The sequence below is a fragment of the Hevea brasiliensis genome, chromosome 4 (assembly GCF_030052815.1).
Source record: "Hevea brasiliensis isolate MT/VB/25A 57/8 chromosome 4, ASM3005281v1, whole genome shotgun sequence".
In the NCBI taxonomy this organism is placed as follows: Eukaryota; Viridiplantae; Streptophyta; class Magnoliopsida; order Malpighiales; family Euphorbiaceae; genus Hevea; species Hevea brasiliensis.
Genome location: NC_079496.1, coordinates 23,462,901 through 23,534,989, shown reverse-complemented (window position 1 = coordinate 23,534,989; position 72,089 = coordinate 23,462,901). Strand labels below are relative to the sequence as shown.

The window sequence follows — 72,089 nt, the reverse complement described above, 5'->3', positions numbered from 1 at the left end:
ACATATATCTAACCCTAATTTTATTTTTTCCAATTTTCCAGTCTTCCTTCTCACACTAAAAAAAATAATTAGTTTTGCAACCAATTTTTACAATTAACTAAAATTGGTTGCTATTAGCAACTATTTTTATAATTGATTTGTGATTTCAGTTTTTTCTAGTAAAATATTTAATATTTAAAAAATTTAATAATCGTTTCAAGAATCAGTTGCTAAGTCGGTTGTTATTAACAACCAATTAATTATTAGTTGCTAAAATCAGTTGCTATTAGCAACTGATTTATAATTAGTTACTAAATCGGTTACTAATCGATATTAAAAAAATCTTAAATAACCGATTTTAAGAATCTGTTGTTAAATCAATTATTATTAGCAACCAATTTATAATTTATTATTAAAATCACTTGCTATTAGTAATTGATTTATAATTAATTACTAAATCAATTGCTAATTGATATTAGAAAAACTTTAAATATATAGTTAGTAACTGACTTAAAATCGGTACCTACTAGTAACTAATTAAGAAATTGGTTGCTAAAATCTATTACTAATAGCAATCGATTTTAAAATTGGTTGCTAATAGCATAGGAAATCGGTTACTAAATTAAATAATTATTTTAATTTACTCCAAAGTTAGCAATTGCTTGCTAAAATTGATTGTTATTTCCAACCAATTTCTCGTAGGAATTGATTTTTGTAACCAATTGTAAATCGATTGCTAAATTTTTTCTCCTAAAAATTCTCACCTAATTTTTTATTCTTTTTTATTTATTTATTTATAGGCGATTTGTGAATTGATTGCTAACAACAACCAATTAAAATAGTTTGCTAGCAGCAACCCATTTTTCCCCAAAAAGTTTTTGCCTAATTTTTAATTTTCTTTTTTTCTTTTTTATATTTATAATCGATTTGTGAATTTGTTGCTAATAATAATATATTTTTGTATCCAATTTTTTTTTCAAAATTTTTGTTTTTTTTTTGTTTGTTTATTTTGATTTGCAACTGATTTGCGAATCAGTTACTAATAACAACTAATTTTTATAACCAATTGAAATTAGTTACTATCGGTAATCGATTTTGCAATAAAATTTCCTCCTAAAAAATTTTCGCCCAATTTTCAAAAGAAATTAGTAATTACAAATTTTCTCCCAAAAAATTTTTACCTAATTTTTAAAAGAAATTACCAACCGACAATTGATTGTTAAAATCAATTTATTTATTCATTTATATAAATCACTACTCTTTTTTTTTCTCTTTTTCTTCTTTTTTTCTCTCATTTCCTTCATCATCTTTTGTTTTTCATCTATTTTTTTCATCATTTTTTTCTAATCTATTATCTTCATCATCTTTTCTTTTTTCATATATTTTCTTCTTCATCATCTTTTTCTTTTTTTTTATTTAATTTATTTTTCTTTGACATAAAATAAAAATTTTTGTACAAATGTATTTTTTTATTAGTAAATTTGTAGTATTATATATATATGGTAATTTTTTTAGCAATTTGTCTTATAAATATCTTTTTATATTTAATTTTTTAATAACTTTTTTATAATAGTTATTAGTAATTTTTTTTATAAAATTTTCATATTATTTTATTAATTTTTTGAAAGTTTATTTATTTAAACTTTTTATTTGTTATTTGGAAATTTAAATTTTTTACAAATTTTTAAATTAGCAACCAAATTTTTTATTGTTAAATTAATTGTAAATAGTAATCATTTTATTAAATGGTTACAAAATTATAAAATTAAAGACACTAAATTTTTATAACCGATAGCCACCAATTTCGGTTACTAAATCAATTAATATTAGCAATTGATAGTTTCTTACTAAAAGTTTTAATTTTTTCAAATTTAATTAATTTAACAACCGATTTAATTATTAGTTGCTATTTGCAACTAGCTTCATTGCAACCAACTGAATCAGTTGCTAAATCGATTATCAATCAATTTTAATAGATTAGTAACCGAGTCAGTCGGTTTTTTATTTTATTTTATTTTTCTGTCAATTACACTACAAAGACAGCTCCCTTAGTCTCTTTTTCTTCTTTTCTTTTTGTCAAATATCTACAGCCACAAATCTGCCCCAACCGAACTTTTCAACCTATTATATGCTACGTCGCTTTGCACTCTTATACATATATGGAACCTAATTTCAGTTTGATTGTATTTTTGTTTCTTAATCTGTCTTTCAATTTAATTTTTCTTATAGGTGAATCACCGAATGGATTTAAGATTGTTTATCAATTGTTGATTCCTTAATGATTTTTCATTGATTGAATGATTTTGAGTTTTGCTTGATAAAAGATCTTAGAAGTGAACTAAATTGAATTTTTTCGGCTCGATTCAATTAACAAAATTTCTTTTCTATTGTATTTTTTTTTTTTTTCTGATTAGATATCATAATATCAAGAGAAATTTACATCATTCCGCCTAAAACAAAAATCAGTGTAAGGGGAATATAGATTAGATGGATAGGTGTGGACAAAGAAATTGTTAAACCAATTAATCCAATTGATTTGAATAAATGCAAATCAAAATTAGTGGTTTTATATATTCGTTACAATTTAAAAATAATTATAAATTGAATTTTTGGTTTGGATTTTGGGTTGACATATATATATATATACACACACGTGAATAACTTTATTTTATTTTTTATTTTTATTTATTTTTCATTGAATAATATGTCTTGAATTAATATTTTATTTTTCTATTAGAGTATGATAATATTTATATGAAAATGGTTTAATAAGAGTTGAATTATAAAAGTATAAAAAGTATTAAAACAAGTAAAAAAATGTCAAAACTGAACCTAACTCACTTAATGTGAAAATCAAACATATGTGGTTTTGTAATTTAATTTATTGGTTTTAATTTGGATACTATCAAAACTGACTTTATCAGTTTAGTTTGGCAAAATACACTAAATCCGTCCAAACCGACTCATGTACATCTCTAGCTAGGAGGTATGTGTTTGCCACTAGATCAAGCAATGGTGTGCCAAAGCTACAAGCCAAATTTTCTGGTATGACTCTTCCGATCCTCAAATACTCAGGAGGGGTGAATGCCAGGTTTGTGCTATAGCTCTTTCCATCTCTGCTATTTTTTGTTCGGCCAAAGCAGGAGAGCCTTAGATTGCCATTATTCGATTATTTCGGTTCAGGTCAAAATTAAACCGACCATTTGTATATTATCCCAATCGTTCTAATCTTCCAATTTCTTTTGCTAAGCTTAAGTGTTGTAACTAGTCTACTAATATAGTCCTAGTGCTATTTGCTTTCATAAAATCATAAACTTATTAAAATCATTTCTAAAATTATAAATTTAAATTTTAGTTAACGATTAAATTAATATGTGAGTTTTAAGTATTGGCAAATTTATGAGATGAAAAAAAAAAAGAAAAGAAAATGATAAGTTATGTCATTAAATTTCACTTTACCTTTTTCATTAAAATTAAGGAATAAGAGATCAAGTTGTTTTATGCAGTGGTAAGATTCACTGTGATTTTAAAAGAAGAGAATCAAGTTCAATTCTTGAAAAATGCATTATTCAAAGGAGATAATAGTGAATTCTGAAAGAACTAGTCTTACGTAGATTGTAAAACGGATACAGAAAAATCTGATCAAAAAAAGATTGAAGAACAAGAATAACATTAAAAATGTTTTCTATTTCTTTTTCTATCCTACAGATTAGATAATATGATTTCTTTTCTTATCCAATAAAAACTTTCAAACATAGTATAAAGGGCTAAGAGTCCATGGGTTATATTTTTCTCCTAGGCTCAATAATTTCGACAATGAAAAAACATGCATTTTTTGTTTTATAAATTACTATTTTACATTTATTTATGTAATTAAACGTCATTAATGTTCATAAATTTAAAAACTCATGGATTTAATAATCATAATTAATGAACAAATAAATTTGGGTAATTTACAATAATTTAGTCCTCTTTTTTTTAAATAATTTAGTCCATAAACTTTATATTTTAATAGTTCTTTTTCTTTTTATTGAAAGATAAATTCATTGATATGAAAACAGCAGATAGGGGTGAGCAGATTTCGGTTTAAACCGAAAAATTGAACTGAATCTAATTAATTTGGTTTAATCAGTTTGATTTTAAAATTCAATCGGTTCAGCTCAGTTTTATATTATAAAAATTTTAGTTATTTTGGTTTGGTTCAGTTTTAAAGAGAAAAAATCGATTAAACCGAATCGAACTAAATAGTAATTTTATATATTCAAATCAAACCAAATCGAACTGAATTGATTTTTGAATTGATTTATTTTTATGGGGAAGTTATGAATTATATTTAATTTTATATATACATAAATTGTTTAATTTCATTGATTAATGATTATTAAGTTCAAACCAAAGTCAAAATTAGATCAAATAACTTGAAAATCAAGTATAAATTAAAAAATAAATCAAAAATCAAAATCGATAGGTTTGAATCGAACCAAACAAAAATAAAGCGGTTGGATTCAATTTTTCATCCATTTCAATTTGATTTTGTTTTTAAAATATATAATTTAATTTTTATGATTTAATTCAGTTCAGTTTGATTCGATTCGATTTGAACCGAATGCTTACCCCTAAAAGCAGGTGCAGCCCTAAGTTTCTAGTACAAATGGACAAAAAAAAAAGCCCTCCAAACAAACCAACTAGGCTCAGGTCTAAACAAACGCGCAACCCAAAAAGCACATGGCCCAAGCCCCAAATAAGAGGAACATATATTTGGGGGGCCAACCCATTAGGTGTTCAAAATTTTGTTTCTGAAGTAATGATATTGTAGAGGCTAATATGTTAATTTTAAAACAGAAAAAAAAAAATAAAGTTTATTTTGAAATTTTTTTTATTCAATGGAACCAATTATGGGCTATACAACTTGTTTTTTTTTTTTAATAAATTTATTACTATTAATTCTATATTTTTTTATTAGATATTATAAATTGATCGAATTCAGTCACTCATCCTTATTTATAAGAAATAATATATGTATGATGATTTATTATAATAATTAATTATAATAAATTTTACATAAAATTTATTAAAATTAATTATTATAATAAAATTATTTTATGTACATGATTTCACATGATGACTGATTATTAAGTTTACTAATTATCATGTTTGGTGGGCCCTGAAGAAATCTTTCACCCATTTTTCCTTTGTTTGCCAAATAAAGAGTAAGTGATCAACGATCTGCCCTCCACTTTCGTTCCCTCCGCTCCTCCGCTTTCTTCAAGTGTAGGTCAACTCGCAACTTCTAACATCAATGCCAAAATAATTATTTGCACTTTCTAGATTAGCTCGTCAATTTGGCTATACTTAGCATTTTTTTTTTTTTTTTTGCTATTTTAAAGACAAAAAATAATCAAATATAGAAAAAAAAAAACAATATTTAATTTATTAGGTCTAATTCTCTCTCCCTCTTCTCTTTTTCTTTTCTCATTTAGATTTCTTTCTTAAGCAGTTATGGGTAAATTTCTCACTAGTGACTATCCATAAATTGATTTTCTTTTTTATTTGCTTTATTATTATTTTTTATTTTTTTCTAATAAATTCTCAAACCTATTAGAACATGACCTACAACGACTCCAGTTAGACAAGTGAAACGTAGACATACGGAAGCTCCAATTAGAACATATAGAGCATATTGAGTTAGAAGATAGAAAGAAAATAAAGGATAGACCTAAATTGACTTAGAAAATAATAGTACAACATGACTTAAAAAGCATTATACATAGCTAACGGTATTGACGTGGCATGCTAATGTTAACGCCATGTATGACGTGGTGCTGGCATGCTAATGTTAGCACCATGTATGACATACTGATGTGGCACCATGTATGATGTGGCATTGACATGGCGACATGTATGACGTGACACTGACATAGCAGTGTCATGTTATGGCCATGTTAGCAATTTTATGCTAATATTCATTTTGTTACTTGAGTGGAAAAAAAATGAAAGTACATATCTTGAATTGCAAAAAAAAAAAAAAAAAGAAAGTTCAAGCTTTAAATGCTAAAAAAGTGAAAATTTCAAAAGTATATGAAAAAATAAGTAGCGAGAGAAAGAATGAGAGATAAATAGGAAGAGAGAGAGCCATGCCCGTGGCAGCGCACAACTACCACTAGTTGCCCCTGATTCTCTCGCCTAGGAGTGCCCCTCAATGGTCTTGTGCCACTCAAAATTTGATAATTTTCTAATGAAATTTTTATTTTTTTATGAATCTATATATTTTCAAGTTAAAAAATAAAAAAAAATAGCTACGGTAAAAAAAATTCAAAATGGTTGCAAAAAATGAGCTATCTCTCTCTCTCTCCTCCTTATTCTTTCTTGTACTTTTAAAATTTTCATACTTTTAACATTTAAGAGTTGAACCTTTTTTTTTTTGGTAATTTATAATATATATTTTTACTTTTTAACACTTAGACGACAAAATAAATATTGGCATAAAATTACTGATGTGGCACTGCCACGTCATGTCATACATGTTACCATGTAAGCATGCAATGTCAATGCCACGTCATACATAGTGCCACGTCAATGCCACGTTAGATATGGCACTGCTATTAGCTTGCCACATCAGTACCATTTAAAACCGTTAATAATTTATCCTTAAAGTGTTAATAGCACTAAAACTTATGTCTTTAATTGTAACAAAATAAAGTATATGTCCTCAATACTAAAAGTATTAAAATACAAGGCTAAAGTGTACTTTGTCCAAAAAAAAAAGTTAATAAAATAATATATATATATATATATATATATATATATTCTGAGATTATTTTAATGATTTCTCAAAATTATTTCAATCGAAGTAATTAAAAAATAAAAATAATTGAGAAATAAAACAGTAATGACTGAATTGATTACTTATTATTGAAAAAAAATTGATTACTTATTCAATCATATACTAGTCTTTAAGTAATAAGATATGTGAAATTATATAATAAAATAAATACTGAAAATGGCCAACAACATTATGTTGTCACAGCAATTATGTGATTTTATGAAAAAGTTATGGTTAGAACACCATAACTGTTTAAAAATTATGTCCGACCTAAATTTTTAATTTATAGTCAATTTTTTTTCTTCTTTTTCTCATTTATTTTTTTTCTTTATTTTTTTATTTTATTCTTTTTCTCTTAATTTTTTTTATCTTCTCTCATTTTTTTTTTCTTTATTATCATTTTCTTCACTTTCATTTTTTTCTTCCTTTTAATTTTTATCTTACATTTTCTATTTTCATTAATATAATTTTTCCCTTATTTCATTTCTTCCTCTTTAATTTTTTTTTTCAAATAACACTTTTTCCCTTTTATTATAATTTATTTACAATAATTAAATCATTTAAAAGAAAAAAATAATCTCAAAAATAACAATAAAATTTGTTATTTTAATTGAAAATATTTTTTCTTCGTGACCAATAGATTTTAAATTCATTGAAATAAATTTATCAACAGATTTTAAATTAATTGGTAAACTTATCAACAGAATGGAATATTTGATTTTTTTTATTATTTTTGTCTCAATTTATCAATAAATTGTAATATCCATTAATAATAATGATAAATAATCCGTTGATAATCCGTAAACTTTTCATAGTTGATGTATATGTATCTCGGAGATCTATAACAACTTTAGAATGAATTTAATATCATTATATTAAAGCTGATTGGTATTGTTAGTGCAACACTTTGATTCTTTATTTATTTGATGTTGCATTTCAAAGGAAGAATAGAAGTTGGTATTTATATATTACTTGAGAAAATGGAACAAAATCATTGCAGATCAGGACTTTAGATTTTCATAAGATTTTTTCTGTAACACAGGAACTAATTGCCCCAAAGCCAAGCAAACTCAAGTAGCCAAAACATCGAATTAAATTAATTTAATTTTGATGATTTTGTCTGTCCACTCTTTCATCGCCCACTACCAAATCACACTTTCATTTCATATGTCTCTTAGGAGTTAATAATAATAATAATAATAATAATAATAATAATAATAATAATAATAATAATAATAATAATAATAATAATAATAATAATAATAATAATAATAATAATAATAATAATAGAGTTTGATTATTATGGGTGGTTATGGATCAATGCGCCAATGGAGTTAAATGGCATAATTAGACATAATTGCAATAATAATTGACTATTGAAATAAAAAATAATTAGAATTATAGATAATATAAATTGAAAATACACATTTATATTTGTATTTTTTTTATTATTTATCCTTTTTTCAATTTTACTTAGTTTGATTAATTAGTCTCTATATTAAGAAATTCTTATTCAAAAGGTATATAATAACTAATTAACATAACAAATGTTAGAGAATTTCTGAATATAAGAACACACAAAATGGCGATATATTAAGAGCTGAGGAGGGACTGAATCATCCAAAATTATTTTATTAATTTCTATATTAAGAAATTGAACACAAAATTATGGTATGGCTACGGATCCAAAATTGATAAAATGGTGGAGTGGCTTTGGATTTAGATTTAGATTTAGTTTTCTATTCAATAAAAAATATGTTTTTAACATTATATTGATAATTTGGTTTGGTTAAGTTATAATATTTTTTTGTCTTTAAAAATTGTCTCCAACAAATAAAAATTTTCAAAATCAAAATTTTAAATAAAAACAAATTAAATTTTAAATTTTGATAATTGTTGTGAACTGCAGAAAAAAACAAAGCAAACAAACTTTAATACTAATATTTACATGGTTCACCCTCTCAATACAGGGTTGTATTTATAGGCATGCTTTTCTTCACTATCTTCAAAAATAATAATCAATTACAAGCTCATGAAGTATTGGAGAATAAAATTGCTTGCTCACTATGCTTCAGTTAGTGGACAACGTGTGAATCTCGCTAAGTCCATCTTGCTGTCCAATATCGGCAAAACTGTCTATAAGTAATATCAATGGATATGACTAATTCTTGGATCTTCCAGTTTCTATTCCAAGATCCAAATCAAAGGCATTTACTCAGATCAAGGAGCGGATTCAAAGCAAAATTGTAGGTTGGAAAGAGAAACTCCTATCAAAGGGAGGGAAGGAGGTCCCTATCAAAGCAGTAGCTTCGACTATCCCCATTTATGCCATGTCTTGTTTTAGGTTGCTTGCCAATTGGTGCAACGATGTTAACAGCATGATTGCTAATTTTTTGGTGGGGTCAATAGGGTAAGAAAAAGCGAGCTCACTAGATTTCTTGGAAGCATTTATGCCTGCTAAAGAAGAAAGGGGGCTTGGGATTCAAAGGTCTTAAAAGCTTTAATACAACACTCTTAAATAAACAAGGATAGCAAATCATATCCAATTCATCCTTTCTTTTTGCTAAAGTTTTCAAAGGCTGATATTTTTCACACACATCTTTTATGAATGGGGCAAGGGTAGTCATTCCTCTTGGGGCTAGCAAAGCATCTTATGGGGGGGAAGGGTTTTAGCTTGGGGATCAGATGGCAAGTCAATAACAGAACATCAATCATGTGCAAGCTAGACGCATGGATTCCTCAAGAATTCCTAAATCCTCCACAAGTGAATGAGACCATAACCTCTCTATTTTCTAGGTCTCCCAACTTATTGATAGAGATACTCAAGCTTGGAATTTGCAAACTCTTAAGCAAAACTTTGAAGAAGAGTCAATTAATCATATCCTCCCCTTGCCAATTTTGATAATACCCACCTTGAATTAACTCGTTTGTCACTTTTCAAATCATTGCCACTACTCTGTTAAGTCAAGGCAATATGTAGCCTATGAGCTCATCCAAAATGATTTTGATCATCTCATGGCATTGACAACTTAAATAAAGGAGACCTTTGGGAAACAAATCTAGTCATTGAAGCTTCCCATCAAACTATCGGTTTTTCTATGATCTTGTATGCTGGAAAAGCTTCCCACCAAAGAGCTAATCCATTGAAAAATATCATCAATACCTCTTATTTATGCATTTTGTGACATCACCGAATCAACTCGCCACTTATTTTTTGATTGTCTGAAAGCTATTAAGGTGTGGATCAATTCTTCTCTAAGACTTTGTTCAACAATGCTTCTGGCAAGTTCAATGAAAGAGTGTTGGACTAATCTATCAACATTCCTTTCTAACCAAATGAATGGTCAAGATCTGCTTCAGTTAGTTATTTTCATCCTCTTGCATATCTGGAAAAATCATAATAACTTTTGCTTTAGAGGATCGGTATTGTCTTACCAAAAAGTAATTCACAATGCTATTATTAGAGTTCAAGTCCAATTGGAATTAGGAAGTATAATTAATTTAGGAAATATAATTAGTTTAGGAAGTTTAGTAGAATTTAAATTATGAAGTTTAATAATTAGAGTCCTAAAAAGACTAGATTTTATTGGCCTATATATATGAATAGTTGGTTGGCCATTAAATGGAAGGTATTGCAAAGGTGTTTGAATTTCGTGAGTTTTGTTTGAGTGATTTTGAGGGTGAAAATAATAATTAGTGGTTGAAATTATTTTTTCCTTAATAGTAAATTTGTTTGGTGGAGTAGGCTTACATCGAACCACGTTAAATTTTGTGTTTTTTATTTTGTGTGGGTGTGGTTTTTTTACAACAAGTGGTATCAGAGCCTGGTTCAAGATGTCAAAGATAGCGAGCATAAAATTTGAGGTGGAGCTGTTCGATGGGAAAAATAATTTTAGTTTATGGCAAAGCACCGTGAAAGATGTCCTTGTACAACAAGGATTAATTAAAGCATTGAACGAGAAGAAACCAACGACCATAAAAGATGATGATTGGGAGGAGCTTCAACAAAGGGCTGTGAGTATGATTAGATTGATGTTAGCCCCAGATGTGAAGTACAATGTCTTAGAGGAGACTTTGCCAGTTGTTTTGTGGAAGAAATTAGAGAGCCTGTACATGTCAAAATCACTCACAAATCGTTTGTACTTGAAGAAGAAGTTATAACAACTCAGAATGGATGAAGGTACTGATATGAGGGATCATCTTAATATTTTTAATAAATTAATTACCAATTGGCTAGTGTTGGTATGAAGGTTAATGAAGAAGATAAAGCTCTCTTGCTTTTAACCTCTCTCCTACACTCTTATAAAAGCTTGGTGACAGCTCTAACAGTTGGGAAGGAGACTTTGAAGGTGGTGGAGGTTACCGCAGTTATCTTGGATGATGAGAAGTTCAAGAAGATAGGTAGTAGCAATGAAGGTAGAGCTTTTGTTGCTGGTTCTAATCGTAGTAGAAGTAATTCATGTGGAAATAATTGGAGAAGGAATAATAGATCGAGTTCGAGACCACGAGTAGACCATGAAGATAGAGAATGCTACTACTGTCATGAGAAGGGCCACATTCAATACCATTGTATGAAGATTGTTAGTAGTATGCCCTAGAGCATATCATTTAGTATGTATCTTATACATGTTTTATTAATAAAAGGCAATTTCACTTTTCCGTTTATATAATATATTTATGTGTAATAGAAAAGGTTCATTGATATTTTGTTAGAAATTCTATTCTTAAGTTGTTGAGAATATGAGTGACAATATTTCTAGCACAAAAGCATCATAAATTGATTCATAATCGAGGATACTTCACAATAAGGACATGACTTATCCATAAAGATTGTAATCATATTTGTTCCCAAGTTATTTATATGAGATGTAAATAAGATGGAATGGTGAGTCTCATGCCATATAACAAACATGATAGGCACTTATACATGATAAGTAGGTCGAACCAGTGACATTTATAACAAGCACATGGAGTTTACTCTTATCAATGCATTGTCATAAATTATATCAGTGCATATAATCTTTAGACCTGAGATAGCACAGTTATCTTATATATAGGTGGTTTGAGTTTGATACTGCTTTCATACTTGTACTGTGTATGGCTATATGAGGCAGGTGTTGGCTCCTACTAGTTATATATAGAGGTAGATATTGATCAAGATGGAATCTGTTACCCTAAGTAAATAGGGATAAAATCCTATGTTCATTTAATTGTTCTTGATGTTTCAAGTTCCTGGCCAGAACAGATAGATTTAATTAGAAAATAGTTTCTGATAAGAAAATCTTTTTAATCAAGAACTGGAATTAAAAGAGAACATAATATTCATAGCAAATGGGGTTTGACATAAACCATGACTCCAGCTTGAATTGGGATTTTGTAACAGAGAAATTCTAGTGCATGGTAACATATGGTTATAGGTTCATTTAAGGTAAACCTTATTACTGATTGAGTGGCTATGGCATGCTATGCTAGGTGTTAACCATGGTCTATAAGGTGCATAAAATGATTTAGAGAAATCATTTATGGTAAGAAAGAGTTCTGATGATATTAAGAGTTGATATCATATCTCATTGCCGATTAGTGATGAGTCTAGTGAGTCACACACATGCACAAGTAATCACCAAGTTAAATATGATTTAATTAATTAATTAATTAAATAGTTTAATTGATTAATTAAATAGGTTTGGTTTGCAATTAGATTGCAAAGTCTCTAGCATGGCTTGAAACCAAATCTAGGTTATTGGATGTATAGTATAAGTTAAATTTATATTTAAAGTATTTAAATATGAATTTAATTATGAGAAATTAATTAATAGAGATTAATTAATTAATTTATATTTGATATAAATTGATTAAAAGAAGAGAAATAATTATTTTGGGTTGAGAACTCAAAATTAAGACACAAGAATATTTTGGTCATTTCACAGGGTGACATGTGGCACTATGAGATGTTGACACATGGCACTACACATAAGCTTGTCAATTGTTTTTTAATTATGTAAGATAATCAAAGTCAAGATTAAAGCTAAGTTTTTTCATCTCTCATCAATTCAAAGAGAATTGCCAACATTCTCTTGAATTAAGATTACTAGAAATCATTTCTAGTGTGCTATATACATCTGTAATATCTCTAAAGGCAAAACCTGAATTTTTAATTGATTGGAAAGGCTTGATAAGCTATTCAAGGGGCTGTCATTGGTGATCTTGGTGTGGACAAGCTAAAGGGACAACATCTGGTATCCTAGGTGCATCCCATAGGTACCAAACACAACTACAGTGCATCAAAAGGTTAGTGCACTTGTTCTTGATTTAATCTAGAGTTCTAATAAATTAATCTGTTAATTCTAAAATCTTAAATGGCAAATGTAGATCCAAAAACATATTAAAAGAGTTTTAATTTGTTGTTTAACAATGAAATCAAATAGATAAACAATGAATCTTGCATGATGCATAACACCCTAGAAGAAAAAATTTGAATTCAATGATCTAAACTTATTTTTTTCATGCTTTCGCTCCTTCAAAGATGAAGGAAGATCTTGTAGAGCTTAAACAATTCAAAAAGAGTCATGAAAAATAAAAAGAAGAAACTGCTATAATTGCAATGGATGATAGTATTGATAGTGAATGTTTGAATGTGGATGATGATAAGGAAAAGGCAAAGGATCCATTACAAGATGAGTGGTTAATAGATTCTGCTTGCCCATTCCATATTTAATCAAAGGAGGAGTGGTTTGATGTGATTAAAGAAAAGAAAGGAGAAAAAGTGAAGCTAGCCAATGGGAACAAGATGGAAGTTGAAGGTATTGGAAGAGTGAAGATCAAGCTGCATGGTGACCAAGTAAAAGTGTTCGATGAAGTGAGATATATTCCTAAATTTGAAAGAAACTTAATTTCCTTGGGTAAATTGGATTCTTTAGGTTATGGGTATTCGATTCATGGTGGAGTCATGAGAGTTAACCGAGGTGCTCTTGTGATCATGAAGGGTGAGAAGATTGGTACAAAAAATCTCTACAAATTGGAAAGAAGCACATTGATTGGAAGAATGCAAGTGGAAGCAAGAGGCAACATCAACAATCAAGAGTGCAAGGAAGCACCCAAGAGAAAATTAACTTTTGTAGAAATTATAAAGACTAATTCCATTTGACATGAAGGTGGAGATTGTTAGAGTTCAAGTCCAATTGGAATTAGGAAGTATAATTAATTTAGGAAATATAATTAGTTTAGCAAGTTTAGTAGAATTTAAATTATGAAGTTTAATAATTGAAGTCCTAAAAGGACTAGATTTTAGTGGCCTATATATATGAATAGTTGGTTGGTCATTATATAGAAGGTATTGCAAAGGTGTTTGAATTTCGTGAGTTTTATTTGAGTAATTTTGAGGGTGAAAAAAATAATTAGTAGTTGTAATTATTTTTTTCTTAATAGTAAATTTGTTTGGTGGAGTAGACTTAAGCCGAACCACGTTAAATTTTGTATTCTTTATTTTGTGTGGGTGTGATTTTTTGACAACAGCTATCAACCATTAGGAAGATTTCCAGCAGGCAAACTCCTTGACTCACCATACTCCTTAGCAACTCGTTAGTTTCGATACCAGATGGTCGCCACCACCAGAAGGAGTGTTCAGATTCAATTTCAATGCAGCAATGTCTTCTTCCAACAACATAGGAGCTTTGGCAGTCAGAGGGCGAGATTTCAAAGGGATGTTTTTAAGGTGGAGATGTAAAAGGCATAGATTCATGACAAATCCTCTCATGATGCAAGCTATTACATGTAGAGAGGTCGTTATCTTAACTATAAACAAGGGTCACTATATCAACCTTGTAGGGTTCTTTAGCTCCTTAGCGTATTCCAAGAATTATCAATGATGTATAGAACTTGATTGCAAACTTTCAATTATGCTCCTTCTGTTTTAGTAAGAGAGATGTAAATGCCTTGGCTCATTCTTTAGCCACCACATCTCTTAAGAGTTACTATTTTTTATGTAACCCCTATGGAGCATATCCTTCTTGTAAGTAATCTTCTATCTTCTAATAATTCTTGATAGATCACCTTTTTCGACAAAAAAAAAAAAAATCAATTATAAGCTTATAATTATATTACCTATCAACCTAATTGCACCCTAGAGAATGGACAATAATTCATTCCTTTTGAATGTTATATCTTTTTCTAACTTGGGTCAAAACTTTTCTCTCTCTATGAGACTGTAATTTTCATGGAATTGCAATAGTTAAGAGGCCATCTCTACAATAGGTGAAAGCCACTATTCTTAATGGACAAAAGCATCTTCTTACATGGACAGAAAGCCACTCATCTCGATTGTTAAGAGCCCCTCTCCACAACATGCGAAAGCCAAATAACTTATTCACAATACTTTCTTGTATCATATTAATCATCTCATTCCTAATATGAATATTTCCTCACTCTATTTAGGAAAGGTTTATTTCTAAATTCCACTTGAATTTTGAATTACAAATCTAACAATAGTACAAAAATTTGAACTAAATCAAATACTATCACTCCTATATAAAACAAGTAATTCTTATTACATCTGGGTATATAGACCTAACCAATCAATAATTGTTATTTTGGTTAAATCTATAGTATGTCCTACTTAAAAATATATGAAGATAGTTTTTTTATTGGTTGGGTGCTTACACAGCTTAGCACATAAAAGAAATTTCCATATAAAACTAAGTGTTACCTGTTATCGTTTGTGGACCCAATCCATTGGAAACTGAAATGATTTAATTCATTGCAAAATAAAACCAAAAATTAAAGATTTTATTTGCTTTTTCTTGTATTTCATTGTATTTTCATAATTCAATACCGTTAACCCTTATTGATGATTGAATTTATACTAATTGTGAAACTTATTTTTCAACAGGAGTGCCTAAACCTGTCTCCCATCAGTTGTGAACGCGGAAGATCGTCATTCCCAATTCTTAAGGATAAGCTTCTATCAATCGATTTCAAGTCTGTGTGGACAGCAATGAAAGATTGCCCACGGTTTGGCCTCACAAAGTCCATTGGAGCGTGCAACCTGCCTTACAAGAAGCTCAAAGACCTGCATGCCTTGGATAAAGTCCCTCCCTATTCAGTAAATCGAGCGGCCATTAGAAGACCTTCAGCTGCTAACTTTTTAGAGCCAATTCAAAGATTTAACTTTTAATAATGAATTTTAATATGTCGGTAAATCATTAGTTATGAATTCATCACTAATTAAAATTATTAATAATGAAATTTTAATAGATTATTAAAATATATTGTTAAAAGTTTTTTCTTTTTTAATGGGTCTGGAGAAATGTGAAAGAATGGAGACTAATCATCCCAATCACATTAATCTGAGCCCCCAGTAAACAGACCACAATTGTAAAATTTTAATTAATTGGTGCTTGAATTTATTAAAATTAAAAATCATGCTATAATTGAATAAGATATGAAAGTATCCCATTTTTTTATGTCGTTAGATAAAAATTTATAAAATTATATAAAAAAATTATTGATTAAATTTAATTTATCATAAATCTAAATATATAAAATAAATATATTTAATAAATAAATTTCATCATATATTTTATATATTAAATTTATAATATATTAAATTTAAATAATTTTTTTTTTTATTAATACTCACAAAGTTACATATGTCAGATTTGCATATTAATTTTAGAGATTTTTTAAAAAAAAATTCTAGAAATTGTAAATTTGTACAAAAGTTTTAATGAAACTAAATACTCATCACCAACCCCACACTCACGTGCAATAACTAAACATCAAAATTAGTGGACCCCGTAATTATTATTCATCACCATATAAAGGTAAATATTCTTTTCTGGAAAAGAAAATGCCAAAGTGGAAGAACACACAAAAGCATCAATCAATAATGCAATACATAGATGTTATACTCAACTATAGCATCTCCTGATGTCATATTTAACCACTGTGTTCTGGCCTGAACATAACCTCTGGCAAACCGGAAAAGCCCACTTCCTCCGACCACCGGCATCTCTCTCATCTTGGAAAACACCGTGTTCCGTCCAAGCACCGTGATAGTGCTTCCATTATACTTACCTTCAAGAAAAGCAAAATTCATGGCCATTAATAAGCCGATCTCTTGCTGTGACGCTTGTGCATAAAACCCTTGTGCTCTTCCCACTAACTTGGAGCTCATTTCTGGCCCTAACGTTAATGCGTTATCGATCATCCTTACCATCCCGAAGGCTGTTGTTGAAGTGTTCTCCGGCGGCACCACTAGGACGGAGCTAGGGTTAGAGCCGGTGACTGCGTCATGCCAATACAAACGGAAATGACTTAGCTTTTCTTTCTTGAGACCATATAGCTTCCTGTCAATGGTTCTCCCAAATTCGTGGTCTTCTCCGGCCACCAGTACTGCGGCGAAGGAAGAGAGGAGGGATAGAAAGATGAAATGGGAAACAAGAATGGGTAGTCTAGCCATGGACAATATCGGAACTCTAAGATACTCTTGAATGAATGGTGAAATTGTTTCTGTGTGGGAGCACCTAACTCTGCCGTTTACCCAATTTATACGCGTAGAAGTCTTTTTTCTAATTAAAAAAAATATATAATTTTTTTAAATAAATATTTTATTTTATTTTATTTTTTTTAAACTTGACAAATATTTTATTCATAAAATTAATAAAGTAAAACCTTACTACTAGTCTAATTATAGCAGCTGAATTTGTTGTTTATTTTATTGATTAAGGTTTTAATAAACTTTTAATTATTTAAAATTTAGAAAAGTGAATTTAATATTTTGTGTGAAAATTGAAAATTAATTTATAAAATTATTTTAATAAAATAGAAATTATAAAAAAAAATGTTACTAATATATACAAATAGAATCATAATAACACAAAATTTTTATAAAATATAGATCTTGTTTCAACATAATAAATTAATTTTCAATCAAATTGAAATAGTTTGCAACTTGTGACCTAGTGAAAACAATAGTGAGTTTGATGGAATTTCTCATTTATTTTTTTTTAAATTATATAAATAGATTAATCACAACTCTTTAGACTAATTTTTTTTAAATCAAATTAAAAATAATATTTAAATAAAATTTTCTCAATAATAATAAATTTAAATTTAAATTACAAGTAAAATTCGCTTAGTTAGTACTTCCCTTTTATCTTTAATTAAAATAAAATGATATATTTACTTTTTACCGACCAGCGATGCAACGTTTCCATTATAATATTAATGATGTTTAGAATGGGGGTTAAATAGTTATTAAATATTTATATATAGTTGTGTTGCATAACGTGGCGTTTTGCAATTGGGCACTTGGCTTTTGGCAAGTCTTGACATTTTCCTTTTTTTTGGAATTTAAGAAATATTTTTAAGTATTTTTTATGCAAGAACTCTATTTTGATTTGGTCGCTGAACCTAACTACAGCGTCAAAGCTCGCGAATTGTCTCCGCAAGTGGGTCCCATCCCAAGCCCTTCACTTCGGACAATTGCTGGCAAGGGCATTTTAGTCTATTCATAAAAGAAACTTCAACCTCACGTTCGGTGTATTAGCAAAAGTCTTTCTTGGAGATTCTCCACGTACAAGTTCACATAAGCTCAGGCACTTGAATGGTTTTTAAGAGTCAAAAGTAGTTTAACGGTTAGACTTTCTAATATTTTGAACCAATAAATTTCTTTACGGTAGGCGAAATTCAGTGAAGCGTTCCGCAGGTGATCAAAGAGAGAGTAAGAACAAGACCTTTGATTTCTATTAAATGCAACGGAAAATAAGAAGCATGAAAGCTTACCTACCCCCGGAAAGTGGGTTTAGTCATAATTGCACAAAACACAATGTTTGTGGTTTTTCTAGAAAAAGTTGTAGAGAAGCAAAGCCAACCACTCGATTGAACAAGGTGGGATTAGTTTTCAACTTAAGCCAGCAAAATGGTGTTGAGTGGGACTTAATAAATGTAATTTTCTTAACTTTATAAAGAAAAATTGATGGCATTTTAATTTTTTAACATTTATATACAATTTTATATTCAATCGACGCGTAAAGCCTTAAGATAAAAGTTTACATAGTGTTTTTTTTTTTATATATATAATTTTTCAAATGTCAGATTTATTAAAGAAACGCTTAACAGCCTACTACGAATAAAGGATCATGGCCCAAAACACAAGGATCGTAACTTTCCACCTCAAACGTAGCCCATAAGAACACTCAGCCCACCGAGAAGAAATCCTAGCTTAAGATGGATTGTTGGCCAACCCATAACAGAGGCTAGAGCCCGAAAGCACAGAAGACAACGCGAGCAATTCGTCTGGCCAAAAGCTGTCAGGGGGGAAGCTCAAACTTGCATAAAAGTATCACTAAAGGCCATGCATGGCTGAGATCCAATGACAAAAGCCCCAAGCAGAAGTAGAAACCCAAAAGACCAAGCTCTTGGCTCTCATCTAGCCATTGAGAGACCGGAACAGTATAAGCAGGGACGGATTTCATTGCAGGTAGTGGCGCCCCCACACCAACCCCCCGCCCCAAAAAAAAAAAAACCAAAAAAGTTGTCAAAATTATAATTTCATCTATAAACTTCAATGATTTTTTCAAAGAAAAAATTATTGTTTGCCCCCCTCCCCCCAAAGTTTATAATTTTACCTATTAATTACTATTTGCCCCCCTAAAATTTTTAAATTTAAAATTTTACCTATAAAATTTAGTGTACTTTTTAAAAAACTACTATTTTTCCCTCTAATATTTTTATTTCTGTTGTAACTTTTGCACTTTTATGTAAATTTCATACATATTTTTTTTAGTAATTAATTTTTTTTCTCTTAATATTATATATTTTTATTTTAGTCCCTATATTTTTATCAAAATTTCATTTAGTTTCTTTTTAATATTTATTTTTGGCCCTCCTAAAGATTGATTTGTAGTTCTACCCTTGACCATAGGATGGTGTCGTTATGTCCCTGAGATTATCACGTCTCAAATTATACCTATAGAAGTCCCAAACCACACTAAACAACAACAAGAAGTTTGGAAGGACTACACACAAGTAGGTCATACAAAGTTCCCTCACCAAGTAGCCCCAAATCTACATACAAAAAACAACCAACAAAATTATTTAGAAACCTGCCCCAAGATGGGAAGGGAGTAAACCATGCTTATGGGAAGGAAAAGACCGTCACCGAGTATCTATTCAAATAGATACTAACTAAATAAGGGGTGCCTACATCAAAGGATTTAAATTTGTCTCTAACATGCTCTTAATTACACATGTTGATTTCAAGTTTAAATTATGTGTTTGGTTTTGATAAGAAGATCGGTGTGCTTGTATATCAAACCCCACCCTTCGTTGCTCTACTATCGCCTCTCCACCCCTCCTATTGTTGCTTTTGCTACTCTACTCTAGTTGGTTTTTAGCTTTTGATTTATTGTCGAAATTTTCAAATTGATTTGTGAATTTTTGAATTATTTTGAGAATTTGCAGATTGGTTTATGAAATTGTTGAATTTGGTTTGTGAATTTGTTGATTTGGTTCTTGGATTTTAATGGTTTCATTATTACGTAGAGTCCAGATTTAGGGCTTGTTGGACTTTCTAACATCGATGAAAGGGATGGGGAAATCAAAGAAAAGAAGAAGATAGAAGTAGAGAGAGAGAGAGAGAGAGAGAGAGAGAGAGAGAGAGATGATGGAAAAAGATATGAACAAGATAAAGATGGATCATTTTGTAAATTATCTCTTTATATATATATGTGTGTGTGTGTGTTCCTCTTTTTATGCTTTAGCATCCCAATTTGAGCCCTAAATTTACTTTGTGCATATTCTAGAGTTAAATTTGTGGTTTTGAGTTCAGGGGCACAGAGATAAAGGCAAGGTTGAGGCATTGGATGAAAGTGGACACTCTAAATTTGCTTTATGCATAAGTTAGAGTTAATTTTGTGGTTCTATGTTTAGAGGTGTGGGGATAGAGATGGGGGTGGGGATGGGGGTAGAGGAGAGGGTAGGCATAGGGGGCTCAGAGTTAGTTGTGGAGGTGAGGATACGGGGTGGGGGATGGGGGTGAGGTGAAGGTCAAAGACAATAGCATTTTAGTAACCAAAATGATGAATTTAGGCAATCATTAAAGGTCTCATGCACTACTACTTTTTTATTTCTTTTTCTTTTTGGTTATTTCTTAATCTATATGAGACCCAATAAAAAATATGCTAGAAAAAAAAATATCACTTTACTATTTTGAATGCAATTAGACATTTTCTAACTTAAGTACTAAAATGTGAAACTACACAATTCAAATTGCAACAAAAAAGCAACAAATTTCGAGTATTAGAAGCGCAAAACTATATAATACTTTTCTATTTTTTGAGCTATTTCAAACTCATATTATCTCATCTAGTTATACTCATACATTTCTCTCTTGAATAAAGAATGGCATGTCATTTCTTCTATGAAGGGAATCACACAAGCCAACAATGCTTTATTGCATGAGAGGAGTATTGAAGAGTTAGATTATCCGCCACAAGAATTTTTTTTTTTTTGTTAGAAGAAAAGATATTGGCCCTGATTGGTAATATTAGTTGTTCTAATAGCTATCAGCTGTTTTACTAGTTGTTAGCTATTAGATATTAACTATTAGTGGTTAACTATTTATATAGTTATTTAAAGTAAAAGTATTCGGCAAAAATAATTGTTAGATTAGTTGTTTAATTAGAAATAATATCATCTTATTAACCCTAGTTAAAATACTCCCTCAATCTCTAAAAGGTATAAAAGATAATTTTTTATGAATTACTCTCTCAATCTTTAAATACTATTATAAATATTATACCACCAAACAGTTAAAATAAAAGATATAGTATTTTGATCATAGTTAAAATACTAAATAATACTTTAAAAGATGTTACCGAATAGGGTCATTATAAGTGTTTCTTAATTTTATAGGGTAAGAGTTTATTTGGGTTTAAAACCCTCTCTTATATATAAAAAAGAAGAAAATTTATAAATCCTAATATTTTAAAAATATACTTTCAACAAGAATAAAGTAAGAAATTATTAGAATTTTGTACAATATTGAAGTTGTTTTTAATATTGTGAGGTTATGCATTTGAACTCTAATTAAAAATCAATAAAAATAAATAAATTTCATGTGTATTCATTTACAAAAATAAAAAGAATTCATTGTTGAGCCATAATATGGGTCGCATAATTTTTGCGCAAATGTAATCCAACTGGGCCATGAAAATGATATTAGTTAATGATTTCTAATGGGAGGACGCCACTTGGGAAGCACTGCAAATAGATTATGCTAAGAAATCAATCATTAATTCCTTAATCATGGAGTCATCCAAAGCTGAGGATGCCACTCAAGTAGGTTGCCATGTGGTTAGCGATTTATTGTTTTTCTAAAGCCAAGTGGCTCTGGAACTTGGTTAATTTCGTGTGGCCATGGAACTAGGCCTGATCAGTGGGTCCATAATTCCATCTAATTTCAATTCTTAAAATTAAAAGTTCGGACTAAATTATAAGGTTTTTTTAATTTTAATTTAAATAATTAAAGTATAAAGTTTACATATAAATATATTTATCAATAATTCAATATTAATATTACATAAAAAAATAAACTAATTCTAATTTCATTCTAAAAACTAACTCAAGAGAAGAAGTTTGATAAGTTTTATGTTTAGTTCAAATATATTATCTCAAATTAATACGAATAAACAGTCAAATTTAACTTATTTGATTTTAATTCTATTTAAAATAAAAGAAAAAATAATTTAATTTTGATTTTAATTTCATATTAAATAAAATTAATTTCAATTTGATTTTAGATGCAAAGGGAATGACGATTCTAGACACTACTTTAGATAGAAAGAAAAAAAAAAGTATAAAAATAATATGGGAAAGCATCTTAATTTGCCCATCATATTTCTATTTTTTTTAATTTGTTTATTATATTAACTTATATTTTGAGTTAATTTAAGTTTTTTTTTTAAATACATTAATTCCGCCTAAGTAGTTTGCGTTTAGCCAGTACCAAGCTCAGATAAAGAAGGAGGGTTACGGTAGGTGACAACCAACGTAAAAATTTCGTCATACCTTATGATATGGATTCAAATGATATAAACATTAGGGCATCCTCTACTGAGAAATATGCAAGGGTATAGGGCGTTCACAGAAAACGACGCTGTAACACCCTCATTGTAGCAATTCCGTACATTCTACTATTCCGATGACATATGTAGGTCCAGACAGCTAGAACGTCTGGAAAAATATTTAGACTAGAGTGAGGAGTCATAAATAATTCAAATACAAAAAAGAAAAATTTATGAAAAATTTTAGAAATAAAATACAACCATGTTAAATGAGCTGGTGTCCTAGCGATGGGTAACTCAGTGAGAAATTGCGGTCCTCGCAACTAGAAGCCCTAAACCCAGGAAAAAATTTATGAAATAATTTTTGGGACTCCAGAGAAGAGTCATTGAGGTTTTGATGGCATTAGAATGCTAAGAAAATGTTTAGAAAAATTTTTAGATCAGTACAGACGATTTTGGCTCAATAAGTCAAACGGAGAGCATTTTGGTCATTTCATCTTCAGAGATGATTTTTGACCAACTTGTTCAGTTAAGTAAATAATTATTATGACATAAAATATGAATAAATATTGCTACAAATTAAATTGAAATTGAGTGAAAAAGAAAAGAAAGAAAAAGAAGTTAAATTGGAAATTATGATATCATGCTTATGTAATTAAGAATTTTCACCCAATCACCACTTAACAAAATAAGTTAAGAGATAAAAGGAACACAAAATAAGATAAAAACAAAAAGAAAAATCCAATAGCCACCATCAACCTTGGGCAGCCGAAATATTAAAGAGAGAGAAAGAGAAGAGAAACTCCATGGAAAACCTTAGTTCAAGTTTGAGTTCACCCACCATTTCACCTTAAAACCCCATCCTCCCTTCACAAAAAATTGTCCCTACCACTAAAGCAATACTTGGGCAGCAAAAAGAAGTGAAAACAAAGGAGTTTGTCAAGCTTGGGTAGGCACACAACAAGATTAGTGTCAATTTTCTTGCTTCCACTCTTTTCTAAGCATGAATCTAAGTTGAGTTAAGTTGAAAATTTGATCAAAAATGAATTAAGGATGTATGAACTTGCCCAATGAAATTTCAGCAGCCTTAGGGTACCTTAGGATTTCATCAACTTTATTGCATAATAATTGTGTATGGCTGCCATTAAACATGATTTTGGTGTTTTAATTTATGGATAGTATGTATATAGAGAATTGAGATTGTTGGAGTTAGGGTTTGGGGCATAAAATTTTAATTTTGCTCATGTGTTAGTGAATGGAAGTTCTAATGGTCAATTAGTGACCATTTGGCCTTCGACTAAATAATAAGTTAGTAATTATTTATTTCTTATAAGCACAATAACTAGGAAATTTTTACTTTTATTTGCATATTATATTTTCTTATATTATTGGCATCACTAAGTTTTATGCTTAGCGCGTCGCTGTTTGCAACGCGGAGGTATTGAAGATTTGGCCAAAGAACCCAGTAGACCGCAGACTGGGTGAGACTTGTATACAGATCTACATAGTGTCTGTGTCACCTCACAGACTATAGTGCATTGGTAGGACACTAGGTCCCATTTTGATATTTTGTACTGTTTGTATTTTGTAATTAAACTTTTATTTTCTCATGTATAGTTGAAACTCATGTATTATATTTTGGTATTAATGCAAATATTTGTAATTTGTGTTTATAAATGAAAATTTAGTATTTATTTATGATTTGTACATAATTATCATGTGAAATGAATGAATGATAGATAGAAGAATTTTTGAAATATGGTTGAGAAATATTGAGATTATGTTGATATAATGGAGTTTGAGAATGATGGGCAATGTATTAGAAGTGTTTTTCACAGGTTCCAAAGAACTGTTTTATTCATTTTTAGTCAGTACTCTACCGGATTTTCTATAAAATTTTCGAAACTCAAATGAATTTAAAATTTCAATAAATGACTTAAATGAGACAAATTTCACAAATTGCATTTTATAACCAAAAAGAAATAAATTAAGAAAGGATAAAAATAAATGAGATAAAATATGGTGTTCCGGTACACTGTGTAACATATCTTGCTCGGCTATACTGTAGACGGGTAAAGGGTGTCACATTTAGTGGTATCAGAGCACGGTTTAGTTCGTTTCTGGGTCTAGATAGAGTCCATACCATGCATTGCATTTGGAAGAGTCAATGTGACACTAATGCAGATCTGTTTGTTTTTCTTATTTTGATTAGGAGATGAACCCCACGTCACAGAGAGCAGTAGACGAGGAAGTGGAGAGTCATACTCCACCTACAGCTGAGACTGGGGGCCAGGGAGAACCTACTCCACCAGCACCAGCAGTGCCTGCACAGTCTCCACCTGTTATGTTTCAGCAAATGGTTGAATTCTTCAGACAGATGGCTGGGGTTATGCCACCACCACCACCTCTACAGCAGAAATCCCATCTAGAAAAACTGAGAAAATTTGGAGCTGTGGACTTCGTGAGTAAGAAAGAAAATGACCAGTAGCAGCTGAAAACTGGTTAGATCGCACCATTTGGGTGTTGAAGCAACTTCACTGCACCCTAGAGCAGAACCTGGAGGGTGCTATATCTCTGCTACAAGATAATGCTTATCAGTGGTGGAACACTGTATCTGGGGAAGTCCGGCCAGAGTTGGTAACTTGGGAGTTCTTCCTCACTGAATTTAGAAAGAAGTATGTGGAAAGTGTATACCTAGAAGACAGGATGAGAGAATTCATTAACTTGAGGCAGAGACAGCTGACAATAGCTAAGTATGAAACAGAATTTGTCAGATTAAGCCATTATGGAATAGAGATAGTCCCTAATGAGGCCGAAAGGTGTAGAAGATTTGAAGAGGGGTTGAATGACAATATCAAAATAATGATTACTGCTTTGGAGATTATGGACTTCACAAAATTTGTTAAAGTCGCACTGAAAGTGGAAAGGGTTAGATTACATGAACAGAATAGGAAAGATAGGCAGCGTAAGAGGGAATTTGGACCAGGGCAGTCAAGTGTACCGACTGATAGTAAGAAGCTTAAGAGTTTTGGTTCACAAGATCAGACACAGGGCCAGAGAGGCTAAGTTGGGATATCTATAGCTAGCTTCCCAGGCACAGTAACAAGGGGATTAGCCCCAATGCCTGAATGTATGCACTGTGGTAGGACACACAGAGGGGAGTGTCGACTGTTAACTGGATAGTGTTTCAAGTGTGGGGCTACGGATCATTTCATAATAGATTGCCCTCAGATGAGTGGTTCAATAGCTCCAGTACAAGTTGATAGACCTACCCCTACAGTTCAAAGGGGTAGAAGACCTAGTAGAGCTGTGATGACTGATATTTCACAGAAGATTGTTTCTGAGACAGTCGAAAGGCCCGAAGTTAGGGTGGCACCACGGGTATCTGCCATGGAGGCTAGAGAGGAGCCAAACCCAGACATTAATGAGGCAATACAAGGAAGTGAAGAAGCAAGGAAGTAGCAGTTCCACGATTACTTAAGTCAGGTAAATTTCAAGGATGAAATTTAAATTAGAGGGGAAGAGTTGTAACACCCTCACTGTAACAATTCTGTACATTCTACTGTTCCGGTGACTGGTGTCGGTCTAGACAGCTAGAACGTCTGGAAAAGTATTTAAACTAGAGTGAGGAGTCATAAATAATTCAAATACGAATAAGAAAAATTTAGAAAAAATTTTAGAAATAAAATACAACCAAGTTAAATGAGCTGGTGCCCTAGCGATGGGTAACCCAGTGGAAAGTTGCGGTCCTCGCAGCTAGAAGCCCTAAACCCAGGGAAAAATTTATGAAATAATTTTTGGGACTCCAGAGAAGAGTCATTGAGGTGTTGATGACATTATAATGCCAAAAAAATGTTTAGAAAAATTTTTAGATCGGTACAGACGATTTTGGCTCAATAAGCCAAACGGAGGACATTTTGGTCATTTCATCTTTAGAGATGATTTTTGACCAACTTGGCCAGTTAAGTAAATAATTATTATGACATAAAATATGAATAAATATTACTACAAATTAAATTGAAATTAAGTAAAAAAGAAAAGAAAGAAAAGGAAGTTAAATTGGAAATTATGATATCATGCTTATGTAATTAAGAATTTCCACCCAATCACCACTTAACAAAATACCTTAAGAGATAAAAGGGACAAAAAATAAGATAAAAACAAAAAGAAAAATCCAGCAGCCACCATCAACCTTGGGCAGCCGAAATATTAGAGAGAGAGAAAGAGAAGAGAAACTCCATGGAAAACCTTGGTTTAAGCTTGAGTTCACCCACCATTTCACCTTAAAACCCCATCCTCCCTTCAAAAAAAATTTTCCCTACCACTAGAGTAATACTTGGGCAACAAAAAAAGTGAAAACAAAGGAGTTTGTCAAGCTTGGGTAGGCACACAACAAGGTTAGTGCCAATTTTCTTGCTTCCACTCTTTTCTAAGCATGAATCTAAGTTAAGTTAAGTTGAAAATTTGATGAAAAATGAATTAAAGATGTATGAACTTGCCCCATGAAATTTCGATAGCCTTAGGGTACCTTAGGATTTCATCAACTTGATTGTATAATAGCTGTGTATGGCTGCCATTAAACATGATTTTGGTGTTTTAATTCATGGATAGTATGTATATAGAGAATTGAGATTGTTGGAGTTAGGGTTTAGGGCACAAAATTTGGATTTTGCTCATGTGTTGGTGAATGAAAGTTCTAATGGTCAATTAGTGACTATTTGGTTGAGTATAATGAGGAGTTGAAGTGAATTGTAGCTTTGGATTTGAGGTTGGGTGTGCTGCCTTGAGTGACCTGCAGGTCTGGATGTGAGTCCAGCAAGTTTGGACAGCTATAACTTGAGTTGTGTAGGTTCAATTAGTGCAAGGCCAATTGGACATGTAATTAAACACATAATGACACAACTTTGATGAAGGAACTCTGACTAGAAAACAAACTTAGGATACCCTAAAAATTGACCAAATCCAAGTAGCACCAATTATGCCTGTGCAAAATGACCAAATGAACAGTATTCATTCATTTGGTCATAACTCAGTGTAAAAAGGTCCAATTGACCTAAACTTTATACCAATGGAAAGCTGAGGCAATTTAGAACACTTTCATGTAAAATACAAACTCAAATTCTAGACTTAACTAAATGAAATTACTAGCCAAAATTGGACTACCAAATCTAGCAGAACCAAAATTGTCCAGAAATTCTGGGTAAAGGCAATCCGACCAGTTATAGTGAAATAGCCATAACTTGAGCTAGAAAACTCTAAATGGGGTGATTCAAAAGTGAAATGTAACTAGACACAATAAGGAACAACTTTGATGAAGAACATTTGGCCAAATTCTCACTGTAGAATGGCCTAATGGAATAGTTAACTCTAACACCCAAAACTGAAATTTTTTATTTATTCTCCATTGGCTAGAAGCAATGATTGGCAACTAATGCCAACACTTTTGGGAACCAAAATATGGTAAATCTATGTGATTAAAATTCATATAACTATTATATAAGAAAGTCAATATTTTGACTTAAATGATCAAATGAATAGTAACCTTACATGTTAAGTACAAATATTCAAGGAATAACTTTGTAATACATCCTAGTAGGCCTAGTGTGATTGGTTTGGATAGGTTGGCATGCCAATAGGGTTCTGATAGTAGTCCTGCGTATGGCTTCATGCCATTCTGTAATATTATAGCCTATGGCTATACTGATTATGATGTTATACTTGGATTTATGCCTTATTGCTTTTATGGCTTATTAGCCATTTTGTCTGCACACCGGGAGACACATTGTGACTGATGGTGTGACGGTCCGAGGTACCTGGTACTTTGTGCTAGTTTACCCATTTATCTAGTCCGGTCAATTTGTATAGGTTACTTGGGCATGGAAAAGTATAAATGTAATTGAATTGATTATTAAATGAAGTAAGGAGATTAAATATCAAGATAAAAAACAAGAATGATTACAATAAAAAGAGGCTCAAAATCATCAGGAAAACGATTAATAAAATGCTAGAAAGAGTTAATATCATAAGATGTAATTAGCCTTCGACTAAACAATAAGTTAGTAATTACTTATTTCTTATAAGCACAATAACTAGGAAATTTTTACTTTTATTTGCATATTATATTTTCTTGTATTATTGGCACCACTAAGCTTTATGCTTAGCACGTCGCTGTTTGCAATGCGTAGGTATTGAAGATTTGGCCAGAGAACCTAGCAGACCACAGACTGGGTGAGACTTGTATACAAATCTTCATAGTGTCCATGTCACCTTACAGACTACAGTGCATTGGTAAGATACTAGGTCCCATTTTGGTATTTTGTACTGTTTGTATTTTGTAATTAAACTTTTATTTTCTCATGTATAGTTGAAACTCATGTAATATATTTTGGTATTAATTGTAATATTTGTAATTTGTGTTTATAAATGAAAATTTAGTATTTATTTATGATTTGTACATGATTATCATGTGAAATGAATGAATGACAGATAGAAGAATTTTTGAAATATGGTTGAGAAATATTGAGATTATGTTGATATAATGGAGTTTGAGAATGATTGGCAATGTATTAGAAGTATTTTTCACAGGTTCCAAAGAACTATTTTATTCATTTTTAGCCGGCACTCTACCGGATTTTCTATAAAATTTCGAAACTCAAATGAATTTATAATTTCAATAAATGACTTAAATGAGACAAATTTCACAAATTGTACTTCATAACCAAAAAGAAATAAATTAAGAAAGGATAAAAATAAATGATATAAAATATGATGTTCTAGTACACTGTACAGCATATCTTGCTCAGCTATACTTTAGACGGGCAAGGGGTGTCACAGACACGCCATGCTGGAGCCCAAGTGTGGTGTTAAGTGAGTATGCGTTCCCACATCATGGACGGGTGTGGGTAAAGAAGTTAGTCCATAGGATTGATAGTAAAACAGATAGTGGAGCAGAACACAAGATAGACATAGAAAACAATAGAAAATATCATAGAAGAAGACCAATTAGGAAAGAACAGGATAGGAGGAGGATCAGGGTTGGTACTTGGAATGTTGGATCACTTACAGGAAAATTAATAGAGCTTGTAGATACCTTGGAAAGGAGAAGGGTGAGTATTGCTTGCATTCAAGAGACTAAATGGGTAGGAGAAAAAAGTAAGGAAGTGGGTAATTTAAGGTAGAAACCGTGGTTTACTAGAAAGGAAAGAAATAAGAACGGAGTGGGCATAATCATAGACAGGACATTGAAAGACACTGTAATAGCTGTGAAAAGAGTAGGAGATAGAATTATACTAGTAAAGCTAGTACTAGAAGGAAAAACAATAAATATAGTTAGTGCTTATGCCTCATAAATAGGACTAGATAGTGAGAGTAAATAAAGATTTTGGGAAGATATGGATGATTTAATGCAAAGCATGCCGAATGAAGAGAATGTTTTCATTGGTGGAGATTTGAATAGACATGTAGGAAGTGATAGGCAAGGTTATGAGAATGTTCATGGAGGTTTTGGTTTTGGCAGTCGACATGAGGAGGGAAAAAGCATCCTGGATTTTGCTATGGCATACGACCTAATACTAGCAAATATCTACTTTATAAAAAGAGAGTCACATTTAGTGACTTTCAAAAGTGGGCAACATGGAAGCCAAATCGACTTCCTCTTAACCATGAAGACAAATAGAGCTCTATGCAAGGATTGCAAGGTCATTCCAGGAGAGGCTTTAACAAGTCAACATCGGTTAGTGGTCTTGGATGTCAAGTTTATGAACAATTCAAGTAAGGTCAGAAGAAATATTATAGCTCAAACAAAGTGGTGGGAGTTCAAAGGAGTAAAGCAAATGAAGTTCAAAAATGAGCTTCTCGAGTCCGAAGCATGGAAGCTAGATATGGAGGCCAATGATATGTGGATACAAATGACATCAAAGATTAGAGAAGTAGCTAGAAAAGTACTTAGAGAGTCTAAAGGACATGGACTACCCTCAAAAGAGAGATGGTGGTGGAATGAGGAAGTACAAAAGGCAGTGCAAAGAAAAAGGGAATGGTATAAGAAATTACCTAAATGTGATAATAATGAGGCATATGAACAGTACAAGATAGTAAAGAAAGAGGCAAAAAAGACAGTTAGTCAAGCAAGAGCACATGCCTTTGAAAAGTTATATGAGAAACTTGGAACTAAAGAATGGGACAAAGATATTTATAGATTAGCAAGGAGGAGAGAAAGGAAATGTCAAGATCTCAATCAAGTTAGGTGCATTAAGGATAAAGAAGGAAAAATATTGGTGAAAGATGAGGACATTAAAGAAAGATGGAGAAATTATTTTAATGATCTCTTTAATAATAGTCAAAATGGTAATAACATGAATATAGACTATAGAACGATAGAAAAGAATGTGAATTATACTAAAAGGATTAGATCTTTAGAAGTAAATGAAGCACTTAAGAGAATGAAAGTGGGTAAAACCTGTGGACCCGATGGAATACCAATTGAAGTGTGAAGTGTTTGGGAGATATGGGAGTAAATGGTTAACTAAATTATTTAATAAGATTCTACACTCAAAGAAAATGCCTGATGAATGGAGGAGGAATATTTTAGTACATATTTTTAAAAATAAGGGAGACATACAAAGTTGCTCAAATTATAGGGGAATTAAACTCATGAGCCATACTATGAAGTTGTGAGAGAGAGTTATGGGGCATCGACTACGTCATGATACTTCTATCTCTCTCAATCAATTTGGCTTCATGCCCGGTCGTTCAATTATGGAAGCGATCTTTCTCATTAGAAGCTTGATGAAGAAATATAGAGATGTGTAGAAAGACCTTAGAGTCAAAGGGCTTTAAATTAAGAAGAACGAAGACAAAATACATGCATTGCAAGTTCAATGAAGGCCAAACTGATGATAGGGAATGAGTTAGTTTGGATGGAGTGATACTGTCCCAAAGTAATCACTTTAAATATCTCGGCTCAGTCCTTCAAGTAGATAAGGGATGTGAGGAGGATGTTAGTCATAGGATTAAAGCCAGATGGTTGAAGTGGAGACATGCCACAGGAGTCTTATGTGATCGCAAGATTCCCAATAAGTTGAAAGGAAAATTTTACCATACAGCCATACGACCGGCTATGTTATATGGTAGTGAGTGTTGGGCACTGAAGGAGTCGTATGCGTCTAAGATAAGAGTTTCAGAGATGAGAATGTTAAAGTGGATGAGGGGCCATACTAGACTAGATAAAGTCCGTAATCCGTAATGAGAGTATTAGAGAAAAGGTAGGAGTGGTGCCAATTGTGGATAAGTTGAGAGAAGGGAGATTGAGGTGGTTTGGTCATGTGAAGCGTAGACATACAGAGGCTCCAGTTAGACAAGTAGAGTACATTAGGTTAGAAGATAGAAAGAAAAAAAGGGGTAGACCTAAATTGATTTGGAGGAGAGTAGTACAACATGACCTAAAAGCATTATAAATTTATGAGGATTTAACCCAAAATTGTTTAGAGTGGAGAAAGCGAATCTATATAGCCGACCCAAATTTTTGAGATAAATGCTTAGTTAAGTTGAGTTGAGTTGAGTTTTTGAAATACATTATACATTTGTATGCATATTATGTCATTGTTTATTAAAATAATTTATAACTTATTTATTATAGCTATTATATGTATTTTATTTACTAACTGTATGTTACCAATTCTATAATCTTATTATTGTTGAAATAGTTAGTTTAAATTAAGTAATTTTTTTTTTAAAGATAGAACGCGTGTACACATGGGTTAGTAATAGAAATGGATCATCATTAAAATCATGACAATTTTAATAGAATTATTGTTCCCATATAACCCACACTCACACACACTCCACAATCGATATGAGATCTCAAAATATCGATAAATTAAGTAGTTTAGTCTATCAAAAACTTAAAATCAACATTTATTTATTGTTTTCTATATTTTATTTTTTTTTAAATGATGAAAGTAATTAGAATTTAAATTTTAAATAAATGTCAAATTAAGCTATTAGTTGAGTGACTGTAGTTTAGGAGTTATCCACTAAGGTTTGTTTAGTTTAACTGCTTGATCATTATAACAGATAACTGATAGCCGATAATTGTTGTTGATAGCTAATAACTAATTGCAATTGAAATAGTTAAAGTAAATGGGGAAAAAAAAATTTCTAATGGGTAATTATTACATGCGGTCACTCAATTTTATTAGTATTTTTATAAAAGGTACTGAGCTTTAATTCTTTTCATAGACTCACTAAACTTGAATTTAATTTTCATAAAGTCATCATGATAAGAAATTAAAAGTTTTCAGTTTAATCTACTGACATATTAACTATTTTATTTCTAAAGTATGCGAATCCATTTTATGCATTTTTTTTTAAGAAATTAATAAAATAAAGTAATTTTATTTATAAAATAATTGATAAATTAACAAGTTAATATAAAAACTTTTAATTTTCGATCACAGGAATTTTTATGAAATCAAATTAAATTCATTAAGTTTTATAAAAAAAATTAAATTTTTTTTTTATAAGAATACTTATAAAGTTGAGTAGCAACTATAATATTTACCCATACCTCATCAGTCTTGATCTGCCATCACCCATTTCTTTCTTCGATCATGGACATACCTAGCTGTAGACCCATTGCCTGCCACTACTCCTACGTGATGGAAAATGGAAGAATCAACCAATTGAGCTACAACAACAATGGCAGCAAGGGCAAGCAACAATGAGATCAAGAATCATCAGATTGACCGACTGAGGTCGTCGGTTGGGTTTCAAAGAGGTAGATTGGATTGAGAGGTATCTTAAGGCAATGACTAGCGACGTGGAAATGGCAACAGGACGGGGATTGCTCTTTTCATTCTCATCCCGAAGAGTATGGGGTCGAGGTAGGGCATTTACTGTTGGGTTGCGGGGGCGAAACAGGTTTTTTTACAGAAATTTTTTTTCATTTTATTTATTTTTTTTTTATTTTAATTTATTAGTATATAATATAAATTTATTTATTAAAAAATAAAATATAATTAGAAATGTAAATTTTATGCATTATTTTAATATATTTATATATTTTATTAAAATTATAATATTTAAATATTTAAATATATAAAAATAAATTATTTTTTAATAAAAAATAATAATATATTACTGCACATGACGGATTACGAAAATTCGAGGTGAGAAAAAGGTAATTTTGTCTCCGTCCCACACAAATTGAGGTCAAAGCGAAATCAAAAAAAAATTGATCGAATTTAGGGCGGAGCGAGTAAAATTTGAAAATTTTTATCATCTTTATCCAAACGTATAGAACAGTGAACAATTCTTGTTAAGTATCTTTTTAACATTAAAGTTGGGGGGCTTAAAACTATTTTTAAAGGAATAAAAATTATTTTAAATATTATTAAAAAATAATTTTAAAAAATATTTTATTATTTTAATATTTTTATCATTAAATTTATTAAATTTAATTTTAAATTATTTTTTAATATTTTTTAATTAATATATTTAAAAAATATTTTTTTAATATTTATTCTGATAATAATGTCAAATAAACCCCTAAACAAGTCTCGTTTAAACACTTATTGTATTTTGATCATTAAAAGCTTATTGAAAAAGGAATTCAAAGCTTAATAAAAAAGGTATGGACGGATCAGAACAAAAAGCTTACTATTAAGAATAAAAGTTTTTAATTTGTGAATGTATTTATTAAAATAAATAAAAGTTTTAATTTTTTAAATTATTTATAATATTTTTGTCAATTTAATTGATTAAATCATTAAATTAATCAACAGAGAAAATTCTATGAACAGTTTAATTCTAAAAGCAAGCAACAGGATCACATGCATCCCCTTCATGAGTTAGCTTCTTTAATTCAAAAAAAAAAAAAAGGAAGAAAAAAAAAAGATAATAAAGTAAGGCTAACAAAGGCGAGATGGACCATCGCCTCCAAACAAAACTTTTTCCAATAATATATATTTGGGCATTGATATTTTTAAATATATTAATTAATTAAAATTATTTTGAAAAATTTAATATCTCCCCCCTACAGTCTTGAAATATTCATATTGGGAAGTCCAAGCTCAAAGACTTATCATACTTCTGTCAGTATTCGAATATTAAAATAATAAATTTTATAAATTATTTTTAATAATATTTAAATAATTTTTAATATAGTTATGTTTTCATTTAATTTAATTAATTTATTTATTTACTATTTTTTTTTTTTTCCTTCACATCGATCTCTAGCTTTTTCTCCAATATTCTTTTCCTCCTTTCCATGGTCGGTTACACGTTGCGCTGTTTGATTGGTCCACATTTTATTAACTGCGTTTCCGTGTTCTGCACCTTGATAAATTCCCACCGACCCTGAATTATCCTTAGAATCGCGAAAAAAGGCCCCACACACACACTGCCTTGAAAATGATTTATCTTAATCCACACAACCCATTCTCTTTTCATTTTAATTAATTTTTAACTTAAAATAAAAGATGCAATTATAGAGAATTTAAATTCATATAAAAATAAATTAATTAATTATGAAATTAAATATTAACTTATAAATTCATGCCCTTTATAAAAACATTTTGGTTAATTTATACATATTAATATAAAGATTTAATTTATTAATTATTAAACTCATTTTTATATAATTTTAAATTTATATTAATTGCATCCTAAAATAATTGATCTTTTAATTTCCAACATATAAAATTAATGAGGGTTTTATATTTTATATATATATTTTACGCAAGAAAAATAATTAATATTCTTTTCAAATATCTAATTATTTTAATGTTTAAAATAATTATTAACAACTTAAACAATTATTTATTTTTATGGGCTTAATCTTAGATTTGTTGTGGCATCCATTGGTACATACACTGATTCCTTTGTTTTTTGGACAAATTATTATTTATTTTTTTTATTTTATCAAATTAATTATATTGATTAATATTTATATTTTTACTTCATTTATTTTTTATTTTTTCAATCATTTTAAACATTAGTTTAAATTTTATTCAATCCTTAAAATTTTAAAAATATAATTATATAAGTTTTTTATTTTTTAAATCTTAAAAAATTTTAAAAATTACCCTTTTTTAACCTATTTACTAATAAAAAATTTCATTTAAACTTAATAGAGAAATTAAAAAGTAGACAACTAAAAATATAAAGATTATTTAATATATTTTTTAAAAATAAAAAACTAAATAATTAGCCTTATTAAATAATTTTTCCTTTCTTTATTTACAAAATTAAAGAAATAGACATGCCATTATACTTTCAACGGCTAGGGACTACCTTTTTTTTTTTTTATTTGGTGGTCCAGAAAATCTAAAAAGCCAATTATTCTCTATTTATATCCAATTTCTTTTTCTAAGTAAATTAAAATATATTTCAAATCATTGAATCTTCAAACTTCCATTATTAAATTCTCGGTTATTCTAAAAATTTTCTCTTTCAGCTCCCTATAAAACCCAAGCCTACTGCAACAACTTTACTCTCAGAATCAAACCAGTGTATTCTATAAATCAAACATTCCAAGCAAAAGTTGCCCATCTCTCTGCACATAAAGTTGCATATCCCTAGCAATCACTTCTTCTCTAAGCAGTAACCATGGCTAGGTACTACAACCAACATTCTTATCTGGACTACATCTCCTACCTCTCTATGCCTTTCCACTTATGCCTTTTCGTGACCATACTCATCTTCACATTAGGCTTTTCATGGTACATAAACTATGAGTCCAAGTTTGAAGACTTTATCAACCAAGTGAAGCTCTTTCTCATGTTCTCTCCTCTCCTTTTGCTGCTTGTTGTTCACTGCTTGTCAAGTGGGTTCCTCTTTATACCTTTCCCAGAGAGGGATTCTCTTCACAGAGCAGGAGGTTCTCCTTGGGGTGTTGCTCTTTTGCTTGTTTTTCTTCTCTTCATGATCTCTTACCAGTCTTCTTTCCATGAACGTTGGTTTCCTCTAATCACCAGATGATGATGATGGTTTTCAAAGGTATATATATTAGTTATTTACTTTTTTTTTTTCCTTCCTTTCTTTCAAGTAAAAGGGTTTGCAGTATAAGTTTTTTTTTCTTTTCTTGAGCAGGGGGATTGGGGGAGAGAAAACTCTAATCTGATTTGTCTGACAGGTGAGTAGTATGAGTTCAGTCACTAGATGCTTATATTTTGTATAAAGAGCATATATATATATATATATATATATATATATATATATATATATATATATATGGTGTGATATCTATGGAACGGCATATCTTTAGTCGGAAGATGAAGGCTTTGTTTTATGGAAGAAACTAATATTATTCTTCCTGATTTTGTTGTGAAGATGGATGTTTTGTTATGTGATTTGTAGTTAAAAGGAGTTATTACTTACAACCAGTTCTATCTTTGTTCAATTACTTAATAATTTGTTTTTTTGATCCTTTTAGTTAAATTAATGACCAGTCTCATCTTGTTTGAACTATTAATTATTGGAATTTCTTGATATGTTTATGGCTTGGCCTAATGGAAAACAACAGAACAAAACTGTGACATGCAATGGAGAATATCGTCAACAATGAGCTACAGAGAAGTAAGAACAGAGCAGGATCATGAATGGCATCAATGAGACATTAATTTAGAATAACATTCCAACAATACTTGATGAAAATCACAATCAATTGCAATCCATAGGCCATAGAGGAGAGAAAAGCCTTACGTTATCTAAACCTCTTAGATACCCGTAAGTCGTTTGCCAGTGAAAAACAATTACATCTCCTAGTGACACCACAATATCCAGTCTCACTGACCCATTACGCAGAGTAGGAACCTGAGCAAGTAGCGTGGGACACTCTGCATATTGCTGACAAGACACCCCAACAACAACATCTGTATCCTTTACTGGCTTGCCAAAAACAAGATTATTCCTCTCTCACCATATGTTTCGCATTAGGATTACTGCATAAGCCAAATCCCAGGTAGCCAACCCACCAATTTAGCGGGTCGGAAAGATTATGATTTTGAAGGTTTTAAAACCTTCAAAAACCTTATCTCTTTTAGAAAACTTTCCTTCCAAACAAACAAGTAAAAATCCAACTCTTAACTTCAAAAATTTCTTTCCAAACAAGCTGTAAGAGTAGAGGGGAGCTGCACACAATCATACTCTTAACTCTAAAGGGGACAATAATCAAACACCTCAAGCGTAATATTCATGAACACTTTATTTGAAATGAGAGTGTAACGAGGTAAGATAAGATTTTTTTTAAAGTAAAAGAAGGTAAAGTAATATAAATATTATATTATTTGAGAGAAAAGTACGATAAATGGTTGTTAGATCAAAGGTATTAAAAGTTAAGAAATGATAATAACTAATGTTTAATTTACAAAAACCTTCTTAATACTTCAATTTGGTTAGTTGAGACACTGACGTAAGAATCTTACCTTTCTCCATTTATCTTCATTATATATATATATATATATATATATATATATATATATATATATATATATATATATATATATATATATATATATATATATAAACAAAAGACGCTACCCTACCTTTTCAAAAACTTGCTCCCAATCAAAGTGTGAAAGACATGGAGTAGTGTCACCTCAGCCAGACCACATCGTAAGTAGATCTCAGGGACATCCATACCCGGACGGGATAACATAATTAAGCAGGGTGAGAACAGAATATCAGATAGAAATCGCCACAAGAAATGGCGCACTTTAGGAAGCAACTTTTAGCCTTAGCCACGAACTTGCCTCCAATTCATAAGAGACGGGAGAAGAAGTTGTCGAAGTAGGGAGGACCGAGATGAATTGTGCTTTTGACATCTGGCAAGAGGGATTTTGGTAACATTAAATGAAAGTTGAGAGATTTTTTTGATAGTAAATTTAAATTAAGTGTCAAAAATATGATAACGCCAAAGTTGAAAAATGGCGGCAAAAATTAAAAAACAATTATTATTTAATCTATAATTTGATCTGTTATCTTCTACAATATATTAATTAATTATTTTTATATCAATTTTTCTTTTTTTTTTCGTAAAGCTTTCGTACTGAGTTTTTATCATTATTAATATTTTTATCTTTCATTGTTCCTTTTAACGGTTAAATTGATAGAGTAAATAAAATTAAATTTGAGAAATTGAATCATGTATTGAAAAATATACATAATTGAGGAACAATGATTAAGCTTCAAAGAACAAATTTGAGCTTTTCCACCTCAAATTTCGTCAATTTCAAGCTTGAAGCAAAACCAAGCCACCAAAATTTTGTCAAATGACTCTTTTCATCAGAGAGCACCAGGGAAATCCATTTATCTGCACAACTCTTGATCCTAATTTCCTACTGATTTCCAGTCTGTTTTGGGGTTGATTATCTTGAGGGTATGAATAAATAGTGGAGGAGAAATTAAAATGAAGTTTTGATTTCTAGTGGGGGAGGAGAGAGCGATGGTGTCAATGGCGGTGAAGTGAAAAATGGTCTTACGGGTGCTGCTTATCAATGTCTCTGCATGGCTAAGCCAAACGGCGGTGGAGATTTTTTTTTTTTTTTTTTTTTTGTTATTGTGCTTCGGATTTTGGCTCTAATGAGGAGATGCAAGTGGCAATGGAAGAAGAAAGGTAATTGGCTACTGAGATTTTTCCTTTTCTCTGGTCTCAATTCTGAATCTGTGAATGAGAAAGGTGGAAGAGAGAGAAGGGCGACAAATATAAAAAATAGGATTTTGTTGATTTTTTAATTTTAATTAATTGTATAAAAAATACAAAATAATATTTTATATTATTTTTTCTCAACAAATTAGGCGGAAAAAAAAAATCAATCCCACTCTCTAGGAGTAATTGCTTGTGTCACATGACTTTTTTCTTTCAGAAGTTATAGTTAAATGAGATTAAATGGAAAGTTTTTAACTTATTGAAACAAAAAGATTAGGGATAGTATTTTTATGGGTATTTAGCTAATTGAATTTGAATTTAAAAAATAATATTTTTGATAAATTTAAATTTTAAATATTAAATATTTATTATTTTAATTATTTATATAAATATTTAATTAAATATAAAATATACCTCTATTTGTGATATAGCCAGCCCACTAAGTGCATCAAACAACTTAATCAGTAGCAGAACAATCAATTTTGGCGTTGAATTTTATCCAGGATATTAATTTGGGACAAACATTTGTTTTTTTTTCCAATTAAGTTCCCATACTATAAAATTAACTCAATTTGTTATTGTAAAATCAGATATATTTTAAACAGTGCTATTAAATGATTAAAAAGTATGACATGTGGGCCCATAAATTGAATAAAATAAATCCAAAATATTAAAAAGATATATAAAAAAAAGTGCAGAAATGCCACGTGGTGTTTGTGTAATATGATCTCCAATCACTGCACATGGCACCACCATGTGCGAAGGAGGTTGCTGCCCTGAACCTTCCAAACATGAAATCTTTTCTCACTTCATCTCTTTGTCCTATAACTCCTTTAAAGCTTGCGTTGCTCTTTACAGAACTGATTCGTGAAAAAGATTGCGTCCAGCAAACTTTTTTGGAATCTTGGTAGAGAATGACTTAAATTGGTTCAGCAAGAAACAACTTTTTCTATGTCTTCATAATGTGTTTAATAGGTCATAATGCAATATAATATAATCAAATTTTCTATCGAATACATATCATTACGGTATACTATTGATGGTGGGATTTTTTTTTTTTGGTCCAAAGATAAATTTTATTAATAAAGTGTGTTTAATGCATATTAAGGCCTTAAAAACCAAACCCAAACCAAAGGCCATAGAAACAAACACAAAAAAAAGATTGAGGCCCAAATAAAACTAACCCTAAAACAAATAAGGCATAAGGCCTCCAACAACAAAACCTTAGCTAGCTTCAAGAGCAATAACAGTGCCACCCAAAACTCCAAAACACCAACTAGGAGAAAACACAAAGAACTCGTGAAAATCAAACTTCCAACTAGCAACCAAAGTCTCAAGCATATGAAAACTCAGAGCATTTCCCTATGAATGGCAGAGAGAGTTGAGAGGTAGAGCTCAAATGGCATTGAAACCTTCGAGATTTCTCAGACCAACAATAAGACCCCTAACATACCACTCCTCATAGTGACATTCATGCTTCCTCTCGTGATCTATTCAACAGATAGAGATCATCGACTTTATATGTTTTGATTTGAAAATTATGCCGAAAAGATGACTTGTGCTAGAGATACAATTTATATTCCTAATGGTCCAACAAGCTCATCATTATTGACACAACCTGAGTACCCAAAACCAAAAAAGGCCTTGGTGTAGGTCTTTTTTTTTTCCTTCTTCGCTCCACCACTCAAGTGCAAAAAGCTATTTCATTGAATGTTAAGCGCAATACCTATATCATTGAAAGTCTGACGGCTAGGATTGCGATATGGATTAATGGCTAGTAGGAAAATTGAACCATATGCAGCAAACAAGCATGGGAATAAAACAATATTGGGTTTTGGCAATATATAGAGTGCATGATTATTTAATTAGTCACTGAACTTTATTATGTTCCTAAGAGGTTATTTTATTATAATTTAGTCACTAAATTTTTATTTTATTTCAATTAAGTCTAATTAAACAAGTTATGATCAATCAATGAATGAAAATCTATCTATTTCAAACAATATGGAATCCAAAAAATTAACTTTTTGCTCTCTTTTAATAAGTTAAAAATTATAAGAGAATCATTATAAATTGATATAAGCCTCAAATGGATTGAGACAAGCTTACGAAAACAATAAAAAAAAAATATCATGTTAATTATTGCACAATGACTAACCAAATTTTGTTTAGTTAGACTAACAGAATTAAAATTAAATTTTAGTAATTGAATATTAATAAATTAATTTTGTGACCATAATTAAATCAGTGACTACTTTGGTAATCCTTGATGCAATTTACCAAATTGCTTTGAAATATGGCATTCAAAAAGAAAAGGTTTTTTTTTTTTTTACCATATGTTTTTAATAGCTCAATTTATTGACTTTTAGATTTTGCTATTGATAAATTAAAGCTTAGCCATTAACTAATAGCATGGAAATTTTAAAGGAATATCATGTGATTTAACTCATTTTTCACCTACTTTCCTCCTTACACTGTCAATTACATGCTTACGTGGATTAAAAATATTTTTTTATAAGAAATTTAAAATTACTTTTAACATTTAACAAATTTTAAAGATAATTAAAAAAAAACCACCTAAGACCACATAGAACTAGAAAACTTTAGAAATCTTTCTCTCACATAGAGAAAGGAAGTCACCAAGTGCATCTTTCTCTTTTTGGCTTTGCTCTTCTCTTTCTCCCTCCTCTGCGATATGGTCTTACCTAATGTAGTTTTGAGCTAAGAGATTAGTCCAAGGAATCATTTATTCAAGAGAGGTAAAAGATGGACCATGACGAGCCAAGATGTTAAGCTCCTCGTGAATGCCCAATTTTGTGTATTAACAATTATGGCTTCTGTGGAAGTGCAGCCATAATGAACATGTGTTCCAACTGCCATAAAGATATGTTGTTGAAGCAGGAGCAAGCTAAGCTCACTGCATCATCCACCGAAAATATTATTAGTGTATCATTAAGCAACAATGTGGAACAACCTCCTGTTATTGACATTATTGATGTTCAACTCATCATAGGGTCTATTTGGATGATGGTGAATGAGGGATTAATAAAGATAAGAAAATTTAAGTAACTTATGTATCCTTGTTTGAAAAGATATGAGTTAATGGAAGGTAAGTATAAGTAAGGGTAAGCCTTACCCTCCCTTACCCTCAAATCTTATTTTTATTTATTTATTTTTTTAGGCTCCCTAAATTGGATTGCAAGGATGGGGAGGTGAGAGTTATAAACTATTTATTTATTATACTCCTCCAATTTACAATTTCCTCACCTCTTCTCAACCATAAAGAATATATATCAATTCTCTTTACCTTTCCATTAATTCACCCATTTCCAAACATTAAATTTTTTTTATCCTGTAACCCTCTTTTTCTTCCCCCTACTTGCCCATTCCTACCCTTCCTTCACTCTATCCAAATAGAGCTTAGGGTCAAATACCATCTCAATGTAGTCTTCTATGCTTCAGGATTGGGGAAGAGTTTTAAGCTAAAGCCAAATGAAGGTCCAAGCCGATGCAGCACATGCAAGGAATGGTTTGGCTCAAATGTCAATGTGGCAACATTTTTTGTGCATCTCATTGCTATTCGGACAAACATGATTGCCCATTTGATTATCACAATGCTGCACCTGAGGCTACAGTAAAAGCCATCCCCATTGTCAAGGCTGAAAAGCTTTATAAGATCTAAATCAAATGGTGTAAAGTTTCATGTACTAAAACACGATGATCATTTTGTAATTGAGGCTTATGAGTTGGTTAAGTATCTTAGCAAGTTTCCTTCTATATTGTTGTTGTTATGTTTGTGGCTTTGAATTTTGGATATATTTTTTTATGGACCCGAACTGTGACCCGACCCAAAAGTTTCGCGCTACGATCTAATTAGGATAAAAAGTGAGATCAGTGGTAGTAGCGAAGGGCACAGGTTGCCCCTGCGGTATGGACCAGTATAAATATTGTAATATTCTACCCTTTATGGTAGAGTTGTGAGATATTCAGAAAACACATTGAGGTTAGAGTTTGAGAGTTTTGATTGATTGTATCTTGCTCTTTTTATCACAGTGAAAATTTTTTTCTCGTCTTGCCCATGGACGTAGACCTTACGGTTGAACCACATTAAATCCTATGTTATTCTTCTTCTCTTTTCAATACTATATGATTGTGCGATTTATGTGTGTGCCTTAGATTTGCGTGCTTATTATAACAAACTGGTATCAGAGCTTTGTGCTCAAAATCTAGGGTTTACAGATGGCATCGTTTTCAATGAAATATGAGATGGAGAAGTTTGATGGTGGATCGAGTTTTAGTCTGTGAAAGATTAAAATTAAATCTTCCTTGATCCTACAAGGTCTATGGAAGGCAATCGAGGATAACTTTCCAGAAGGTATAAAAGAGGCGGAGAAGGCAGATCTAAAGGAGAGAGCCTTGAGTGTGATTTTCATGAGTTTAACTGATAATGTTCTACGCGAGATTGCTAGTGAAAGCTTAGCATCTGCGGCATGGAAGAAATTAGAGGAGTTGTACTCTGCCAAATCACTGACCAACTGCCTGTATCTGAAGAAAAGGCTTTACAATCTAAGAATGAGCGAAGGTACGTCCATTAAAGAACATCTGGATGAATTCAATTCAATCATTATGAACCTGAAGAATATTGATATTGAGATCGATAGTGAGGATCAGGCCCTTATTGTGTTATGTTCTTTGTCACATTCCTATGAAACTTTTGTTGATACTTTGTTGTATGGAAAAGACAGTATTTCACTAGACAATGTTAGTAATTCTCTAAAATTGAAGGAGTTGAAAAAGAAATTTCCAGATAATAGAGAAAGATTTGAGGGGGAAGGTTTGGTGAGCAAAGGAAGAACACATTCAAGGGAGGGTTCTTCTAGCAGAAAGAAATCTAAGGCCAGATCTAAGTCAAGAATGAAAAACGCTAACTGTTTTGAGTGCGGGGAGTAAGGTCACTACAGGAGAGACTGTCCCAAGTTGAAAAATAAAAAGGGAAAGCAACCAGAAAGTTCTGCGAATGTGGTTGATAGTTTTATTGATTCTGATGGTGATGACAGTGCTAGAGAAATTTTATCTGTGAGTTTAGATCATGGATAAAATTCTTGGATTCTTAAAACTGGTGCTACTTAAAACATGTGTCCACACAGAAACTGGTTTGTCACTTACAAACAGATGAGTGGCAAGGTGTTTCTGGGCAATGATCATGCATTATCTGTTGAAGGAATTGGTAACATTAGATTAAGGATGTTTGATGGCGTTGTCAGAACTATAGAGTGTTGGCATGTTCCAGGACTAAAGAGGAACCTGATTTCTCTTAGGACAATTAACTCTCATGGATTCAGATACCATGCAGAGAATGGAGTTGTTAAAGTATGCAAAGGCTCTATGGTACTCATGAAGAGCAGTTTGATTTCAGGATTGTATTTTCTTCAGGGCAGTATAGTTTCAGGAGAAGCTGCAATAGCATCCGGAAGCAATAATCAGAATCAAACTCAATTGTGGCATATGCGTCTTAGTCATATGAGTGAAAGAGGATTATCTGTGTTAAGCAAGCGGGATTTGTTGGACGGGCAGAAAACAGAATCTATGGACTTTTGTGAACACTGTGTGTTTAGCAAACAGACCAGGGTGAAGGTCGATAAAAAGGCAGTGCGCAAGACTAGAGGAATGATGGATTATATCCACTAAGATCTATGGGGTCCTAATAGAATTCCTTCCAAGAGCGGTGCTAGGTACTTCATGACCTTGATTGATGATTACTCTCAGATGGTGTGGGTGTGTTTTCTGAAAACAAAAGATGAGGCATTTTCAACCTTTGTAAAGTGGAAAACGATGATTGAGAAGTAGACAGAAAAGAAGGTCAAGCGTCTTAGAACTAATAATGGTTGGAATTTTGCAATCGTGAATTCAATACATTCTGCAACAATGAAGGTATAGTGAGACATCGCATTTGTACAAGGACTCCACAACAGAATGATATTGCAGAACGCACGAACAGAACGCTTTGTGATAAAGCACGAAGCATGCTCTCACATTCAGGATTGGAAAAGGATTTCTGGGCTGAAGCAATGAATACAGTCTGTTTCTTAGTTAATAGATCTCCATCTACAGCTATTGAGTGTAAAACTCCTTTTGAGATCTGGTCTGGTTCACCTGCTGATTACTCTCAACTGAGAGTATTTGGTTGCCCTACTTATGCTCATGTGAGAGATGTTAAGCTTGAGCCGAGGGCAAGAAAATGCATATTTCTAAGGTATGCATCTGGAGTGAAATGCTACAGGTTATGGTGCAATGATCCAAAGTCTCCAGGATTAATTATCAGCAGGGATCTAACATTAAATGAGTCTGCTTCATTGGATAGTTAGAGAGAGAAGTCAATAGCAGAATCAGATTACGGTGTCAGAGAATAGGAGGAGCTTGATATTGATACTTCAACAGTTCAGTCCAGTGATTAAGAGGATGAGGTGCAAGATCCTGATCAACAAGAGGATGCACCTGAGCAACAGCAATAGGAAGCATATGGCATTGCAACTAGCAGAGAGAGAAGATAGATTAGACCACTGCAGAGATATGCATATGCAGATCTAATTGCATTTTCCTTGTCAGTTGTTGAGACAGTTGATGTGCATGAATCCAATAATTATAGAGAAGTTATTTCTTGTTTAGATGCAGATCAGTGGGTTGGTGCTATGAGTGAAGAAATTGAATCTCTTCACAAGAATCAGACTTGGGAGTTTGTAACATTACCTAAGGGACAAAAAGTGATAGGTTGCAAATGGGTATTCAAGAAAAAGGAAGGCACTTCAGGAGTTGAAGCACCTTGATATAAGGCACGATTGGTAGCAAAAGTCTTTACTCAGAGGGAGGGAGTTGACTTTAATGAAGTGTTTTCTCCAGTTGTGAAGCACAGTTCTATCAGAGTCTTACTTGCTATGGTTGCTCTTCATGATCTAGAGCTTGAGCAACTAGATGTGAAGACAGCATTTTTGCATGGTGAGTTAGAGGAGCAAATTTATATGAGTCAGCTTGAGGGATTTTTCATTCCAGATATGGAAAACTATGTTTGCTTGCTTAAGAAATCTTTATGTGGTTTGAAACAATCTCCTAGCCAGTGGTACAAAAGATTTGATACATTCATGGTTCGTAATAGCTTTAATCGTAGTTCATGTGACAGTTGTGTGTATCATAAGAAGCTTTCAAATGATTCCTTTGTTTATTTATTGTTGTATGTGGATGACATGCTTATTGCTGCTAAAAGCATGTCACAAATTAACATTCTAAAAAAGCAGTTGAGTGATGAGTTTGAGATGAAGGATTTGGGTGCTGCAAAGAAGATATTGGGAATGGAAATTACCAGGGATAGAAGTGTTGGGAAGCTTTTCTTGTCTCAACAGGCCTATGTTGAGAAAGTGCTTAAGCGTTTCAACATGAATAATGCTAAGCCTGTGACTATTCCGTTTGCTGCCTATTTCAAGTTATCTACAGACATGTCACCAAAAACAGATGAGAAGATTGAGCACATGTCTAGTGTTCCCTATTCAAGTGCTATTGGTAGCATCATATATGCTATGGTATGCATCCGACCTGACATTTTACATGCAGTTAGTGTTGTGAGTAGATACATGGCATGTCCTGGGAAAGAGCATTGGCATGCAGTGAAATGGATTTTGAGGTATTTGAAGGGTACTATAGATGTTGGTCTAACATTTGATAGGGCCAAGATGAGTGATACAGTTGTTGGCTATGTGGATTCAGATTTTATAGGGGACTTAGACAAGAGGAGATTTTTTACTGGTTATTTGTTTACTCTTTCTAGAAGTGCTATCAGTTGGAAGGCAACATTGCAAGCTACAGTTGCTTTATCTACCACAAAGGCTGAATATACGGCCTTAGTAGAAGTAGTAAAGGAAGTTTTATGGTTACAAGGTTTGGTGGGTGATCTTGGGCTGATACAGAATAAGGCAACAGTATTTTGTGACAGCCAGAGTGCAATACATCTCACAAAAAATCAGATGTACTATGAGCGAACTAAGCACATTGATGTCAGATATCACTTCATTCAAGACATTGTATCTCAGGGGACTATAGTTGTGCAGAAAGTCTCTACACATGATAATCGAGCAGATATGATGACCAAGGGAGTCCCAGTCAGCAAGTTTAAGCATTGCCTAGACTTGGTTGGTGTTTGTAATTCTCATTAATACCCTTGCGAGGGCATATAGCAAGACAGAGTGTTTTATGGTTATTTTGTTTATGATAGAAGAAATTCAAGCTAAGGGGAAGAATTGTTATATTTGTGGCTTTGAATTTCGGATATATTTTTTCATGAACCCGAATTGTGACCCAACCCAAGAGTTTCGCATTGCGACCCGATTGGGATAAAAAGTGAGATCAGTGGTGGTAGTGGAGGGCACGGGCTGCCCCGCTGTATGGCCTAGTATAAATATTATAATATTCCCTTTATGATAGAGTTGTGAGATATTCGGGAAAAACACTGGGGTTAGGGTTTGAGAGTTTTGATTGATTGTACCTTGCTCTTTTCATCATAGTGGAACTTTTTTTCTCTTGTCTTGCCCGTAGACGTATACCTTACGGTTGAATCACGTTAAATTCTATGTTATTCTTCTTCTCTTTTCAATATTGTGTAATTGTGCGATTTGTGTGTGTGCCTTAAATTTGCGTGCTTGTTATAACAGTTGTATATGCGAGAAGCAAGAGGAACCATACAAGATGAATCTGTCAAATGGGTTACAGGGGACTATAACCTTAGTAAACAAACGAGTTTGGTAAGAAAAGTTGTGGGATCTATTTGAATTCAGGGCTTAATGCTAGCTTGGAATAAAGGATTTATAAAAATCCTAGTGGAGTTTGAGTCTTCTATAGCAAAAGAGTATCTAAGGAGAGCCTACAATCATGGACTTTATTATGTTTTTTTTTTTCTTTTCTTTCTCTTATTTTTAATTCATTCATATTTCATTTTATATTTGTTAGATATAAATTTTTAAGCCATGTAAGCATGGCCAGATCGTGCTAGCCCAAAAGTCGTGGTTGGCTAAAGAAGAGTAACATCAAGGTATTACTTTTTACTAAATCTAAAATGTTATTTTGCAATTTAAACAAAATTTAAATGACAAGCCAAATGGAATAAAAACAAATAAATGTTAACATTTTTTTGAAAATTATATCTTTATAAATAAATTTAGGAAATATTTAACAGAATAGATCCAACTAAACCTAGGTCAATAGACCTATCCTGAAACATTCAACCTCTGATCTATAGTATTAAGTGAAAAAACATGGCTAATTAAATAAGAATTAAGTACATTACATAATAAACTTGGAGTATTTCTCTAAATATAGGGACTAATATGCAATAAGGCTATCATAGCAAGAATGAGCAACCAAATTGACTTGTTTTATAACCCTTAGACCCATGGCTCAACAACTTCTTGCAATCCTCAACAAGAAGACCGAATTCAGTGCTATGGACTTCACCCAAAATACAGGTACCAAACATCACTTGGGCATTGGTTTAATCCAAGATAGAAGGCTACCAATATTTCATAATGAAGAAGATGAACTAGAAATTTTTCCTTGAGCATCACTCCACTCTTTTAAAGCACTTGCAGCAATTTGGATGAGATCATCCAAACTACTAACCTTACCTTACTAAATGACAAAGTTCATATAACTCCAAATACTCTAAGTGGTCGTGGAGGAGTTAGCAACCTCATCTGGATTAGCTAAACATACAAGATTAAAAAAAGAGCTATTTAAAATAGCCCATATCAGCAACAATTAGAAGACCAAAATATCCTAACAAGCTCTTGGAAATCTAGATTTGGCAAAATATCCCAATGGAAGACTCAATGGAATTCTAGAAATTCTATGGATATCTGATTGAGAAAACAATTCATGAAGTTCATTAAAGTCCCAATGTGTCCCAATTGTAGATAAAAGGTCCCTAACCTTAAGATCATCCAAACCCTCAACCATTTGCAAATTAACAAAAAAATTGTCATTTTCACATAACTAGGGGTCTCGCCACACATTTATAGCCAAACCATCTTCCACACGCCATCTAACACCCTTCTTTAGCAGGTCCTTTGATTGCAATAGATGACTCCAACAAAAACTGGGATTATATCCCTCTAAAGATTCAAAACAAATACCCTCTAGCAAAATATTTGTCCCTGAGAATTTGCAACTAAGAAGAGTACTTGGTTGGAATGTATCATCCAACCCTACTTACCATGAATTGCTAAATTGAAGCAATGAAAATTGCCAAACCCCACACCAACATCTTGCTTGCACACACACACACATACGATCCTAATTAAGCCAATGAATACTTCTGCCATTATTTGGTTTAAAACCCTACCAAAAATAATTGGTTTAATACATAAATTCACTCTTGAACTTAAAAAATTAAAAAAAAAAAAAGCCTCATTGTACCCCAATCTTTCAAATCATCCAATCTCACCCCCCATTTTTAAAAAAGTATTATCAAGTGAACCTTATGGCTGAATGACCAAATCCAACCCTACTAGCCATGAATTGCTAAATTGAAGCAATGAAAATTGTGAAACCCCATACTAACATCTTGCTTGCACACACACATATGATCCTAATTAAGCCAGTGAATACTTCTGCCATCATTCGGTTTAAAACCCCACAAAAAAAAAGTTTAATACATAAATTCACTCCTGAAGTTTCAAAAAAAAAAAAAAAAGCCGCATTGTACCCCAATCTTTCAAATCATCCCATCTCGTCCCTCTTCTTTAAAAAAGTATTATCAAGTGAACCTTATGGCTGAATGACCAAAGAAAGTGCTATATAAGTGCTTTAGCGTGCTATAAATGGTGCTAAAATGGATAAGTTGCCAAATACATATCTTACACATGTAATATGTATTTTTCTTTTTTATGTTCTCATGCAATAAACACACACACATCCTCTCCCTCTTCTAATTCTTTTTCTTCTCATAAACTACACCGTTTTTTATAAAGCTAAACTCCCCATCCCCCCACCTTTTCCTTCTCTTTCTTCTTCTTCTTTTAATTTTCCCGAGAAAAATAAAAGATTGCAATGTGTTTGGTGGTGGGGCTAGAAGATTCATTCAGTCAATGGGGCTAAAAGATTAGTTAGTAGAGTTAAGGTTATGGAAGGATGCTAGTTAAGAATGACAGTGTGTTTGGTGGGTGAGGCTAAAAGATTCAAGTTTATTGGACCATTCGCATCATTATGCTTAAAACAATTTCCTCATAATATCCTTCATATTCCCTTTGAAATCTCTTTAAATCTCAAATTCCTCATAATCTTTTCAAATTCTCATCTTATGAGGGTTCTTGCATAATATATTTTCTCCCAATTTTCTCCTCAAGCATGTCCTAAGCATTATTCTCATTGCCATTATCGATACAGGAAATTGCTTCAAAGATGAGAGCATTCACTTCCTTGAATCTTGCTTCAAAGAGAGAAACCTTAGCAAGTAGCCTCCAAGCATTCTCCTTGATTAGCTAATAATTTTGCTCATGTTCTCAATTTTTATCAAATGGTTTAACAGTGTTATGCTAAGAAACAAGCTCTTAGGGAAGTCCAAGCATTCTCCTCATATGCCTTCTCATAATCCTCCTTCCTCTTTGGCCACTGATTTCCAGACAGTTGCGTTCACATGGGTATCAAGAAGTTCAGGACTCAATACCCCAAGAACTTGTTTCTTAGCATAACACTGTTAAATCATTTGATGAAAATTGAGAACATGATTTCCCAGACAATTGGATTCACTTGGGCATCAAGAAGTTTACAACTCACTTTCCTAAAAGCTTTTTTCTTAACAATACAATGTTAAACCATTTGATGAAAATTGAGAACATGAGCAAAATTATTAGCATATAAAGGAGCAAAACCTCTGATCAAATTGAATAAAAATCGATTTTATCCAAATAATTTAAAATAATAATAATAATAATTAATTTTTTTAGATTTTTTATTTTGTAATTTTCCATTCCAACATTGCATTCACTCCCTATTTGTTAGGATCGCAGAGTTCATTTAATTCTACTTTTTGTAAATTGAGGTGTGATATGAAACACTTTAAAAGATTAGAATGCCACGAAACTTTTTAGTAACATCCATGACTGAATTTATATATTCAGCCAAAAAAAAAAAAATCGCTCCCTTGAAACTCCTTACAAGTTGAAATTGAAATTAGGAACACTGCCATACTAATTGGAATAGACTGAGCAACTGACTTAAGCAAAAGTTCCTTATTACGTACCCTAATAAGCAACTTGCCCTCGCAATTACATGCCCTCTTCCAAATCCTCTCCTTCAAAAATGCAAAAACCTGCCTTTTATTTCTCCAATCAAAGAGGATAGCTCCAGATTATCTACCACTAAAAGCAAAGAATGGTAACGTAGCATAAATTTAGTTTCCAGTTCCTTGGCTTTGCCTTCAAGTATTTCAAAATGCACGTCCCTTGCGCCAATTTTTCACTGGAACACGCATAAACATCCTTGTAACCAAAATGACTAGAATCATATTAATCAATAATTTGGTAAACAATAAAGTTATGGTAAAACTAAAGAACCTTGACACTTTGAAGATTTTTCACTTCTAATCTTCAATACAAGAGCATTCATTGAAGAATGTTTCATATGGTACAATTACAACAATGGGATAAATAATCATCAGCCAAATGGAATGTATGTTACATTTTGTGTTGGCCAATACAACAATCAAGCATCGTCTTCTGAAGATGCTGAAGATATTTGTTCCACAATATTTGGGAATTTCTTTGGCAATGTGAACAAAGGTTCACTATTTGCAGATCCCTGGAATGCCATGCCTAATGCATAACCAAGTGCCCTAGCAACCGGAACAGCAACAGCATTTCCAACTTGGATATATCTACAACCATACAACAAAAAGAGTTAAGAGGTAAAATGATGATAAAAGGACATTTGGGTTTCTAAGTGAACTAAAAAAAAAAAGCATAAAAGCAGGACGAGTATTATTCAAGAAGTTTTCATTAGAAATACTTAGATTTTTATTTAGTAATAGGTTAGAATCTTCCTCATTTGATATTTACTTATAGGACTACTACATAACTAAGCAACCAATCATGTTAAGTAGTTTGATTTAGTTTGTAATGCCCATGTGCCCAGTTTGTCTCCCTCTATTCTCTCTTCCTTTCATTATTCCTTCTATAGTTTCTACTACATCAAGCATTGGTCATAGCCTCCAATTTCTTTGCTTCTCAAGCTTTAGACAACTTAACCCCAAAAGTTCACTTCCTACATAAGTGTCAACCCTACAAGTGTCATCAAATCACTTGAGATATGCTCAACATAAAGCACTAGTCGGTTGACTAGTCTATCAAAAAATTAGTAGGTTGATTAGCGTATCCAAAAATAATCTACACAAACACCTGTAGATTAGAATAACAAATGCACAAAGAATTAAGACAAGGAACTTTATGCGGCAAAAAATGTGCCACCATGAAAAGGTTATAAAAGCCTTCCTATAGCATGTAATTATGGTATTCCTGTTTGTGCTAGGATATCACAAATCAAGTTAATTATGATAAATCATTAAATTTGTCATTCAATTTTTTTTTATCATATAATCTCAATTTATCACAAGTAGAACGCATAACTTTAGGTCATATTTGGTTTTTAAGATTTGAATTTGAAATTTAAATTTCAAATGTTTAATTTAAAATTTAATTCAACTCAACTCAACTAAGTTATATGGATTCTCATTCTCTCTCTTCTCCAAATCAGTTTAGGTCTACCTTTTTTTTTTCTTTCTATCCTCTATCCTAATGTGCTCTACTTGTCTAACTAAAAAAAATTAATTTAAAATTTAAATTTGATTAATTTAAAAATCTTTTATTTGACTAAAAAAAATTTCCATTAAAGTGCCTAAAAATTATGACATCACGTAAAACTGATACATCAAATTGTAGTGAGATGAATTTAAATTAACAAGAGAAAAGTAGTTTTTTTAAAATCTTTAATTTCTAAGCTAGCCATGAATACATAAGATTTAGACCAAATTCAAATTCATTTTCATTTAAAATATCCAAACAATTTATTTAATTCAAATCTAAATCCATGAGATCAAATCCCTTGGTCCAAAATATAGCATTATTGAAATTTCATTTTTAATCCATCAAAATCCTACTAAAAACTTCCTTTTGGTAACATTCATTTAAATACTTATGTTTGATAGGTTGTATATTTAAAATATGCATTTCTCATTTGTAGATTAACAATTTGTTTGAGAGAGTTATCAAAGGTACTTAGAGCTTTTATAAGATTTTGAAACCATGATTTTATGTTTGAGACAAACCATAATTTTATAAAATATGACTTTTACAGGTTTTTAAAGATTTTCAAAATTTTTATTTTTCAAACAAATAAATTGATGCATTGAAAAGAAAAATGTTATTTAGCTTGTCTTATTCTTTATTGAACTCCAAAAATATTTTTTCGTAATTCCAAAAATAACTTTTAAAGCAACACCCAAAAACGCTATAGCTCTCAAACATTTTCTTCTACCTCATAAGCATCCATCACTCTTCATTTCTCAACACTCTTATCTCTCCAACAACAAAGAAGACTTTTTTTTAATTTCCTAATTTATTAGAATGTCTTATTAAAATTTTATATCATACCAAGAGGGACAAAAGTTGGATATTCTTCATTGCTAGGTTTAGTAAAGCACTTCATTGCTACAAAAGTTAGAATGTCCTACACTACACTCCCAACACACTAATCCTTTTTAACGATCCTGCTTAGGGGTGTGCAGTTTTCGGTTTAAACCGAAAAACCAAACCAAATAGATTAATTCGATTCAATCGGTTCAGTTTTAAAATTTAATCGATTCAGTTTGATTTATAATTTTGATAATTTCGATTAATAGGTTCAGTTCGGTTATTTTCATAAAAAAATCAAAAAAATCAAATCAAACCGAAATTATTAATATATATAGGAAATTAAAAAAAAATTGAATCAAATTGAATAGAACCGAATCAAACCGAACCGAAATCAAAGAAAACCAAACTGAACCTAAAGATTTTTGAGTTTTAATTTCTAATTTTTTTTGTTTTTATGTTTTTATTATTTAGATTTAATGTTAAAAATATGAAATTTTATAAATTTTGGTTTGTCGGTTTAAAACCAAACCGAACCAAAATTTATCGATTCGATTCGGTTCGGTTCAATTTTCTCTTATCAATCAGTTCTGTTTGGTTTTTAAAATTTTCGATTTTCGATTTTCAGTTTATCGATTCGGTTCTGTTCGAAACCGAACCGACCGTTTGCACACCCCTAATCCTGCTTTAATCCAATAAGCCTTATGGTATGAAAACTACATATAAAAAATACTCACCTTTTTCCCTTTCAAACTAATCCCACTACTCTCACTTTCTCTTACGTTTGAAGTGCAATGCTTGTAGTTTGTTTTAATTCTATCATTTAAAACCACTACATCCTATGGTGTTGCATCGCTCTGTTTTCTTATTAACACTGTCGAATACGAAAACTTAGAGCTTGTTATCATACACAGTATTGGAAAGCACCAAAAATAACAATAATTTATCTTCAGACTTATATACCTTTCTTTTATGGGTCCACAAAGTTTATAGTAATCAGGAAAACCTTGGAGTCTTGCATTTTCACGAATTGTCAGTACTCGATCTTGTTCAGGATGCAAAATTGCCTGTAAGAGAATAAAATCTGAATTACACATTTAATGTTCTCTAAAACCAGCCACGTCCTTCCACAACATGAAAAGAACTTTAACCTGATTGTGAGGTTCAGCCCTTGTAACAACAGTTGGCACAGTCTCATCCCACCAAAGACGGGCAAATGGCCTGGGTTAAAAAAAAAAAAAAAAAAAAAAAAAAAAAACGTGTTATGAATCAAATAAATTACAGAACCAAAATCATCATCAATGAAATGGAAAAGAACATACTTTGATGATGACCCATTCACAAAAGTCATGGCATAATCGGGGACCTAAGATTGCCAACAACACAAAATGAATCAACAAACAAAGTCACAAAAATTATTAATAAGTAACAAAACAGAAAAATAAACAAGTTATAAAGGACAAAACAAAAAAATAAAGAGAGACAGAAGAAGAAGAAGAGTGCTACCAAAGGCTTTCCTGAATCCAGATAAACCCTCTCAACATCTGGATCCCATTCAACTTTGTTATCAGGACGCACACGAACACCTGCAAGATCTCTAAAGTTTGCTCCCTAATTTAAAGAGGGCAAATTAGTGAATTTAAAAATCAACATAAAGACAGCAAAAGATTAACTTGCACTATGATATTGTTAATAATAACCTTTTTCTTTGGTATCCGGCAGACACGTTGATAATCATCACTATTCAGCTCAAGTGGACGATGATCATATAGCAAGCATTGTGATGACTTTGACTTCAATGAAGCATCTAACAATTCTGCAAGCTCAAAATTTAAAATTTTAGTCTTGCCATCAAGTTTTGATGCTGATATGGCTCCAACAAGCAGAAGGTTGCAGTAGCAATAGATAGTAAAATCAAGAAAGAATTTGGGTGATGTAACTATTTTAGAAGCTCCAGAAAAAGGAATGCCTCTGCATGCATCAAACACATGGAAGTCCTATAGCAAACAATTCCTCTTAATTTGAATAGTATATCTACTTATGAACAGGGTTAAAATCTAGAAGAGATTCCCGCAAAGGATGACAGGCTAAAGGACGCTTACCATCTTTTCTTTGTCTAATCTGCCGCTGAAATTTTGTTTTAGGATCCGAGGCATAAGGCATTTCATCACGATGTTCATTGTTCTCAACCTAATTAATATATATATATATATATATATATATATATATATAAAAGCGAAACATAGTAAACACAATACAAAATAACAAATATGAAATTGCCATATAGCAACGAAATAAACTCAATATGAAATTGATATATAACATCGAAATAAACTAACTGGTGGGAGGTCAGATATTGCATCCTCCAGAAAAAGTTTCTTTTCCAACCGAGCAACGCAGCCTTCATCATAGGCAACAACATTACTCTGCAAAATCACATATACCATAAATAAAATAAACAAAAAATGAGTATGAAGATTGTGGAGAAATTAACCCTATAAATTCAATGATTGCTCAGAAAAAATTTATGTTAAAACTTAAACAGTGAAAATAGAGGTTTCTTGGGCATTGCTTATGAATCAAGACCAACAATAGATTAGAAAAATTGCAGCCTAAACAATTGTACTCATACATCAAACTCAACAGGAACAACTCCACGGACTAGGACATCATGTGTTGGAAGCGGGTATTGCGGCAACTTCTGCAAATCATAAATAGTCAGTTAGAAAAAAAACTAAATTAAAACCACTACCCAACTTGATTAATTGATTTATAGATATACCTCAGTAGGACGGGCACCCCAAAGAAAAACACGCATCCGAAACTGAGGAAGGCCATATGCCCCAGCAGCCAACATGCCAATTCTTGTTTGATAGTTCATCTCAATAAGTCGACCCATGGCATATCGCCCTAGAAATCCATCAGCAAATTTAAGAATATCCACAACATTCTCCATTAAAACGAACTTTGGCTTCAAATACTTGACAACATCCATGAAAACTATGAGTTGCTTGTTTTTCTCATCTTCCAAAGGATTATTTCTATTTCTAAAACGGTTGAATCCACTAATGCCTTGACATGGCGGCCCGCCACAAATCACATCTACATCACCCTAAATGATCAAATAAAAAAATTAGAAAAAGAAATTAATAGTCTATGTTAAATATAGTTCATGCATATTGGCAAAAGTTGAAGTAATCTCACAGGCAATGGTAGAATCCTCGACTTATACCCATTTGTGACGAAGTCCTTTATAGCCTTCTGACAATTACTATTCAAAGAACCTTATTGTGAGATGCATTTTTCAAAGACGTTTCAAAGACGGATTGATTAGACACGAAAACATAAAATTAGCTAAGAATGTTCTCTGATTGCATACCCCAAGCCATCAATGGGTTCCCACGTGTTATATTCAGGCCCGTAATTCTTCCAGCTAACCTGCAGAATGCAAATTTAATAAATAAATGAAAGGAAGCAAAATTAGAATTTGATGGGAACAGATAACGAAGCAAAAACAACACAATCAATACATGCATACTTGATATCATAAGCAACAATTTAAAACGTATCTTAATTAGGGTACGAGAATCCATTCTTTTCCTTGCTCTATTTCTATGCAAATTGAGCATATCAACCTCCGTAAATAAATGCGACTTTTCAACCACAGTAACAAAAATCCAGCCCTCAAACGCTAATATGTTGAATAGTCAAACAATAGCCAAAATCAATTTAAATATCCTGCATTATTATCAATAACATGCCACCCTGAAGCCTTGTTTTGATCTAGTTTGAACCATTGAATCCCAAACCCTTGCTTCAGAAATACATGTACAAAGCCCTAACCACATCAAACTCCTCTAGCATATTCTCCAATAGCCACAAACTTTTAAAGATGATTTCCCTGTTAATTTATGAAAACTGCTACCTGTCTTAAACTTTTAAACACTAAAAAGCTATTCATTTGTGTTCCAACCTCAACCAATTCAAATCTCAAATAGAACATGTAGAAGATCACACAAAGCTGATCCACTTTTCCCTTTTTTCAATTATTTATGCTCCACGCACTAAAAGAAACATTTCACTTCAAATAAAAAAATACAAAGGGATGATATTACTTCCATTTTCCACATAATTATAAGAAGGTTTATTTACACTCCGGAATTTTTATTTCCTTCATATTTATTTCTAGATTATATGAATTGACACCAATCAAATGGTGAATTTACCTTGGGTAGGATCAATTTATTTCGGGTAAGATTCAATTCATATATAATATAAAATAGAAGTGGAGTATGAATAAGAAATTTCAGGGTGCAAATAAAAAATTCCATATATATTGTCAAAAGTTCATGTAGGTAACAATTGGGGATTAATAATCAAATTCATTACATACATGCAATGAATTCATTACAAATTTCATTTACTTCCCGGTAATATGAGTTTATGTACCTTAAAGCGCAATCCACATCCCAAAACAGATCAAATATGTATGTTAAATAAGCTATACATGAACAAGCTAACAAAACATAGTCCCTTCCCCTTTGGAAATGTCACACCAAAACAAAAATTTAATCACCATTTTCATTTTTTATGCTTCCGTAAGTTTATGTACCTTAAAGTATAATCCACGCTCCCCTTTATCCTTTGGGTCACCATAGCAAATTTGGAGTATCTTTGCTACTTCAAAAGCCTCTTCATCGTCATTCCCATCTTCATCATCATCATCCTGATCATCTCCATCTTCTTCCAAATCAAAAGGATAAGACTGTTGCTTTTCTGGATCACTGCTAGTTATAAGCAAAAACCTAATGCAGAGTTTCTCCCATTCTTTCAGCAATAACAAAAAATCCTCTGCAGATTCATTTCTCACCTGATTTTATATATATCAATCTAAGAATATGATATTCATATTATACCATAACAATAGAAGAAAACAAAACTGAAGATAAAAAGACTACCTCTGTCTCAGGGTGGTTTAATCTTAGACTCTCACAGGCATATTTGTTCAAGTCAACAGCCCATTTCTACAGTTACAAATTAAAGAATCAATTATTTAAGGAACAATAATAAAATTAAACCACCATAGTGCATAATTCTAGATAAATTCATTTACTATGTTCAAAATTCCAATTATGCAAATATCAAAAGTACTTACAGTAACAAGGTTTAAACCAGACAAATTGGCACCAAGGCACAGGCCTGTTGACATAGCACCACAACCAGAATACAAATCCAACAATGTAACCTCTGATTTATGATAAGTATCATTGCTAGACTTCACTTCATTCATATCATCATCACTAGATAATGTGGATGAACTTTCATTGCTAATAGTTGTGTTCTCTGAAATTTAAAATTATTACAAAAGCATAAGAAAACCTACAACTTGCAAACCAGCGCAGTTAAATTGAAAATAATCAATCCACACACTAAAAGGAGAAAAATAATTACCTGGTGGTAATTTAACAAAGGTGGAATATGGAAGCAAGTAGAGCATATCACAGAAATAATCACAAGAAGAGATTTTTGCCTTTTTTCCCTCTAAATCCACCTAATACACAAACGTACAAAATTACGTACTTTGCAAAATCAAAAAACAAGTAAGTGAAGGACAGCATCCACACAATTAAAAGCACCTTCACAATATTCAGCTTTTCAACAAGACAATCCAATGGATTGTCATCCCGAATCTCTGAAAAGAAAACACGTTTTTTATCCATATCGTAGGCATGCTTGATGCTCTAATAAAAAAAACAAAACAATAACAGCATTAGCATTATTATAAAACGGGAAAAAAAGAACCTCCAAAAATGTCATATAATCACATCTTACAGTATCCTTAGCTCTGTAGAACCATTGAGCTGTGAAGTAAAATTTCCCATCAATAGCCTCAAACATCTCCACAATCTTGCATATATAGCTGTCCTCTCCATCCTCAGCCTAAACCAAAAAGCCAATAAAACTAAACTGACTAGACAACTCAAACAAAAAATCTTTCTACATATAAATTAAAAAAGATTACATATAAAAAAAATATATTTAGAAAAACTCAACTTAAAGAGTTAGAATAATATTAAAATTATGGGTTTAAATCACAGTTGCAGTCACAAGCAACAAAAATAGACCCATAACAACCGTAACGTAGTGTTAACAGCTTGGCACTAGCAAATTTTTCACAAATTTGCAAAGTTCATGAAATGAGTAGAAATTAGTGAATACAAGTAAAACTAAGATACACAAAAATATAACAAGCTTATAAGCATAAATACATCTAATTAGATGTTACTTTGTAATTGCTAATACATTTTAACAAAAAATAATTCTGAAAAATAGTTCAAATTAGGAAAAAAAAAACCTATAGATCAGGCAAACTAATGCTTTATGCTATTAATTTAACAACAAATCTAATATCAAACAAAATTTTCTTCAACAAATATGCAAAAAACAATTAATACTCACCTTTTGCAAGAAGTTGTGGAAAATATAAATATATATGATGATCTTAGCTTAAAAAAGAATAATAGGAGAGATGAGTATAAAGGAGAAGTGTAAGTAAAATTTTGCAAGAAAATAAACAGTAGTTAGAAGACTAAAACACACAGAGAATTAAAAAAAAAAAAAAAAAAAAAAAAACAAACTAAAGAAAACACTGCCTACATGTGTTTTTCATTAGTTGAATTATTGAGGTAACAGCTATTACTATTATTACTTAACAACAAATAACGACCGTTATCATTACTGTTGCAACAGCAATAATGGTCATTACCAATGCAACTCAAAATCTACCTTTAAATAATTCTATGAAGGGTAACAACTTATTAAAAAATATATAAATAATAGTCGTTACATAAAATAACAGCCATTACTTAAAACAATAATTAAAATCTCATAAATTAGATTGAATTAAGTCAAAAATATTTCAATGACAAAAGCAAGAGAATAATACCTCATCATCTAATAAAGGCCTCCTATGCAACCAAGTTGTAATAATAATACACAACACAAAACAACAACAACAACAATTGAAGAAAAAAAATAATAATAATAAATATAAAAAAAAAAAAAAAAAAAAAATATCATATATGCTAATAAGTGATTAATAAATCCATAAAATGATTGAAATGACACCCACTAAAAATGATAAGTGGGAAGTCTAAATTGGTTTAGCCATGTTCATCATAAACCTCTAAAGCACTAGCAAAAAGCGAGATGCGATTTAAATAATAGAGGAAACTAAGAAAAGTGGAATAATAATGATGCAAGATAAAAATGACTTAGAATGCAATTGAAAAAGATACATAACAAAATGAAGAGAAGCAATCCTTGTAGGTGAAACACTTTTGGATTTAATTTAGTTTAGCATTAATAAAGTTGTTTTTCTCAAGTAAAACTCAACAATTTCAATGGAAAAGTAAATTATTTGCTTCATCATGTAAGTTGCAATCATAGTTATTAAAGGCTCAAGGAGGCATCAAAGGTTCTAAAAGCCTAGACGCAACACACACACCTGAGTGAGGCGAGGCACTGAGCAAAAAATAATAATATTATTATTAAAAATCAAATAAATGTTAATAATATATCAAACTTCAAATAACATAAAACTAAAAATAATAATTAACAAGAATTTAAGAAATAATAATTTTGCAATCCAAATAAACTACTATACCACTTCTAACTATTGTATTACTGTGTATTTGCACACCTTCGACTAATTCCAAAACCATCTAGTTACTTCAGGCCCTATTTGGGGGTACAATGGAAAGCCAAAAAAGCAAGTTACAAGAGAGAAGCAAAACTTCATTGTATTTGATTAAATATTACAACTGAGTTTTGCCTATCCAAAACACAAGTTTTAAGAAAGCACCAAAAGTGCTGCTTCTTCAAAGCCAGCTTTTTGTGAAAAAAAGGACAGCATAAGCAAGTTCCTAATTTTATCAATTCAAACATACCCTTACTAAGTTAAAACACTGACAATCATGCCACTGTGAAAAAACCCTTCTTTCCTTCATCCATTCATTCTCTCTACCTCTTTAGCCTGCCATTGCTCTCTATGCTCTTCCTAAATGTAAATCCATTTGAGTGACCATAGGTTTGTGAACAAATGCCATCAAAAGATTGCTTATTATTATTCTGGATTTTTCCCCTTTCTTTTTTTTTTTTCTTTTGATTAGGTAAGAGAAAACTAAAATATGCAAACATATAAGGAAATCATTAACTAAAAACTAAAATATAAGCAAACTAAAAAGAAATAAGGCTCTCTAGCTTGCATATCTTAATTGGCTAGAAAGGAAATCATGTGCTAGGTAGCAAATATAAAAGGAAACCATTGAAAAATTGTAGTGCTAAAAACCTTCAAACCTAGACCAGAAAGTTTTCTTTTTTTTGGTGATAGAGTATTGCTTATTATTACTCTAGATAAAGAAAATGTCGACTAAAAAGGAAATTATGGAATGGTGAGCAAACATATAAGGAAATCATTGACTAAAAACTAAAATATAAGAATAAGCAATCATTGACTAGACAGAAGGTAAGTCAGCTTCTTCTTCTACTACTTTTTTCTTTTTTTAAGTATGGGCTTTCTGGTTCTTTGCCATGACCCATAGGTAAAAAAAAATTGGGATATGAACCAACTTTATAAGCCCTCACCATCCACACCTAGTAGCGCCCAGTTGAGGTCACCCACCTCTCCTTGCCTAAGGAGATGACCCCTGCACCCCTTGCGCCTCAAGACGACTTTGATAACAATGGATGCAATTAATTATAAACAAAGCAACCCAAGCAATCAAAAAGGAATCCAACAATTTATAAACTAATGTGAAATCAAAAAGGAAACAATAGCATTCTAAACCAAGAAGACAGCATCCAAAAGGGGGAAAAATAAGTAAAAATAACTTACTTTGACATGAGCATCATCATAAAGATTGTAGATGAAGCGTCCATCAACCTCTGCTTGTATGTAATGGCACCGAGCTGGAATGATCTCTTCAGAATCATCCTTACTATGCCAAATAATATATTGAACAATGTGAAGGATATAGGAACAATGTACTTCAAATGCACATAGATAATCAAAAAAATAAAAAAGATAATGAGAGAGTGAGAGCAATTGAAAAGAATAAAACATGCTCAAATACTTACGTGTTTGAACTCTTTGAGCCTGTTGCTTGTTTATTTGTCTACAAAAGTGAAAGTCGAATTCAAAATCAATTAAGAGAATAAAATAAAATACTTTGTTTGATTACCAGCAAATACAATAATAGAAACAAACATGATCCTTATTTTTAATTAAATGAGCACACAGAAATGAAATATATGCAACCCAAAAGAGGGGACAATGAAAATAAAGAGAATAAAAAAAAGGAATATAATATATTTATTTTTGTTTGTATAGATTATTAAGATATGAGAAAAATAAAATTTCTCTTGAAAAAAAGAAAGAAAATAACTATTATATATGTCTATTACATTATAAAAAGATATTTAGGTATTTTTATATGAATAACATTCATTTCTCTTTATTTCACACCAATTTAGGGAGAAATATTTTGGGTTAATAACAAGGAGATTATAAATGGATTTTCTACTTCCTCCTCTTTCTCGTCCTTTCTATTTTTATTTGATGTCCAAATAAGATAATTTAATGAAATCAAACTTCTTTTCTTTCATATTCTCTCCATTTCCCTCAATCCAATCAAAGGGTAAGCAATAACATAAAGAGAGGCCTGAAAAACAGTTAAATAACAATAGTTGCTTGGATAACAGCCGTCATGTGAATTTTTTTCAGACACCAAGAAAAAAATACTTCTACTTCACAAAATCATAACTTTCATAATCCTTTTACCTTGTGATATTCATTGACATACGTCAAATTTATAATTTTCATAAGCTAAATTTGACTACACCTGTTAAAATATGACAACCAACCACCGCTCAAAGTAAATCTCAGATTTTTAATCAGCTAAAAATTACTTCAAAATATGACAGCCAATTGAGACACACACAAAACCATAACCAAAATGAAATATCTCATAATATCAGCTAAAATTCCCAGTTTCAGCCAAAATTAAAAGAAATGGTGTGTTAGACTTCTAATACCTTCTTCACATAGCGATGAGGCCACCGAGTTCTAGCCTCTTCATCAGGCACAGGAGCGCTGACAAATCTAGCTTCAGGCACATCTTCATCGCTAACATCACCATTAACATTCTCATTTTTAGTCGATTCCTCTTCAGAAGCAGCATTTTTAGCAGATCTACCACGGCCATTCTCGTTCCTTTGAGAATGAGGTTTCACATGAGAACTCATCTTAGCTCCTTGTTCATCCACCTGATTCACTTCCTCCTCTTCACCATTCAACGGAAACACCTCCTCGTCTGCGGCCACTCTTTTTGGCTTCTTGGAAGATGCGGTTCCAGAGGAGGTAGTCGTTTTTCGCTTCCCAGCCATGATGCGGTTGTATCCGGCGGCCGCAGAGGAAGGAGAAAAGGCAAGGAAGGGCAGTGTACAGAGGATATGCAGAGAGAATGAGGTTTTCTTTTGACTTGCCTACAATTAGGGTTTTTGGTTTTTCTTTTTTATTAAGAGGAATAAATGGATGGGCGGGAAACGAAAATGTGCTTTGGAGGGAATGTGGAGCGCATTTGGAAAAAGGCGTGAGATTGAGGCGGCCTTTTAGATTTTTGAACGTTGGGACTTTTTAATTTTTTTTGAATAAATGAACGTTGGAACTTGGCTGTGCGCCGTTTAAATTTTGGCGTCATGGTACATTTTTTTTCTAGCAATTTCGTTTGGGAAAAAGAACAAAAGAAAAATAAGAAGCATAGTTGCTCTCTCGATGGGTTTTCTAAGATAATCAAGATTGATGTATTAAATAGAGTGATCCTCGTTGGATCAAGTTATTCATATTAAATAAAGATTAATGAGATAATTTTGTAATTTTATACATAAAAGTTACTATTTTTATCTATTTTTTATTTATCAAATTTAATTTTTTATCTAAAATTATTTATTACATTTAAAAAATTAGCAAGTACTAACTTTTTTTCAAATTTTATTTTTTGTCTCAATTAAATATAATAAATATTTATATAAATTTTTAAGTGAGATAAAAATAATTTAATCAATTACTTATATAATTTTATAAAAACAATATTATCCAATCATTTCCTTAATTACTATGTAAAACTCGATAGATAAAAATTGACGATGTAATATATTTTTATACTATTACCTTTTCTATAGATTTTCCTTATGCAAGTGTTAAATTAAATTTTAAATTCTCTTTTATTCATTTATATTAGCTTTAAAACCATTATAAGTTTCAATAGAAAATGCAAATTTCAATAAAAATTACTAGTATTTTTTATACACATACAAAAAAATTATATCTGTCGCATTATCTTTGAATAGAAAAATTTATCTACATCCTTCTTGCCTTGTATTTTCTTTCATTTTTTTCTTTATTCTCATCTCTCTCCCTCTGTTCTCGTGCTTATCTTCTTTTTATTGGCATCCCATCTCCATCCCTTATTTTCTTATGCTTTCTATTTTATTTTTATTTTTATATCAAAAAAACACTTCAACCAAATTATTTTCTTCATTTTCACTTCATATTCCCTCTTTCTTTCATCTATAAAGAAAGAAATCAATAACATGTCCGTAACTTTGTAATAAATCTCCACCTTTCTTTTTCCATACATTGTCATCTAAGATGAATGCACCTAAGGGTGCAAAGTTAGTAATTTTAAAATTTCAATACCTAAGGTTTCATTCAACATGCAAACCATTTATTCTATTATAAAATACATAATTTGGTCATAATAAATTATGTATCAATTGCTAACATATCTAATTGCCATTAGGAAACTAAAACCCCAAAACTAACAAGTTAAAGTTTAGAGAAATTTACTCCTTAGATGTAGAATCAAATTTCAACACCAATCCGGGTAGTGAAGACCACAAATTATTAATCCTCTAGCTTATCCACACAAACAAAAAGACCAAAGCACCTTTGAAAGAGCCAAAAAGCCCTTCCTTGTTCTTCCTTTGATTCGACCAAGATAGGAGAAAGTAGCTTTTAGGGCTTTTAGGTTTTTAACTTTATGGAAGTGATGAGAAACACTTTCTCAACCTTTAATTCAAGAGTTATAATAATTAATCTCTCTTAAATTAAGCAATAAAGGAAGAAAACTTGGTTATGAGAGAGAGAGAGAAAGTGGATGGCAATATTGAGATGAAGAAGAAGATGACTTTTTCTTTTCTTTCTCTCCTTTTATTCATTTTAATTTTCTTAATTATAATTAAGCTTACAAGTGTCCAAATTTGAATTATTTATAAAATAAGTTTTCTAACTTTAATTTGATCACTTGTCAAACTTAGATAATTAAAGGAGTTAAAATTTCAATTAATTAGTGTATGAAAAAATACTAATTAATCAATCACTTCTCTCTCTTTTGACTAAGTCAAAATTAGTCGTATTAACCAAAATTAATTTCCTACCTTCTGCTTAATTAATTAAGTTTATTTTTAAATATTTTAAATATTAACTTGAATACTTTTATAAGTAAATTTAGTTTCAAGTCATGCTAGGGACTTTGCAATCTAATTGCAAACTAAATATGTTAATTTGATTAATTAACTAAACTATTTAATCAATTAATCAAATTAATTTTGCTTTGATCTTATTGTTCTTATGTGTGTGACTTACTAGGTTTATTACTCGATTCATTACTAATTGGCAATGAGAATAATAACAACTCTAATATTATTGAAACTATTCCATACCTAAAATGAAATTTTCTTTTTCATTTTAGTTCTCATAAATCATAGTTTACATCTAGCATAATGTACCTTGACTACTCAATTCGTTATCAATTAATCTTTAACTCATGACCTTGATCATACATACCATGCACTAAAATCTCTCCATTAAAAAATTTCGATTCTAACTAGAGTTATGGTTTATGTCAAACTCTTGATGCTTAGAGTTATATGTCCTCCTTTCAATTCTAATTCTTGATTAATAAGACTATCCAACCAGAAACCCTTTTCTGACTAAGTTTATCTGTCTTGGCTATAAACTTGACTTATCAAGAACAATTTAAATGGACATAGGATTTTATCCCTATTTATTTAGGATAACATATCTCATCTTGACTAATACCTATCTCCATATATAACTAGTCGGAGCCAACACATACCCATATACTCATACCTTGGACAAGCATGAAAGCAGTATCAAACTCAAACCACCTATATACAAGATAACTGTATTATCTCAGGTCAAGGGATTATATGCACTGCTATGATCTATATAATAATATATTGACAAGAATAAACTCTATGTACATGTCATATTTATGTCACTAGTTCAGCCTACTTATCTCATAAGTGCCCGTGATATTTATCATATGGCATGAGACTCACCATTCAAACCAATTAGTATCTCATACTAATATATGAAAATAAACAAAGGTGACAATCTATCCGGATAAATTATACCCAATGAGGTATCTTAGATTATAAACCAAAATTTATAATACTTATACTAGAATATTCCATCACTCATATTCTTAACACTTTGAGAATGAAACATCTAACAAGCTGTTAAAGAGACATTTTTAATTAAACATTAACAATTTATATTAAAAGAAAATATATATACCATTAAAGGAGAATAAATGTTTACAAGATACAATTTCATAGTATACTCTAGGGCATACTGCTAATACTCTCTCTTTCTTTTCTTCTCTTTCATCTTCATCTTTATCTTCCTCATCATAGAAAAGAGACATATTTCCTCTTTCTTTATTCTTTAAGCAATAAAATAGTTGATATTTTTAAAGAAATTTACTTAATGAGTTTTCTTTCTTTTCTTTTGTTTACTTTGAATACTTATCATTTTCAAGTTACTATGAGTAAAGTAATAGTTTGTACAAATCCTATGATACAAAGGCAAAGACAACTGAAGTTTAAATTTTTCTTTTTTTTAAGATGAAGAGAAATTCAAGTTCACCCTAAAATAGAGAAGCTACATTATTTAATAACACTTGAGGCAACATCAAATCCAAAAGTTACATTGGTAAATAATGTGTATGATAATTCAAATGTAATCAATTGTTAGATACTCTATTTGTTTGGATATTTATTGTTTTGTATTTGTAATAAAAAAAAAGATTAAATATTGAATTGAACTTATTATTTTTTGCCAAATTTATTTTCTTTCAATTGTTTAAAACTAAAAGTAAAATGAAAACAAATGAAAGGAATTTTGAGAAAGATGGTTTTTTTTGATAAATGATAATATTACGTTTTTAGAATTGGATTACAAAAAGAAACTAATGTGATTATGGTTAAAAAGTTCAAATTTCAATGACACAATAAATTTTTAATTGTTAAGACTTATATTACGAATGGTACATTAAATTAACTTTGAAAAGTTTGAATATGGAGTGATACAAGTTTGAGAATGGATGGGTATAATAATATGGCATGAACATTTCAAATATGCATGGCACAATAGTTTGAGGCATTTAAAAATTTTTTAAATTTTATTCGTTACGTATTTTAACCCTATATTTTGAGGTATGTTTAAGTATAAAATTAGAAAGAAGACAATATATTATCATAACCACACCATGGTATATGAACATATGTTATGAAATGTATTCCAATTTGACATGAAATTTATTGTTTGCAATATATCTTGTTCGCATTTCTTATAATTTACCATAGTTATAATAAAATTTAAACACAAAGTTTAAGTAAAAGTTTAATAAAGTGTTGTAAATTTATAGCTCAAGTTAAAATATGAAATACTTTATGAATTCAAAATAGACAAGTCAAAATAGTTCAAGTCATTTCTCAAAAAAAAAAAAGTTCAAGTCACAATTAACCCTAATTTACAATAATATCCGATCAATACAAATATATATATATAAAAACTAACAATATAAACTTTAATCCATTAAAATAATATATATTAAGTTATAGGGAACAACTTGATAATGTAATGTTTAAGTTTAACACTCAAAAAAAGGAAAAAACTTCATGTGTTCACAAAACATCATATTAGTTTGTACTTTAAATAAAGTACTACATAATTCATAGTAGTAGCTAAAATAAAAATAAAAAAAATGAAAATCATATGTCATAATTTATACTATAGCCTTTAGATTATTGTGTAAAAGATAATATATTATAGATCATTTGTTGTCAATACAAATTCAATCTCATTAACTTTATTGACATTACAGGCAATCACAAGCTTAATCCACTCACTCTTAATTATTACTTTTTTATGATATATTTTACATTAAATCTTGCCGTGTATTCACACCTATAACACCTGCCATTCAAAAGGCTATAAATATATTCCATTTTACTCGTAGCTGTAAGATAAGTTCTTATAAATTTTATTAGAATATTTTGTTTTAGAAAAAAAATAAAGAAATAAAAAAATCATTTACTTACAAGTCATATATTACAATGCAACATAATCAACATTGAAATGCAAGAGAAAATTCATAAAAAAGCTTACCAGTTTACTCTTTTAATCAGTTTTGTCTAAAATCATGTGGAAATCTAAGATCATGTAACATTGGTGGGATCAAATTTAAATAAAATGAGGACAAATAAAAATAGAAGTTATTAAAAATATCTATATGTTATCTAAATCAAATTAGAAAAACAAATTAATAGTAGCACTTAATTATCCTCAGTCTCATCATCAGAATGACCATGATCATTATCATTAGGAATTTTAACTACATTAATTGGTGTTTGATCAATATCATCATCAACAGCAACAACAAGAGGATGGGGTGGAACTCTATAGTTAGCCTTTGACCCATTTTTTATGAATATAAAAACATGTAAAAAATTATGTGACACAACTTTGTGATGCATATTGCATGTTTAGTATTAAAGTTGAAGGCTCAAAACTGTTTTTCCAGAAAAAAAAAAATTGTTGTTTAGAAAAAGCTTTTATTTTTTTAGTATTCTTATGACTAAAACTTGTCAAATTTAATTTTAAATTATTTTAGACTATTTAACTAGTATATTTAAAAAAAAGTTTTTTTTTTCAACAACAATACTAAACAAGCCCATGATCGAAAAAGGTTCCATCCATTATTCTCATTCATTCCTTTATTAAGATAAGTATGAGGTATACCTTTATTTATGAAGTTTTCTATCATAACTCTCACGGATAAATTTTGACAACCATCCCTGAACTTATCTAGCTATAATATTACAGTTCTTTAATTTAAAAATTTAACACAAAACTCCATGAACTTTCAAATTTTGCATAATAAAATCCCTTTAATATCTAATTACTAATTTTTCAGTTAGACGCTGACTGGACAGTTCTAGCATGGAGCTTAGTCAGTATTTCTCTTTTCTCTCTCAAGCCATGTGTAAATTGAATTCTTCTTCTCTCTGTAGACAGAAAAATTTTTCACGTGTTGAGAGAATAATTTTACACTTTATATAAAGAGAGGAGAGAGAAATGTTGACTAAGCGCCATGTGAGAGCTGTTCACATCAGTTTCTAACTGAAAAATCAGTAATTGAAAGTCAGAGAAATTTTACAGTGCAAATCATAGTTTACATCTAGCATAATGTACCTTGACTGCTCAATTAGTTATCAATTAATCTTTAACTCATGACCTTGATCATACATACCATGCACTAAAATTGTAACACCCCTAAGTTCAGTAGTGCGTTCTACTATTCTGACGACCAGTGTTGTCCAGACAGCTAGGATGCCTAGAATTACACTTAGATATGAATGAGGAGACATAAAATAATGAAATACAAGAAAAGAAAATACAAGAAAAATAAAAAAAAAATAATAGCAATGAAATGCAACCAAGTTAAACGAGCCGAGAAACCTAGCGATGGGTGATAGCACCGGGAAGTCGCGACGTGGACTGTTGACTAGCCATGGACCGCAGGGAACCCTGGAAAATATTTTTAGGACTTAAATAAATGTCTATTGAAGTATAAATGCCATTAGAAATATCAAAGAAAAATTAATTAATTAGTACAAAGAAAAGTGAGAAATCGAAAAACGGACAAAACTCGGTATAACCGAAAAATCGGGAATATAACCCGAACAGGGGCATTGTGGTCATTTGACACCCCGAGTTGTCTTTTGACCTAAATGTCCATTAAAAATACATGATATTATATTTGTAAAATGTCATGAAAAATTAAATTAGTGGTACCTATTTCAATTAGCAAAAATTAGGGACTTAGTGTGGAAATATGGAAAGTTTAACAATTATTTATTATTAAACTTTGTTAGTGGACCATTATACAACATATTATATCATAAGTGGACAGAAATATCCACTAAAAAATCTGCAATTCATCTTCTTCACTTGAAAAGTTCCATTAGCCGCATGAAAGCTCTCAAACCTCTCCCATGGCTGCCCACCTTCAAGCCATTACAACTCCATGATCAAGCCATCTTTTCCCACACTTGTCTTTATTAAAGTTTATCCTCAACTTGCAAGGAAGAGTTTGATAGCAATTTTAAGAAGTTTTGGTGAGGTTTTGAAGAATTTCCAAAGTGCTAAGTTTGTGTTTTTGACTATTGTTTCATTAAAGTTTGTAAGGACGTTATGGGTACTTGAATTATGGAGAGATTTTTGAGGTTTGATGTTTAAAGGGGGATGTGTACTTTTGGCAGCCATGGAAACTCCTTGAGGACAGTTTTTTCTTGCTTGTAAATGGTAGATTAAAAGGTTGATTAAATGTTTATGTGTGTAGGAATTAATTTGGGTGATGTATACTTAGCATATGTGAATGTGTATTTGAAATTGGAAGCTTGGAAATTAATGGAGTGTAATGTATGAATCAGTAGCTTGGTTTGGTGAACCATAAGGATGTTATTTCATGTTTGGTTTATGG

The 72,089-nt window shown here is 31.0% G+C and overlaps 3 protein-coding genes and 1 pseudogene across 3 annotated transcripts; 2 read left to right on the top strand and 2 right to left on the bottom strand.

Moving 5' to 3' along the window:
* Positions 1-16,569: 16,569 nt before the first annotated feature.
* On the bottom strand, positions 16,570-17,331 carry LOC110634741 (dirigent protein 22). Its single transcript, XM_058145622.1, has one exon. The coding sequence runs from the start codon at positions 17,256-17,258 to the stop codon at positions 16,680-16,682; it is 579 nt and encodes a 192-aa protein (XP_058001605.1). The 5' UTR covers positions 17,259-17,331; the 3' UTR covers positions 16,570-16,679.
* Positions 17,332-36,471: 19,140 nt separating this feature from the next.
* Positions 36,472-36,843, top strand: LOC110634765 (uncharacterized). Its single transcript, XM_058146279.1, has one exon. The coding sequence runs from the start codon at positions 36,472-36,474 to the stop codon at positions 36,841-36,843; it is 372 nt and encodes a 123-aa protein (XP_058002262.1).
* A 5,434-nt stretch (positions 36,844-42,277) lies between these two features.
* On the top strand, positions 42,278-43,193 carry LOC110634772 (zinc finger A20 and AN1 domain-containing stress-associated protein 8-like; annotated as a pseudogene).
* Positions 43,194-52,090: 8,897 nt separating this feature from the next.
* LOC110634764 (DNA (cytosine-5)-methyltransferase CMT3) lies at positions 52,091-64,754 on the bottom strand. Its single transcript, XM_058145621.1, has 21 exons — positions 64,270-64,754; positions 63,313-63,350; positions 63,071-63,173; positions 60,007-60,114; positions 59,811-59,915; positions 59,626-59,725; positions 59,330-59,517; positions 59,133-59,198; positions 58,787-59,044; positions 57,554-57,612; positions 57,379-57,445; positions 56,957-57,286; positions 56,807-56,875; positions 56,514-56,600; positions 56,277-56,364; positions 55,875-55,990; positions 55,681-55,785; positions 55,497-55,540; positions 55,326-55,395; positions 55,138-55,241; positions 52,091-52,424 (listed from the first exon to the last, which is right to left on the bottom strand). The coding sequence occupies exons 1-21, from the start codon at positions 64,618-64,620 to the stop codon at positions 52,253-52,255; spliced, it is 2,628 nt and encodes an 875-aa protein (XP_058001604.1). The 5' UTR covers positions 64,621-64,754; the 3' UTR covers positions 52,091-52,252.
* Positions 64,755-72,089: the final 7,335 nt, after the last annotated feature.

What these genes read in the sequence shown, in the direction of transcription:
- LOC110634741 (XM_058145622.1), bottom strand. Translation starts at nt 17,258, where the DNA reads ATGGCTAGACTACCCATTCTTGTTTCCCATTTCATCTTTCTATCCCTC.
- LOC110634765 (XM_058146279.1), top strand. Translation starts at nt 36,472, where the DNA reads ATGGCTAGGTACTACAACCAACATTCTTATCTGGACTACATCTCCTAC.
- LOC110634764 (XM_058145621.1), bottom strand. Translation starts at nt 64,620, where the DNA reads ATGGCTGGGAAGCGAAAAACGACTACCTCCTCTGGAACCGCATCTTCC. An exon ending in CTCATCGCTATGTGAAGAAG is followed by an intron (nt 63,351 to 64,269) that starts GTATTAGAAGTC and finishes TCACTTTTGTAG; the next exon opens with ACAAATAAACAAGCAACAGG. An exon ending in TGTGGACCCATAAAAGAAAG is followed by an intron (nt 52,425 to 55,137) that starts GTATATAAGTCT and finishes GTATGGTTGTAG; the next exon opens with ATATATCCAAGTTGGAAATG.